The following is a 56,433-nucleotide window of genomic DNA, read 5'->3' as shown; positions in this document are numbered from 1 at the left end:
TTCCCAAGTTAGTCGATCTCTGGCACGGGCAAATGGGTTTTTCCTCCCGGAAACTCGGGTTTTTCTTCCTGTAAACTGAAGAAAACCGATGGAGAACCCACATTATTTCAGACATTTAAATATATTGTGTAGGGTTTGGGACCACGAGATGGCGGCACTTGTTGAGCCGTCTCTCTTCACCGTGCAACTTAATTAGTGATAGCCTTGGGCCAGCTATTTCTGATTGGCTACCAGTGGAGATGAAGTGCCCACTCATTCTCCAAAAGTTAGACAGGGCTAAAACGGCCTCTCCTAATCCTTATACGGGAATAAAAAGGCGTTAGCTGATTTTTTTTTTAATTTCATTTTGTTGAATCTACAGCTCTTTGCCTGCTGTCAAAATCTAGTCACCACGGGAAAGCGTATTTGTCAAGCATTGCCTATGCCAATAGAGTTAATTGTATAATTTCAAAGATTCGTGCAAGGGGAAAATGGGAATTTCAAATGTTCTATACCTTATCGTGAATGCATATCCACTGGAATATAATTACAAAAAATGAAGATTACGTTGCAGATGATAATGGACTTGAGAATCTACTGATAACGACACAGACGGTATCTGAAGTGCAGGCTGTCACACAATAAAAAACTTCTTGAGTATTCTGTGGGCAGGTTCTTCTCTTAGTAGAAACTTTTCTTCAACTCTCTTCTGTTCTGAGCTTTCTCTTTCAAGGTTGTGTACCTGTCTCCATTAAGTATGTTATCTAGCATTGTTTTCCTTACTCTTCCTCAGGGTCTTTTTCTATCTATTTTTCCTTCGATGGCATATCTGATAAGTCCTTTCTCTCTCATAATGTCCTATCCAGTTTCCCTTTCTTGTTTTTATTCTCCTTAACAGACTTCTTTCTTCTTCTACTCTTTTTAAGACCTCTTCATTGGTTATTTTAACTATCCATTTGATTTTTTTCAGCCTTCTCCAAATCCACATCTCAAAGCTTTTCAAAATCTTAATTTCTTCTTTCTTCAGTGTCCAAGTTTCAGTTGCATAGAGGGGGGCATCACTCCACACAACATTTTATTAGTATTTTCTTTAGGTTTCTATCCATTTTACTTCTGAATAAATTCCATTTTCTATTAAAGGCATCTCTTCCCATAACTATTCTTGCATATATGTCACTTTTACATCTTCCATAAGTGCTAAAAACACTTCGTGGATATTTAAATGTCTTTATTTGATTCAATGTTTCCCCATTACTTCTGATATCCATATTTGCCTCTTTCCTTTCTATTTTCAATACCTTTGTTTTTCTGATGTTAATTTTCATTCCATAACTGATACAGGATTCCGGTAATCTGTTCAATGTTGTAGTCCTGTTTCAGTATTTGATAACAATGCCTTGTCATCTGCGTATCTTATTGCAAATATTTGTCTACCCCTAATCTTTATTCCTTCTTCCGAATTCTCCAGTCCTTTAACATTGCTTCAGAATACATGTTAAACAAAATTGTTGACAGAGAACAGCCTTGTCTTACTCCTCGTCGAATTATACCTGGTTTTGTTGTACCATATATGTCTCTCACCATGGCAGTTTGTCCCAGATATAGTGAAATAATTAGCCTTCTATCTTTCCAATCTATACCAATCTTTTCCATTACTTCCACTATCTTATCCCACTAGGAAATTAATTAATATTAAATTAAACCTGAAATCAAATTAAAAAAAAAAAGCAACACCTGGAGCGACTGGAGCATTCATTTGCACGATGAGGTTGATCTCATCTTATGCTAAACTACGGATGACAAGTGCTTCCTTACTCTTTCCAGTATAAGTCTGACATGAGCCCTTCAAACTTAGATCTGTTCTCTGAGTTAAAAGAACTATTCCGTGGGAAACGCCTCAATACTAGGTGTCCACCGAAGTGGTCCGACTTACCAAATACATTATATATATGAAAGAGCTTTCATGACTGATACCGAGAGATAAAAAGATGACATGATATATTTGAAAAGATACCACTAGTACACTAGTTTCGTTGAATTGATCAACATCTTAAGGTATCACAATCAAAGAAGTATATAAAGAATTACAGAGACTTAAAATTGTAATAACAGAACAAGTACAAAAAGGCAGTAGCGTGTTTGAAAACAAAATGCTAGCTTGAGTTCCAAACAAACGTATACTACGCGCTGTCGCGAGTGCGCCAGTACTGAACAGAGGCAACGTGTGCGTCAGAGAGATTGAAACTCAGGCTGTTGTTGATATGGGAGGAATCTAGAGAAATTTCCCTAGATTCGACAATCTTTCTCTCGAGTTCATCATAGCACACATGGATGAACTCGAGAGAAAGTTCATCCAAGTTTGAGTCCAGTTCACAATGTGTTGGCGGCGTTCCTCTGAGTTAGATGAAAAGAGAACGTGGCTAGAGAGAGCGCTAGCTCTAGTCCTGTTATAGGAGATATCTCTACGGTGTTCTTCCAAACGTAGAAGGATGAGTTTAGCAGTCTGGCCATAGTATGCCTTTCCACAATCACATAAAATCTTGTACACTTCTGGAAACTGAGTTGTAAGATGTTTCTCTTTAGGTTTGCTAAGTATTGAACGAAGTTTTGGAAGCGTAGTGAAGCAAGTTTTGAAGTTAAACTTCTTGAGAATCTTTGCCAGTTTTGGTGAAAGATCTCTTTGCCTTACATCTCAAGAAGTTTAATTTCAAAACTTGCTTCACTACCCTTCCAAAACTTCGTTCAATGCTTAGCAAACCTAAAAAGACACATCTTCCAACTCAGTTTCCAGGGGTGTACAAGAGAAAGATTGTCGAATCTAGGGAAATTTCTCTAGATTCCTCTAATATCAACAACAGCTTGAGTTTCAATCTCTCTGATGCACATATTGCCTCTGTTCAGTACTGACGCACTCGTGACAGCTCGTAGTATACGTTTGTTTAGAACTCAAGCTCGCATTTGGGACGTGTAAAAGATGGCGGCTCGTGTGTTAGTGTTTCGTTTCATGTATTATTGATGATGAATTGTGAATTTGATTGATATGTTTTTAGAGATTTATTTATGCTTCATTAGTAATAGTAGTTAATTGCTTGCTACCATAAACAGTCACTTTATTTTCCATAGTGCTTTATCCAGGTAAGTCATTTGTAATTACAAGGGCGATACGCTAGGCCTACTGCCGCTAGTATCGCCTTTGTTTCTTATAGTGACATTTTATTGCTGGTAGACATCTAAGAGTGTCTACGGGATTTGCTAGTGGACCCTCAAAAGTCCACAGGATTATCTTTACCTGCTCGGGACACCTGAGAAATCTCTACTCTTTCTCCGTCTGTGTCTTAACACATTTTAAATTATTGAAATGGCAAAACTTCTGAATGAGACCAAATTCGAGGAAGTATACATGGAATTCCTCAGACTAGGAAAGCTGCTGAGTGATAATTGGCCGGGAAAAGTGAAATTGTATGACACGTTTGCCCCCAAATGTGTCTCAGACGTTGACGCCGAAGATTATCTAGAATCGGTGCCTTCTACTCCTTCAGACTTTGTAGGTGTGCGCACGCAAAAAGCGAAGAACAACAGATGAACCGCTCAATGACAATACTGAAATGGAACAGGATTCTCAGGGTTCGGACGCTGTTTCTCCCAAAGAAAAGGTGCCTCCGATCATCCTTAGAGAAAAGTATAAGTGGGCAGCTTTAATATCCACAATGTCCAATCTGCATATTGGCTTCATTAAAGCCAAAAACATGGATGAAGGCATAAAGATCCAGCCAGCAACAGTGACAGACTATAGAAGGTTGACCAAAGAACTGGACGACAGAGGCATTCAGTATCATACCTCTGCGCTCAGCTCCGAAAAAAACTTAAAAGTAGTCCTTCGTGGTGTCTGTGAAGACATTGACACAGCAGAAATAGCTGCTGACCTAAATTCTCAGGATCTGCCTCCAGTCAAGGTCAGCAGAATGTACAAAGCAGACAAGACTCCCATGCCATTAGTCCTTTTTGAGATTTATAAAATATACAAGGATATCTACAACTTAAAAACAGTCTGTGGTCTCATCGTCACACCAGAACCACTCCGTAAAAGATCATCTTCTGGGCAGTGCCACAGTTGCCAGAAGTTTGGCCATGCCCAGAATCTATGCAGAGCGGAATATAGATGTTTAAAATGTGGAGACAGCCACCCAACCAATACCTGCACAAAGCCGAGGACCACTTCGGCCAAATGTGCCAACTGCATAGCCCTCATCCTGCGAACTACAAAGGATGTATTCAGTACCCAAAGAACAGTCAGCTCTCTTCATACAGTACAAGAACACCAGAGGCCCAGACATCAAAACCGGAGACTCAGCGGCCACAGTCGGAGACCTCCAGTAATAGAGACACCCAAAAGCAAACAAGATGCTATCACCTATACAGAAATGACAGACTACTCTACAGATGTGGCGGCACTGCCATCTTCATTAAAAACTACATTAAGCACCACTCTGTGAGCAATCCTTCAACCACTAACCTTGGGATCACAGGAGTGATCTCAAGGTTAGTGGGAGATCACAGGAGTGGAAGGAGTCACAGGAACCTTGAGATCACAGGAGTGGAAGTAGTCACCAGCTTCACTGGCAAACTTAAAATCTACTCAGCTTAAAACCTTCCCCAAAAATCTCTACTTCACTCTTATCTAAATGCCATCTTATGCATCAGTGAGCCCACAGTTATTACCAGGGATCTGAATTCCAAGCATCCTACATGGAATTGCAACCACAAACAAGAATGGTTGTATCCTTTCCAATTACTTAGGATCAAGCAATGCTGTTGTGGCAGGCCCCACCGAACCAACTCATCTCGGTACGTTCGGCACTGCCGACATCCTGGATATATCTATCCTGCAGGATATTAAATTCAATACAGCATCATATCTATGGATGAACTATCGTCCGATCACAATCCAATTCTACTACTGCTGGGAAATCAAGAATACCTGTGTCCTCCTTCTAACTCCTACATTGCATGGGAAAGACTGTCAGCAGCAAAGGATTATAAAGTATACATTTTTGGTCGTTTTATAATAGAAATACAATTTTATTAATACAGACCAGTATTTTACAATAAAAACATTTATTAAAACCTACCAGTTTCGCCAGCAAACCGTCTGGCTTTTTCAAAGCATTACGGAGATATGAAAGTTAGTAAATGCAAATTAAAAGGAACATAAAAAACGTTGTAAACCAAACTAGTATCTATGGTTATACGTTTCGCGTGACAGAGATGATTTATTGTTCTTATTCATTATCACGCATGCGTGTTGTTGTAGACTTGTAATGTGATTACTGGCTAGCTGTAGTTCAGATTGATTGAGAGAGAGGATCAAGTTTTTCCACGAACTGTTTAGAATTACACCCTGATTTCTGTTGAGGTTTCCGCCGGATATTAGTACTATTGTGGCTTCCTTAAAAACACGATGCCTGTAGTCGTCATCGAGATATGGCATGGAGCTGTTTTGCCAATCTATCGTGTGGTTAGACGTGCAGAAATGATGTGTTAAGCCGGAAGAGATGCTTCTGTTGTGGTTTACATCACCAACATGTTCTTTTTGTCTAATTTCTAAACTTCGTGAAGTTTGTCCGATGTAGGCAAGACCACAGGAGCAGGGAATGTAATATACTCCTGGATATTTGTAGAACGGAACTTTATCTTTTGGAGATCCTAAAACTTGTCTGATGTTGGTGGTTGGTTTGAAGACCACTCTGATGTTGTGGGCTCTTAGTATTCTTGCAATTTGATAAGAAATTGACTTGATGAAAGGTATCACTACAGTAAAAACGTGCTGACGGTGGGATTCTTCTTGCCTGGGATTGTCATTGTATAGATATTTTTTGATGATGTTTTGAAGATATCCATTTTTTGATAACGTGTTGGCTATTAGTCAGAGTTCATTCTGTGTATCCTCCTCTTCTGATATAAAATTTTTGACTCTATGTTTCAACATGTGGATAATTCTCAGTTTGTGTCACTTGTGATGGTTTGAAGTATAGTGAAGATATCTTCCAGTATCTGTGGGCTTTCTGTAAATGGATAATTTGACACTGTTAGGTTGTTTTTTTATCAAAATATTTAAAAAATGCAGTTAGTTGTTGTTTTCTACTTCCAGAGTGAATTTTATCTTGCATTGTATTGAGTTGATTTTATCCACAAACGATTTAAGGTTGTCTAAGCTGTCTTGCCATATGATGAATATATCATCCACATATCTCCACCATGTAGATGGTCTCGGAGAGATTGCAGAGAGAATTTCTTTTTCAAGCTTTTCCATGAAAAGGTCAGCACAAGATGGTGTTAGTGGGCTTCCCATTGCTAGGCCTTCTAATTGTTGGTATATGGTGTTATTAACCTTGTCTAGATGTTTCCTCTAGACATTAACTGTGTGATGTCTAGAGGAAAGAGGTCTTGGATGATGTTTATTACCTCTTCTACTGGAACATTGGTGAAAAGGGATACAACATCTAGGCTGGTTAGCATGTCAGTTGGTGCAATCTTAATGGCTTGGAGTTTATTTACAAAATGTTGACTATTCTTATTTTATTATTTAATAAGTTTGCAAGATGCTTTGCCAAAAGGTACGTTGGTGATGATCTTCCATCAACTATTGGACGGAGAGGTATATTCTGTTTATGTATTTTAGGTGTTCCATATAGTCTTGGGGTGATAGGATGTGAGGATTTTAGTGTTCTCTTCACTTCTTCTGGCCAATTGTTACCATTTCTGATTAGTTGGTTTGTTTCATTATGATTTTTAATTGTGGGGTCTCTGTCTAGGATTTTATAAGTTGACGTGTCTGATAGTAATACGTTTAACTTATCATAATAATCTTTAGAGTTGAGGATAACTGTAAAATTTCTTTTATCAGCTTTTGTAATAATGATATCTTTATTTTTCTTCAAGTTGAGAATTGCCTTTCTATCATAAGGAGACGTGTTGAGAACAGGTTGTTTTGCTTTGGCTAGGATTATTGTACTTTTGAATCTAATAGTGTCGGCAACGTTTTTTGGTAGTGGATATAGGCCTTTTTCAATTCCACACATAAAATCCATTTTAGGAATGTTTTTGGGCGTAATCGCGAAATTAAAACCTTTTTTGAGAATATCAGATTCATTTCTTGTGAGGTTATGATTTGACAAACTGAAAATCGCTTTGTCATCCGGGAGGTTGTTTTGTGTCCGATATTTTTTCTTGTAAAGTTCGTTGAATTTCCTAATTTGTTTGTCCTTATAAAGTTTGAAAGTTTTTTCGTAACTGCGTTGTATCATTTGGTCTAGTTGATTCCATATGGTGTATTGGAAATTTCAGCAAAGAACTTGCGGCAATTAATATCACTTTTATTAAGTTCGTGTCTTGTGTGTTGGATCCTTTCTCTAACAAGCGCCAATGAAGTGCTAGATAAATTTTTTTAGCTGATATAGAGTTGATATGACCTCTGACTATAAGGAACTTAGGAATTATGGAGAATTCTCTGCAACGTTTAAGGAACGTTAAGTGGTTCAAAAGTTTGGCTTTTCTGCATTTTTCTCTTTCCATGCACCGAACTTTGTGTTTCATTAAACTATTTAAAGTATACATTTTTGGTAGTTTTATAATAGAAATACAATTTTATTAATACAGACCAGTAAGGATCCAACACACAAGACACGAACTTAATAAAAGTGATATTAATTGCCGCAAGTTCTTTGATGAAATTTCCAACAACGTAGAATACACCATATGGAATCAACTAGACCAAATGATACAACGCAGTTACGAAAAACCTTTCAAACTTTATAAGGACAAACAAATTAGGAAATTCAACGAACTTTACAAGAAAAAATATCGGACACAAAACAACCTCCCGGATGACAAAGTGATTTTCAATTTGTCAAATCATAACCTCACAAGAAATGAATCTGATATTCTCAAAAAAGGTTTTAATTTCGCGATTACGCCCAAAAACATTCCTAAAATGGATTTTATGTGTGGAATTCAAAAAGGCCTATATCCACTACCAAAAAACGTTGCCGACACTATTAGATTCAAAAGTACAATAATCCTAGCCAAAGCAAAACAACCTGTTCTCAACACGTCTCCTTATGATAGAAAGGCAATTCTCAACTTGAAGAAAAATAAAGATATCATTATTACAAAAGCTGATAAAGGAAATTCTACAGTTATCCTCAACTCTAAAGATTATTATGATAAGTTAAACGTATTACTACCAGACACCTCAACTTCTAAAATCCTAGACAGAGACCCCACAATTAAAAATCATAATGAAACAAACCAACTAATCAGAAATTGTAACAATTGGCCGGAAGAAGTGAAGAGAACACTAAAATCCTCACATCCTATCACCCCAAGACTATATGGAACACCTAAAATACATAAACAGAATATACCTCTCCGTCCAATAGTTGATGGAAGATCATCACCAACCTACCTTTTGGCAAAGCATCTTGCAAACTTATTAAATAATAAAATAAGAATAGTCAACATTTTGTAAATAAACTCCAAGCCATTAAGATTGCACCAACTGACATGCTAGCCAGCCTAGATGTTGTATCCCTTTTCACCAATGTTCCAGTAGAAGAGGTAATAAACATCATCCAAGACCTCTTTCCTCTAGACATCACACAGATGTTTAGACACTGCCTTCAATCTAATTTCTTCAAGGTTAACAACACCATATACCAACAATTAGAAGGCCTAGCAATGGGAAGCCCACTATCACCATCTTGTGCAGATCTTTTCATGGAAAAACTTGAAAAAGAAATTCTCTCTGCAATCTCTCCGAGACCATCTACATGGTGGAGATATGTGGATGATATATTCATCATATGGCAAGACAGCTTAGACAACCTTAAATCGTTTGTGGATAAAATCAACTCAATACAATGCAAGATAAAATTCACTCTGGAAGTAGAAAACAACAACCAACTGCATTTTTTAGATATTTTGATAAAAAAAACAACCTAACAGTGTCAAATTATCCATTTACAGAAAGCCCACAGATACTGGAAGATATCTTCACTATACTTCAAACCATCACAAGTCACACAAACTGAGTATTATCCACATGTTGAAACATAGAGCCAAAACGTTTATATCAGAAGAGGAGGATACACAGAATGAACTCTCACTAATAGCCAACACATTATCACAAAATGGATATCCTCAGAACATCATCAAAAAATCTATACAATGACAACCCCAGACAAGAAGAATCCCACCGTCAGCACGTTTCTACTGTAGTGATACCTTTCATCAAGTCAATTTCTTATCAAATTGCAAGAATACCAAGAGCCCACAACATCAGAGTGGTCTTCAAACCAACCATCAACATCAGACAGGTTTTAGGATCTCCAAAAGATAAAGTTCCGTTCTACAAATATCCAGGAGTATATTACATTCCCTGCTCCTGTGGTCTTGCCTACATCGGACAAACTTCACGAAGTTTAGAAATTAGACAAAAAGAACATGTTGGTGATGTAAACCACAACAGAAGCATCTCTTCCGGCTTAGCACATCATTTCTGCACGTCTAACCACATGATAGATTAACAAAACAGCTCCATGCCATATCTCGATGTCGACTACAGGCATCGTGTATTTAAGGAAGCCACAATAGTACTAATAACCAGCGGAAACCTCAACAGAAATCATGGTGTAATTCTAAACAGTTCATGGAAAAACTTGATCCTCTCTCTCAATCAATCTGAACTACTGCTAGCTAGTAATCACATTACAAGTCTAAAACAAACACGCATGCGTGATAATGAATAAGAACAATAAATCATCTCTGTCACGCGAAACGTGTAACCATAGATACTAGTTTGGTTTACAACGTTTTTTATGTTCCTTTTAATTTGCATTTACTAACTTTCATATCTTCGTAATGCCTTGAAAAAGCCAGACAGTTTGCTGGCGAAACTGGTAGGTTTTAATAAATGTTTTTATTGTAAAATACTGGTCTGTATTAATAAAATTGTATTTCTAGCAAAGGATTATATTGGACGTGTTCCTGCCACGCACAAAAGAAGAAGTAGAAACTGTAGTTACAAATCTCACACAACAAATTAATTCTGCTATAAAGGTAGCTTCCTCTTACAAATCTGCCCGCAAGCCAGATCGTTTGCCTGAAGACATCATGAACTTGATCATAGACAAAAACAGAGCTAGGAAAAGATTCCGTAACACGTGTGCACCACAAGATAAAATAATCTAAACAGATTAAATGGGGCAGTAAGAGATGCACTCAAAGCTCATAGAGTATGGGATGAAAAGTTATCCTCCATTTCACCTACTGAGGGGACTACTGAAAAATATCAAAAACAAAGACAGATCCCTTCCCCCAATATTCTCTGACCAGGACCTTGCTCACACAGATGTAGACAAAGCAGAAGTTATAGCATACAACTTAGAGGAGCAATGCAGGCCTTTGTATGTAAACCTTGACTTTGACCACATATATAAGATTCACAGCAAGGTCAGACACTCACTCAAACTTCCTATCACCAGCAATGACCATATTGCACCAACATCACCTGCTGAGATATATGACATTATTAAAAAAATTAAAGAACAAAAAAGCTCCTGGGCCAGACGGCATTACTAATCATGTGATTAAACTTCTGCCCCGAAAAGCAGTAGTGCACCTGAACAGTATTATAAATGCAATTTTAAGATTTCACTATTTTCCTTTGACCTGGAAACTGGCTGACGTAATTCCTATACATAAGCCAGGCAAAGACCCACACCTACCGAAAAATTATTGTCCAATTAGTCTCATCTCAAATCTGGGTAAGGTTGCAGAGAAGGTCATCCTCTCACGACTCGAAACCTCAGTAAATGACCTAAACATCCTCCCTAAAGAACAGTTTGGTTTTAGGCAACACCATAGTACCACTCATCAAATCCACAGAATTGTCGAATACATCACCACCAGCTACAATTGGCGCCAGTGCACAGACGCTGTTTTCCTAGACTTATTCAAAGCATTTGACAAAATCTGGCATTTTGGACTCCTGCACAAACTTATCTCAGCCGGTTCCTCACTAAAAATGGTTCATTTAATCCATTTATATCTTCAGAATAGATCAATGCAAGTCAAAATCAACGGTTCTCCCTCATCCCAGTGCCACATCTTTGCTGGAGTGCCGCAGGGATCTCTACCGGCTCCATTGCTGTTCTCTATATACAGGGTGTTCGGGATAAATTTGACAGTTTCGTAAGGAAAAAGAAAATCTTCTTTGTATCTATTAAATTTAATGAATTGACAAAAAAACATTACAGGCAGAGTTAATTACAATACTATCAACAAGATTTACTCAAAATAACCACCATTAGCATCGATCACAGCTTCAATTCTGCTTCGGAACCTCGAACAAGCTGATGCTACAGTCTCCCTGGGAAGGGCCGCAAAAACTGTTTTAATTTTATCCATTAACTGGGCTTTTGTATTACTGGAAGTGCGATTGGTGTCTTTTTCAACTGCGCCCCATACAAAATAATCCATGGGGTTAAGGTCTGGGGAGTTTGGAGGCCAAACATTTGGACTGGTGAAGTCGTAGAAATTTTCAGACAACCATTTTTGACTTTTCCCAGAGGTGTGGCAAGGGGCCGAATCCTGCTGCCATACATACGGCCTACCATTGGCTACCCTTGTTATCCAGGGCTTGACTACAGTTAGCAACTCCACGAACAAAGCCCGAATTCCAATGCCAGGGTTCTTCAACACCTGTTCCTGCAGATTTGCGAGGAATTCTGCTGTACGAACGCAATCAGATCGTCTGCTAGGGATCTTTCTTCTTGCTACATCCTCGTAGTCACCATTGCAAGTCTCTAGTTCATGCCTGATTGTTTTTACTGTATTCAGGGAGCATTGGGCAGCAGTCGTAATATCCTTATTTTGATGGCGGGCACGAATCATCATGATACAAGTTATTCTCTTCCATGATTCAGGTGGGTTCCAGCTATCCATCCTTTCTGACATCTTGTATATGAATGAAGAAGGGTCCAAACTTTTAAATGAAGAGAAGTGTGTGTTAATACATGTAACTTACGGAAAAATATAATTAATTATAAATATGTCAAATTTATCCCGAACACCCTGTACATGTCAGACATCCCGCACAACCCGATGACTTCGATTTTGGCCCTGTATGCGGACGATACGGCAATACTAACCGGATCTCTCAGACCCTATTTCATTACCAGAAAGCTTCAAGAAAACAGTTTAAAGTTGGAGGGTTGGCTTTCTAAGTGGAGATTGGAAGTCAATCCCCAGAAAAGCTCAGCCGTTCTTTTCTCAAAAAGGCCAATGTCTCCTGTAGGAGATGTGTTACTATTCAATACTAAAATTCCCTGGCAGAAAGAAACAAATTACCTGGGTGTAATTCTCGACAAAAAGCTATCTTTCAATCAGCACACCAAGTCTGCGTGCACAAAGGCATCTAAAGCCATAGCTCAGATCTATCCGCTAATTAATAGAAATAGCAAGCTCAGCAACAGAATCAAATTACAACTATACCAGATAACGATTGTCCTATAATCACCTATGCCTCTCCGGCCTGGAGCCACACCTCTAATGCTAACATTATCACAATACAGCGAGTGCAGAACAAGTGCTTGAGAATGATTCTGAACGCCCTGTGGTATGTTAGAAACAATCAACTCTACAGAGACACAAATATTCCCTATATTTTCTCTTTTCTACAAACCTTAGCAACCAAGTTTTCCCTAAAGACATCCGCACATCCCAACGATTTGGTTCCGCAAGCTGGAACATACGATCCAAGACATATTCAAATATAGAAAACCAAAAGCTATATTAGCATCCCATAGCGATGCATAATCTCCATGCCCATTCAGGGCGAGCAAACTGCTCATAAATTTTACCCTCATTGTAACCACAACAGATAGCGGGGAATATGAAAAGCATCTTGCTTCACCCCTAAAGACATAAATGTCAATTGTCAAAAAAGCTCGCATTTTGTTTTCAAACACGCTACTGTCTTTTTGTACTTGTTCTGTTATTACAATTTTAAGTCTCTGTAATTCTTTATATACTTCTTTGATTGTGATACCTGAAGATGTTGATCAATTCAATGAAACTAGTGTACTAGTAGTATCTTTTCAAATATATCATGCCATCTTTTATCTCTCGGTATCAGTCATTAAAGCTTTTTCATAATATTCCAACCGAGTAAAAATGAATTCTGGAAAAAAAAATAAATAAAAAAAAAAAAAAATATATATATATATATATATATATATATATATATATATATAGGCTTGCCAATAAGAATAAAAGATTTATCGAACGTGGCAACATTGACAAGGAAGAATGGAGGTTACATTTAAAAGCTTATAAACGCATTTGGTTAAAATAATTTTTTGGTTTAATAGCAAGTCTATAGTGCTGAGAACCTTTGAAAATAATCCCATATGAATTTTCTTAAAGATAATGCATTAGCATGTAAATATCTTCATCCTGTTACCACTCGCGCCTTCGTTTAGGATTCTCAAGGTGAAATACTCCTTTATGGCCAATTACTGGATTGATGATTTCAATTTATGGACTTAAAACGTTCAGAAACCTACTAAAAGGTCAAAAAATATAAAACATCATCGTTCATGAAACGGAGCTCTTAATAATCTATAATGAACATCACCCATTTTGAAGAAGACATCACAGCAATCCTGGACGTTATTAATTTAATTACTATCTTATATACTGAACTAAAGAAAAGTTTGATGGGATTAAACTTTCAGTTGAAAAATAGCAGAACAACTCATGGCTCTACTAATACTCGGAGCTGGTCATGAGAGCACCGCCCCCCCACACTTCTGGTAACATCTATGGAAGATGTTAACCCGAGAAAATAAACAGAAAGTGTCTGCAACACATCCACTCTAATGGTGATTAAAAAATAAAAAAAACGTCGCAATCATCCCTGCAGGATTTCTAAAAACCTTTATAACCAATATTACGATATAAAATTATCAGCTAAATTACAGAGAAATGATTCACTTTCTTTTCTCGATAAAATAACAGATCTGAAAAACCTAAAATCTCTCTCTCTCTCTCTCTCTCTGTAGGAAACGAATACACGAAAATGGATACCTGCATGCTATTTATATCAATACATCGCCATGAAGATAACAGCACTCACTATAAAGACGGAAATACAGTACATAATAAAATACTAATTTATTATATTATGTCTTATTATCACGTAGCTTTTGTTTATATATTTATAATATAGATTCATGAAAAGATCTTTCCATTTTTAGTTCTAGATTTCAGAACTACTTAAATTAAATTACAGTGTGTTTAATTTTGAGGTTGACCTATCTTTTCTGTCGAAGAGCAATTTCTTCTGCTTTCAACTCCGTTTTCTTTTCTTTTCTTTTTTTTTTTTCACGGTATCGCGCATGTTACTTCTGGTTAATGGAGGGAATGTTATTTCTGTGTATTCGGGCATTTCATCTCCACCATCTAAAGTTCTGTATGAAGTATTAACAAAATAACCTTCCAGTATATATTTTATTATACTCCTGATGCTTCCATCCTAGCTCAGTTCTTCAGGGAATGAGAGAACATACACTTTCCGTGTGAGATGGGCATCGCATTGTATCAAGACACCCGGTGACAAAATATAATGGATACGGAATATCCAGTTTGTTGCTTGCAACTTTCACATGAACGGCTTAGTGGATGTTTAAGGTAAAGGATGCAAGTAGAAAGGAAACGTGTTACTAGACAGTGCAGGGGCGGGCACAAAGGTCAGAAGCGATCATCTGGGGGTAAATGTAGGACTTGTTGTCGAAAATTTATTGCGTTTATATTTTCACACGTGGGTCTGTGCGCGTTGGTTGTGGGGTACAGCGTGATGGGTGCTTTTGCATTTCGAGCTCTTGAAGCCCCAAACGAAGTTAAAAAGGTGACTCAGGTGATTGACATGAGACGAGAAACAGTACGAAAACTGTGGAATATTACTAATCAGTTTAACGTGCTATATAAGGAGAATTGGACCCGTATGGTTGCTGATGAGGTCAGAGAATTCCAGGCAAAGTTGATATCTGCTGTCAAAGATGGATATGATGGAAAGGAGGGTGCTGGTCAGCAGTGGTCATTTTCAGGTTCTTTTTTATATTCTTTGACAGTTATAACCACTATAGGTAAGTGTAATAATTTTTATTAGAAATCATAATTAGACAAAATATTTATTTATTTGATATTCTCACTTAGAAAATATAATAATAAAAAAATAAAAGCTAACAACACTTTGTATTATATGGATAAGCTTGAAGTAGTAGTATTAAAATGCTTTTGATATGTAAAAAGTTATTAAACAAGGACTCCATTTTTACTCATCCATTTGGCACTTGAACTTTTTAAGGACTTTTCAGCTGAAATTCAGTTAACTGATTTCATTGGTGGTGGTGGTAGCAGCATGGTTTTCCTTCCCAGAGACTTTTTAACTTACAATATGCAAATAAGACAGAAGAAAACACGTATTTAACAAACATAGTATATCAGTCTTCATAGCTTAGTTGCTTTTGCCATAATTCTAAATAGTATCTTATAGCTCCAACCAAAACCTTGGATTGTTTGGAATCAGTGCACAAACATTCAAAACTAAAACAGTATACTGAACCTTGAAGTTTCATGTACTGCATTCATAATTTAAAAGCCATTGCATATAGCTCGGTTTGGGTATGAAAATGAAAGCTAACATTAGAACAGGTGAAATTATGTACTAATGTTCACTGTCCGTATTTCTTAAACATACATAGAGTTATATTAATATAAATAATTGGGAATAATTCTGTAAACCTGTGCTGATCATCCTAGCATTCATACTTCATTTTATATCATTCTATTCACATTTAACACCTTGCAGATTCAAGAACCTTTTGAGAGAAGGTTTTGTTACTATTATTGTTAAAACTGACGAAGGCATCAGACTTATTGTTGAAGATCTTGCTCGGTGATCATCTTGCCTATTATATTCAATTTTAAATTTATTTGCACTCATTCAGAGACTGGCAGTGCCCCACCACTCTCCATATGAAAAAAACTCTCCTTCAACCGCACCTTTACACAACTTTCAGGAATTCACCCCCCCTTGCTCTGTATAATTTCCCATGTATTAATTCTGTAAAATCTACTCACCAGCTCAGATGTCTGTATCATTATCACTTTTATTTTGTATACTCTCCCAGATGATTTGGGAGATTTCTCCCAGATGCATTGACTTGGGAGCATCATATTCCTCCAATTTATAGTGGCTACAAACACAACTCGTTACATGCCATGATGCACCTTGCCCATGGGATGACCGGTGACGTCTTTCCAGGCAGTGTATTTCAGACTTTCTGTGAGGATAATATATATGTCGAACTACAAGATTGGTAGGATTCAAAGGGAACGGGTGTGCACTATTAATCCTCCCAAGAAGAAGAATTGACTAAATTCTCCTCCCTAATCCAGCTCTCACCACCACGGTGAACTCTGGAACCTTAGCCATCAAGTGGAAGATTGGGTATCTACCCCAGTTTGAAGCTTTATCAGATACAAACAAGAGAAGGAAAAGTTTAGAAGCCCTAAGGTGCAGTCCTACCACCAAACTGAGCTTCTCATTGCTGGTGACCACCCAGATGAATTTTTTTTTTACTCCACTGTCTCAGGATAGAAGAAACTGAATTGTCACTCCTCCGGAAAACGACTCGGACAGATTAATGGATAGGAGCAAGACAAACAGAAAGGAGAAAGAAAATAAATGAGATTATCTGGAATGTTTCTAACTTCAAATGTCAGAAGTATTCACAAATATCTAGACAAAGCTTTAATAGAAAGAGAGAGATCAAATTAGCAATAATAACAGGCACAGGGAAAAATCAAATAAGGTTCAGATGAAACAGATGATTACTTCTATATCTATAATGGAGTCAAAAAGGATGAACGAGCAAAAGCAGAAGTAATGATTTTCATTCATAAATCAATTTAAAAAATATCACACATTATAAATGGTGGATAAGGAGTTGAAGTTTAGGGGGCACATTGCAAAAGTGGCCAAATCAGCTCATCAAATCACTTGGTTGCTGAAGAATACATTGACAAGCAGAGACAAGTAGGTTATTGTTCCTCTGTATCGAGCCTTGATAAGACCTTGATAAGACCCCATCTCGACTACTGTGCCCAGATTTGGTCACCTAGGTTTCTTCTTGATGGGGAGGAGGTGGAGAGGATCCAGAGGCAAGTAACCAAGATGATAGCAGGTCTGTGGAATGAACCTTATGAGAACAGGTTGAGGATTGCAAAAATTGATTGATAGGTAGAGGAGGGGAGATATGATTGAGACATTCAAATTACTGAAAGGTTTCTATAAAATTAATTCAGAAGATATTTTTGAGAACAGGGCTGGTTGTGGGAGGACTGTGGGGACATCCATGAAAACTGAGCAAAAGTGTGGTTAGTAAAGGTGTTAGAGCTGGGTTCTTTACTTTTAGAGTGGTGAATGAGTGGAATGCACTCCCAGAGTCTGTGGTGGATGCTGTGACAGTGAATGCGTTTAAGGCGAGGTATGATAGATACTGTATGAATGTCGAATAGTTGTGATGAATATGATTTGGGGCCTCCCTCGATGAGTCTAATGACTCCCTGGAGTTGCCCGTAATAATAATAATAATAAATACTGGAGTGAGGGAATGCTAGAACTAAGACTACAAATAAATCATGGCCTCCTGTCCGTTATTGGTGTCTATCCTTGGAGGTAACAGAAAGTAACAATACTTTCTATTCAAATTTACAAAAAATAAAAGGTAAAATAAACCTGAATGACTGTTTATTAATAACGGGAGATTTTAATGTCAGAATAGAGAACATTCCATTTTGTACAAATATAGGAATAAATGGTGAAGCTATGTGCAATAGAAATTGATAGAGACTTGGAGATTTCTTCACATATGACTTAAAATTACTAATATATATATATATATTTTTTTCAGTCATAAAGCTTGCCATAAATTCACATGGGAAACAAGAAACCTAAAAAGGATAATTGACTATATAATAGCTAATGGGAAAACAGCTAACGTGATACTAGATGGCAGAGTACTTAGTGGTGCAAAGATTATTATTATTATTCAGGCCTCCATGGAGTCAAAAGACTCATCATGGGAGGTCCTTCCTAAGAACATAAAGCCTGTCAAGACTCATTGAAGGGAGGCCCCCCCCCTAAGAATCACAAAGTCTATCATACCACTCCTTAAACTCATTGACCGTTCTCACTCTCACCACTCCATCAGGCAATGCATTCCACGGTTCAACCACCCTCCATGCAAAGAAACCACTCCTCACCCTCTTGCTCGCAGTTTCCTTTTGTAACTTCCAGGGATAGAAGATAGAATCTGATCATTACAAGGAAAATTGAGAAAAACCCCAACTGTTTAAAATTAACCAAATCAGTGGAAAGAAAAATCCTCAGGAGTCGTTTAGATTCTAACTTTTGGATCACCTGGCCAGGTTTTGCATGGCCAGGTTGGCTGAGTGGTTAGCGTATCTGTTCTCCAGCCAAAAGGCTGCAGGTTTGAATCCCACTGTGGGCATGGATGTTTGTGATTGTCTGTGAAATACTAGTGGTGGTGGTTTGTAGTAGATGGCATTGGTGTAGATGATGAAGGTAGTTGCAGTCGGTGGAGTCTTGGAGACGGAGAGTTGTAGGTAGGTGCCCTACCTAGTTGAGTCTTTGGACTCCTTAGAGGTGTTACATAATAATAATGTCAAAAATGTTAATTGCCTCCATTTGCAAAGAATAAATGAAAACGCAGAACAACTAAAAGAAAATGATATAGAAATAGAGTGAAATAATTCAAAAGCAACAGATTGTCTCTTGAACAAAAGGAAAGAAGCAGAAAAGGAGAATAAAAAATGATAATATTGGAGCAATAATCAAAGACAAGAAAGAAGCATATAAACAATAGATAAATAAAAATTCACAAGACACAAAAATTAATTATTATTATTACATGACACCTCCAGGGAGTCCAAAGACTCATCGAGGGAGGGCACGTACTCCACAACTCTTCGTCTCCACTACTCAATCCACCAACTACAATTCATCATCTGCCGCTGACCACCACCACTAGCATTCTTATTGGCTGGAGAGCAAATACATTGCCCACTCGACCAACCAGGCCGGCAATAATTATAATTATTAATTATAAACACAAAAGAGCAACAGTAAAAAACTTGCAGAAAAAAGAATATAGATAAATTATGGACTCTACAACCATGTTATAAATAACTATTTTAATTTCCTGACATTTTGATCTTCATATTAAGGTCATCATCTGGAATATACGCATAAATACAGAGACAAACTGAATTACATTTCACACAGTATGCTAAAGAGACAGTGATTTGATCAACGGTTATTCTACTGGCATGGCCTCTAGTGAAAATAGAATATTAAAAAAAATTAAATAAAAAATAAATTAATTACTTAATTAAAAACTACATCAAAGCTATTCTATTTAAGATAACATCAGAGAAATATTCTTTCATATAGATAGTTTTCTTACAGTAACAATGATATCCTAATTTAACATGACAGTCGTTTTTCTTTTCAGCCATTTTCTGTCCACTGCTGGACGAAGGCCTCCTCCAGTTTTTTCCATCTTTCTCTGTTTTTGCCGATGGTTGACCAAATTTTCCCAACAAAATTTGACAGTTCATCACTCCATCTTCTTTTAGGACGTCCTTGGCCTCACTTCCCTTCTTTTGGAATCCAGTTCGTTAGTATGGTGGTCCATCGCTCATCTTCTCTTCTGGATAGATGTCCGGCCCATTTCCATTTTAGCCGTTTAGCCATTTTAGCCAATATGGTGAAGAATGATGTCAGTGATGTGAATCCGGCTTGTTATCCAGGTGTTTCGCTTATCTTTTAATGTGATGCCTAGCATCAACCTCTCCATTTTTCTTTGAGTTGTTAGTTTATTTGCCAGTGCTTTTGTTAGCGACCAAGTTTCACAACAATATGGGATGACTGGAAGTATATACTGGTTAAATGTCTTCCTTTTTAAATAGAGTGGGACATCATTGTTTTGAAAAATGCTTTTCAATTTTCTGAATGCACTCCAGGCAAGTTGAACTCTACTATTAATTTCCTTTTGGAGTCCACAATTTAGATCAATGAGATGACCTAAGTATGTATATGAAGAGACTCTTTCCAAGAAATTGTTTTCTATTATTATGTTTTTTGGTGTTACAAAATGATTAAACATGATTTGAGTTTTTTCTCTGTTTATTTTTAGACCAACTTTTCTGCTTTCATGATATAGGTCTTCTATCATTATATTAAGGTCTTCTGGAGTGTTTACAAAAATTATATCATCTGCATATTTTAGGCGTGTTAAGTTTCTGTTATTAATTTTTATACCAAGGTTTGTCCAGTTTATATTATTAAATATTTCTTGAAGGACTGCTGTAAAGATTTTGGGTGATAGAGAGTAGAGTCTCCTTGTCAGACACCTTTTTCAGTTGCTATTTTATTGCTACTGGTGTGAAGTTGGATTGTTGCTGTATTCCCCAGGAACTCCCTGATGCTGGAGTGCTTTGATTATTGCATCAGTTCTGATGGAATCAAATGCTTTTTCATAACCAATAAAGGCTAAACAGAGAGGCAATTGGTTTTCTTCTGCTTTCTCTATTATTTGTTTTACTGCATCAATATGATCAATTGTGTTAAAACCTTTACGGAATTCTGCTTGTTCTACTGGTTGATTTGAGTCTAGAAGTGGTGTTAACCTGTTTGTTATTACTTTTGTGAGAATTTTGTACAGATTGGAGAGAATACTCATTGGTCTATAGTTCTTTGCCTCTTCATCTCTTTTTTTAAATAACAGTATCAGTTTTTCCATTTTCCAGTTTACATTTTTTCCGTTTTCTGGTGTCTTCCTCTCTTCTAGGCATAGATTTGGTGAATTATATTGTTTCTTCCCCATTTAATTAATTCTATGTCTTCACCAGCACATTTTCCATTTGTCTTAATGCCTGTTTTATTTCATCTTAAGTGAATCGAGCGATGAATTCTATATGCGATGAAGAAGAGTTATTTATATTTGATTTATCTATTGAAGGATCACTATAGAGTTCTTTATAAAATTCTTCTAGCCTGCTTAGGATTTGTTCTTGGTTCTTTATTATAGTTCCATTCTTATCTTTTTATTGCAGTTATTTGACTTTTGCCAATTGCTAAATGTTTTCTTAGTATTTTCATATTTTTATTGTTTTCAATTGTTTCTTTTATTTTTAGTGTTATAAGATCTTATTTCATTTCTCATCTTTTCCCTTATTGTTTTGCATATTTCTGCATATTCTATTTTAGAAATTAAGTTTCTATCTTGTTTCATATGTTGTCTCTTTTTTTAGCAGTTTTAAGGTTTCCTCTGAAAGTTTATGGTCTTTTTGTTGTTTGTTGCTTTTGAATTCATTGGCTGCTGAGATTATTACTTCCATTAGGTTTCGGCTTGTTTTATTTCTGTCTTCTTATTCAAATATATTTATTAAGTCTAGTTTTTGATTGAGTTTTTCTTTGTAATCCTTTTTTTCAATAGGTTTTAAGTCAAAACTTCTTGATTTTTTTTTTTTGTTTAGTCATTTTATTCTTTCCAATTTGGGGTTTATTTTATGCCTCTCACCAGTCGGTGGTCACTTCCTATTTTTACTTGATTTAGTACTGAGGTATCTTGAACTATTTCTTTATTATTACACAGTATATAATCCATTTCATTTTTATTTCTCCATTTGAACTTCTCCATGTCCATTTTCTTTTGAGGGCTTATAAATAAATACAAAATAAATTAATTACTTAATTAAAAACTACGTCAAAGCTATATTCTATTTAAGATAACATCAGAGAAACATTCTTTCATATTTAACATCATCATCATCATCATCATCACGCTTATCAACGATTTAGGCCTAGCATGGCCTGTTCTGGCCTTAGAAGTCATCGTTGAATCGTTTAAGGGAACGTCCTGGTTTTCTTTTTCCTAATGGCTTGTATTTTAAGGCTTGTGTTGGTAATCTTTCTGTTTTCATTCTTTGAACGTGTTCCATCCATTTATGTTTATATTTTTTAAATTTTTTCTATTATTGGTTCTTGGTTTAATTCTTTCATAATTTCTTCATTTCTTTTGTGATCAAATAGGGTATACTTTGCAGTTTTTCTCATAAACTTCATTTCTGCTGTTGTTAATCTTTGTCTTTTTGTTTTTATTATCCAGATTTCGCTTCCATACATTAAGACTTAGGGCTAATGTATTGTATACTTTTAGTCTGGTTTGTTTTTGAACTAGGTTTGGTTTAAATATAGAGTTAATTACACCTGTTATTTTTAAATATTTTGCATCTTTTACATTTATATCTTTTTCATTTTCATTCAACATCATGCTTGGAAATGCATACATCCTAGGTAGTTAAATGAATTCACCTGTTCTAAGATCTTGTTATCTATTACTATTTTAGTTCCTGCTGGATCTTGAAATACCATAATCTTTGGCTATCTCATTTAGATCTAAAATAGCTTTCTGTAAGTTATCTTCAGAATTTGTAATTATTATTTGGTCATTGGCTAAAAGGAGTGTGTTTAAGTTCACTGTAGGAGAAAGTTTAATTCCTTGATGTAAATTTTTATTCCATTTTATTATTATTTAATTTAAGTAGATATTAAAAAGAGTTGCTGAGAGGGGACATCCCTGTTGCATCCCTTGGTTTATCTCTCTCATATATGATAGCTCGTGATTTAATCTTATTTGTATTTGATTATTTTCATATATACTTGTGATAGCTTTTAGGATATTATTTGGTATTTGTCTTTCTTTTAATATGATCGATAATGTTTCTTTTAACTTTGTCAAAGACTTTTTCAAAGTCAATAAATGCAATAAATTACCTCAAGGGTCACTTTAGTGAGTACGGGCATGGCAAACCCGAGGTACCAGATGCAGGACCATGCCTTAATTCATGTAATATACATCTGTTATATTATTCTGTAGACTGGTCTCTCCTCTTCTTTGCTTCTTTCTCCTCTCCTTGCTCCTTCCCCCTGATGCTATTAGAGTATTCGAGGGCTAGGGGTGAGTCTTTCCTATCTTGCTAAGTCAATTCGTTTTATGCGGCCACCGAAGGAGGCAAGCTAGCCTCAATAGGTGCTGGTCCCAAGCCCGGATAAATGGTGAGGGTTGATGTGAGGAAGGGCATCCGGTCGTAAAACTTCAATGCCAGGTCAAACTATGATATGAGTCAAAGAGAAAATGATATAAGGGCTAGGGCACACCCCTTAAGCGACATGCAGCCACATCACCCTACAGCTGCGAGAAGTGGATGAGGGCTACCGCATCAAGGGCAGGTGCGGTTAAAGAAGCTAGCCCAGCAGGTGGAGAGGATGTTGCAAGTGGGAACACTGAATGTTGGAAGCATGACTGGAAGGGGAAGAGAGGTGGCAGACATGATGAGGAAGTTGGACATTTTATGTGTGCAGGAGACAAGGTGGAAGGGGGGAAAGGCAAAGGAACTGGGAGATGGATATAAATTGTTCTACTCTGGAGTGAATAACGAGGGGAAGAAATTCTGTAGGAATTGTGGTGTGTGGCAGAATGAAGGGCGAAGTACTGGAAGTGGGTAGAAGGAACGACAGGATCATGAGAATGAAATTGGGTCTTGGAGAAGAGCGGGTGGTCGTATTATGTGTATATGTCCCTCAAGTTGGTTGTACAGCAGAGGAGAAAGATGAGTTTTGGAACGTGTTAGATGAAGACATGAGGGAACTGGAAGAAAACGAGATGGTGATTGTCAGAGGAGACTTGAACGGAGACATAGGGAGACAGAATAGAGACTGTGAAAGGGTGCATGGTGGCCACAGAGTGGAAATGATGAACCAGGAAGGAGAGAGAGGGTTGTGGACTTTGCAGTAGCATTTGATCTGCAATTGTGAACTCGTTTTTCTACAAGAGGAAAGAACATTTGATAACATTTAGGAGTGGTAACAACAGTTCACAAATTGACTACATTTTGAGTAGAAGAAAACATCTTAAGGTTGTGACAAATTGTAAAGTAATTCCAACAGATCAAGTAGCACAGCAACACCGACTGCTGTGCGTAGACTTTAAAATAAGATCGAAGATAAGAAAATCTGGATGGCATGGGATGAAGACAATTAAGTGGTTTCGCTTAAAAGAGGAGAGTGTGAGGAATCGTTTTAGGGAGAGGGTGTTAGAGAGGATTTCGGATAGACTGGAAAGTGTACAAGATTGGTGGAAACATAATTCAAAAGTAATCCTGAGCTGTGTAATCGAGGTGCTTGGTGAGACATGTGGAAAGATTAGAGAGCAGAAGGAGGGTTGGTGGTGGAATAATAATGTACAAGTGGCAGTGATAGCTAAGAGGAAGGCAAAGCAGAAGTGGGATAAGTTAAGAGTGGAAGAGGAGAGAGAGGTGTACAGAGAGAGAAAGCAAGAAGCCAAGAGAGTTGTAGCACAGGCGAAGGCCATGGCATATCAAGATCTGTATGATCAATTAGAAACAAAGGAAGGACAGAGAAAAATTTACCAACTAACGAAATGCAGAAATAACGCAGCAAAGGACATCTTACATGTGAAGCAGATCAAAGTCGCTGAAGGAAGAGTATTATGGAGAGATGTGGACATAAGAAACAGATGAAAAATATACTTTGAGGGACTTTTCAATGAGGAAAATGCAAGGACTCACAGAGAAGATGGGCAGCCTTCTGAGGGGATGGTGCAGAACATCAGTAGAGTGGAAGTTATGGAGGCCATGAAGAGGATGAGGAATGGAAAATCGATGGGCCCTGACAGAATTCCAGTGGAGGCATGGAAGGCACTGGGGGAAGAGGGAATTGACCTGCTGTGGGACCTGTTCATGAAAGTTTGCCAACAGGAAAATATACCCGAGGAATGGAGGGAGAGTACTCTTGTCTCCATCTACAAGGGTAAAGGGGATGCACAAGACTGTAAAAATTACAGAGGAATAAAGTTGATGTCCCACACAATGAAAATCCCAGAAAAGGTTCTTGATGGAAGATTGAGGAAGGAGGTGGAGATTGCAATGGAACAATTTAGCTTCATGCTTGGTAGATCAACAACAGATGCTATCTTTGGGTTACGGCAGATGATGGAAAAGTATCAAGAGAAAGAAAGAGAGCTACATCTGGCATTTATTGATCTGGAGAAAGCATACGATAGAGGGCCAAGGCAAGAAGTCTGGAGGTGTCTGAGGGAGAAGAAGGTTCTGGAGAAATATGTCAGGTTGGTGCGGGAAATGTAAAGACAAGTATTCGGACCTGTCTGGGACAGACAGAAAGTTTTCAAGTAACAGTTGACTTGCATCAAGGGTCAGCATTAAGTCCGTTTCTGTTTAATATTGTGATGGAGGTGATAACAAAGGAGGTGAGAGAAGGTGCGCCTTGGACAATGTTGTATGCATATGACATCTTGCTGTATGCAGATTCAAGAGAGGAAGCAGGAACTAAACTGGAAAGATGGAGAAAAGTACTGGAAGAGAGAGGTATGAGACTGAGCAGAAGTAAGACAGAGTATATGTGTTGCGCAGCGGACAGGAGACAGATCTGGAGCTGGAAGGAAATGTCATCAGGAAGGTGAGAGACTTTAGATACTTAGGTTCAACAGTGGAAGAAGATGGAGGAGCTGAGAAGGAAGTGGGATGCAGGATACAAGCGGGTTGGAGGAACTGGAGGGAGATGGCTGGAGTGTTATGCGATAAGAGGGTGCCGATCAATCTGAAAGGCAAAATCTATAGGACAGTAGTGAGGCCAGCTATGACATATGCTATAGAAACTGTGGCCCTGAGGAAAAATAGCATCAGCAGGATGGAAGTAGCAGAGATGAGAATGCTTAGGTGGATGTGCAGTGTGACCAGAAAGGATTGTCTGAGAAATGACTATGTCAGGGGAACAGTGAAAGCTATGAACTTAGGAGCAAAAATACAGGAGGCAAGGTTGAGATGGTTTGGTCATGTGATGAGGAGGGAGGACGAATATGTGGGAAGGAGGGTCATGCAGATGGATGTGCAAGGAAGGCAGAAGCGTGGGCAGCCAAAGAAGAGATGGGGGTAGAAGAGGACTTGAGGATGAAGAACTTGGATGTGGTGACAGCCCAAGACAGGAAGGTGTGAATGAGACTCATTATCAACAGTGACCCCACTTAAGTGGGAGAAGCTGCAGAAGAAGAAGAATAAATGCGATATGTGTTTCTAAATTGTATTCTCTTCTTTTGTTTATTATTAATTTTAGGCAGAAGGCTGGGTATATACATCATCGTCCTTTTCTAAATCCATTCTGTACTTCTAAAATAATGTTTTCGTAATATTTCATTAGTTTGCTATTTAAGATTCTACTATATATTTTGTAACAGGAATTTAGTATACTGATACCTCTATAGTTTTTAGGGTCATCTCAATTACCCTTTTTAAAGATAGGAAACACAATTGCTTTTTTCCATTCTATTGGGGGGATACCAGTTGAGTAAATTTTATTTAAAAATAATAAGAATCTTTCTTTGAATCTTGATCCTGCATGTTTATACAGTTCTGAACCTAGTTTATCTTCTCCAGGTGATTTTCTGTTTCTTTCAGGCTGATTTCTAATTCTTCTTTAGTTATTTCCTTTTCATTTTCGTTAATTGTTTGCCAGTTGTCTTTTTTAAAATATTTATCTGTCCACAATTCTGTGCAGAAATTTAGAAATTCTTCTAATTTCAATTCGGTGTTTAATTTTATGTTTTCTTTAGTATCTGTATTTAGACGTTTCAAAATCTTATATACATTGGGTTTATTTTATATAAATCATGTTCTAAATTAGAAACAAATTTGTTCCATGATTCTCTATGTCTTTTTCTGACTTCTCTTTTAGCTATGGCTCTTATTCTTTTATATTCTATTTCATCTTCTAATCTTTTACTGCTTAACGATTTGTGATAGGTTTCTTTTTTCTTTTTGATTATTTCTTGGATTGTATCATCCAGATCTTCAGTTTTTTCCTTTTATTGAATTTTTTGGTCTTTCCTAAGCTTTCATTTGCTGCTGCATTTAGTATCGTTTTTATATTAAGCCATTCTATTTCTACATTTTGTTTTATTTTATCTAGATATTGGTTAATTCTTTGTTCATATAGCCATTGTACATTTGTGTCATTCAATGGTCTAGTTTTATAAACAAATGTTTCAAATTTTTTTTCTGTTCTTGTTACTTGTAGCCATTTAGGTGGTAATCTTAATTTTATTTTAACAAGGAAATGGTCACTGCTTATTTCATATCCTCTGTGAACTCTAACATCCAGTGAAAATTTTGATGTCTTTTCATTTAATATGAAGTAATCTAATATTGATTTCCATCCTCTTGCTGCCCAAGTATATTTATGTATGTCTTTATGTTTATAGAAGGAATTCATTATTTTTAGGTTATTATAAACTACAAAGTCAATCAATTTTTTGACATTCTTGTTTAGAACATGTTCTCCATATTATTATATTCCTATATTATTATTAATTTTCTTGTTTCCAATTATTTAACATAACAATTGTTATATTAGATTTAAGATTCTGGATTACTTATGGTTGTATTCATAGTTAAGCCTTAGGGTGAAAAGTTAAGCGGGTAGAATATGTGCCTTCCATATGCTTGGGATTTTTAGACCATCATTATTGTTAAGATTAGGGTGGTTGATAAGAATCTTACAGGCTTCCTTAAATATACGTTCATACCATGTTTTGGTGTGATGTAAACAATAGGTGCTTTTCCAAACAATTCTATGTAAAGTGTTCAGGGCATGATCAGAAAATTCTGATGTTATCTTAAATAGAATATAGCTCTGATGTAGTTTTTAATTAAGTAATTAATTATTTTATTTATTTATTTTTTTTTATATTATTTTCTTTTTTTTATTCTATTTTCACTACAGGTCATGCCAGTAGAATAACTGCTGATCAAATCATTGTTTCTTTAGCATACTGTGTGAAATGTAATTCAGTTTGTCTCTGTATTTATGTGTATACTCCAGATGATGACCTTAATATGAAGGTTGAAACGTCGGGAAATTAAAACAGTTATTTATAACATGGTTGTAGAGTCCATAATTTATCTAAAATGAAAAAGAATACAGAAATGCGGGATCATTTCATAGTAAAGTTGGAAAGAGATCTTATAGTGAAGAGACCAAATACATACAATTACAAAATACAAAATTCTAAGAAACGTGAATACAGAGGTAAAAGAAAAAGTTAAACTTAAAATAATCCTGGTTAGACTTCTTTCAAAACTTATGAAAGAAATAACATTGCATTGAAAAAGCAATACATCAAAGTAAAACAGGAAAATGCCTGAAGAGGATGGAATAAATATACAACTTATTAAATATGTAGGCATCCTGTTCATCAAGTGACTTTTAAAATTATTTAACAATATCTCTCAACAAGGAGAAATACCTTGTTTTATAATCTAACATTTCATTTCTTCCATAACACAATATTCCGTTCTTTCTTAACAAAGGAATTATAAAAAGGTTTTACATTACCACATTCGTGTAACTTATTCCATCTGTCCTTTCGTTATAATTTCCCTCCGAATGTTCGATCTCTTCCTTGGTGATTAACTCACGAGCTAGGTTTGGCCTTCATTGTTCTGTCCAGTCATCGTATTCTCGACTGGAAACAGCATGGATTGAATCGATCCACATGGACGTATGTGGTGGCCAATTTCTTCAGGCTTACTCGGAAGAATACCTAATATTTCTTCGTCTATTCTTTCCGCCCGACATCGCGAACCGACAGCAGAGAATAGCTGCCTGCTATCGACTAGATCTCAAACTGGAACTCTTCCCAACTTCACCAGAAACTCTCCAGCAACTCCAGATGAAAAAAACTTAAAAGTTTCTGAACGGGGTGGGACAAACCCTTTTTATACCTCATATCTCTAGCGCCCTCTTTCACCCAAAATTTTGACACTTTCTTTTTTGCACCCGGCTCCTATTTTCATTCCTATCTTCCTGGAATACTTTGTACGCATGTCGCATCTTCCCGGAAAACACTGTGCGCGTGCCGTTCGCACATAAGCAATTTGCCATCGGCTATACAATTTATCCAAAGTTGTCGTTAATGGATTTTGATCTTTCGTTATTATGCTCTAACATATATCTTATAGAGAAACTTCTTACATTCTAATCTTTTTACAAATAAATGACATCTTTCACCTTTAATTAATATTACAAAATTTGTATTAGTATAATTCTTTAAACAAAATTAGTATTTAGAAGCATTTTCTTTATTGTTTTAGCTAAATTTGTTGGATCTTGAAACAAAAATAATTTTCCAAGGAAATCCTTTCATTCAAGATCCAACAATATATATATACTAGGGGGGGGGGCTCTTCCCCCCTGGTGGCTACCACGCTGGTAAGACACAAAACGTGACATAAAAACATTTCAAATTTTGGCTTATCTTTTTATATATATATAGAGTAGATATAAATACTAAAGGCAATAAGTGCAACTGAAGTTGCACTTATTGCACTAATATTTAAAAGACTTAGAGGACTAAGTCTTTTAAATATCAATTATAAGTTATATTATAAGTTGAATATTATTATTAAAAGAGACCTCCAGGGAGTTAGGAACTTAGGATACCCTTCAATCCTTACCCCACCCTCCATAAAGGAAAAATTCCATTTACTAAAACTCTCAATCATATCACCCCCTCTTTCTCCTATTTGCTAGTGTCTGCAGCCTACAAATTCTCAATCTGTCTTCATAATCGGTACTCCACAATTCTGATATAATTTTTAACACTCTCCTTTGCACTCTCTCCACTGTATCAGAATGATAACGGAAACCAGGAGACCAGATCCGCACACAGTAATCCAAGTGAGATCTTTACAAGCAAGGCCTTGTAAAGAGGCAAAATGACATTCTTATCTTTACATGCGAATGTTTGTTTCAGCATTGCAATTATCTTTTGAGTTGTATTTGCTACATGGCCCCTGAACTTCATCTTCCTATCTATTAACACTCCAAGATCCATAGCCTCATCAGTTTCTTCTAGCATAATCCCACCAATATAATTATTATGATTACATGACATCTCCAGGGAGTTCAAGGAATCATTATGGGAGGGCACACACAACTCTATTTCACTAAATACATCTCATCCTCTCCACTACTACTTAATTCTCCAACTACGATACCATCAACGCCATCTATTGCCCATCACCACCACCAACAGTATTTTTTGTCTGTAAATTGCGTGTGTTCTGAAGGCCAATTTGTCTGTATGCAGGATGAAAAACTTGAGTTTTTCATCCCGTGTACAGACAAATTGGCCTTTGACATTGGATATCTAATCTCACCAAAGCGAATAACTTTACATTTACTGATATCCATTTTCCATGCCCAAAATTCCGGCCTATTCGAATCATTCTGCAAGTATTGCATATCAGCAGCATTCCTGATTACCCTACAATCTTTGCATCATCAGCAAATAGCTGTATGTCGCTTGTCAAATCCTTCCCAATATCAGTAATGTACAGATTGAATAACAGTGGACCAAGCACTGATCCTTGTGGTACACCACTAGTTACCTTAAATCTTGCAGACTTACATCTCCCGTATACCACTTTTTGATATCAGTCAGTTAGCCATCTTCTTATCCATGCCAGTAGTTTATAATCCAATATTCTCCAAGTTATGCAATAGTCTACGATGCTGTATTCTGTTAAAGCCTTAGCAAAATCCGGAAGTATCATGGTATATCCATTTCCCTTGTTAAAATTCATATTAAAATTCATATGAATTTTAATATGAATTTACATTGGGCCAAGTTCCAAAGGAGTGGAAGGCAGGCAAGATTGTGCCATTTCATAAGAGATGTACTCAAGCTTCAAATTATAGGCCAATCTGGGTGCCAGGTATACATGTTGGAGGATTAGTCAGGACCAAGATCCAGAATCAGCAACACCAGTGGCATTCTTTTTTGATTGGCAACTAGGATTTGCTAAAGGAAGGTCATGTTTTAGTAATCTACTTACTTTTTTACAATAAGGTGACAGGTGAATTGGACAAGGGAGATGTGCCTCAGGGCTCTGTTATAGGGCCATTGCTGTTTAACTTTATGTTAATGATATTGGGGAAGGTTTTAATGGGGATATTCAATTGTTTGCAGATGATGCAAAGTTGGAAAGAGTTATGAGAAATAGAGCAAATGTGATTTTAGAAGAAGACGTGAATAGACTGAGTGAATGGGCTTGGGTTGCCAGTTCAGTTACAAAGTGTAATGTTTTAAAATTTGGAAAACAAAAATGGGATGTAGAGTAAAATTAGTGGGAATATATTCGAGGAAGTGGAGGAAATAAGAGATCTCCGGTGATATTAGATAAGACCTAACATTTAGGTAGCACATTGCTAAAATTATGAAGATAGCACAATGAACTCTGGCAATGATGCAAAGAACACTGATTTGAAGAAGTAAGGAGATTATGGTTCCATTGTATAATGCTTTAATTAAGCCACATATGGGCTACTATGCACAGATTTGGTTACCTGTTTTTCAGAAGTATAAAGAGCTATTGGAAAGGATCCAGAGGTGATTGACTAAGGTGGCTTCTCTAGAATGTTGAGTATGAAGAAAGGTTGAGAAAATGCAAATTGCAGAGTCTAATGAATAGGAGAAGGAGATTCAGTTTTTCATAGGATGGTGGAGATCAGGAAGGAGGAGGAGAGGTTATTCATAGAATGGTGGGAGATGGGGAGTCATTGTACAAAACATCATTCTCAGAGGATTTATAAGGAGGATGTGTGTGCAAAGGAAAGAGAAGCAGGATTTTTGCATGGAGAGGGAGTGAATGAGTGAAATGCATTGCCTGAGAGTGTGGTGACTGCACAGATTGAGTTTAAAGCATGTGATGAGCTGTGTGTATGATAGAGGGACCTTCCACAATGAGTCTTTGACTCTATGGCACTCTGAAGATGCCTTATAATGCTCCTTCATTCTTTTTATCATCACTATCAGTTTGCATTAATATCAGTAACAAGTCAAACAATATGGCTCAGGAATAGAACAGAACCTTGAGGTGCACCAGTGGTTACTTATTTACCGAGATTCCCCCTCCCCCCCACACACATCTCACTAACATTGTTAATTCCATTTCTAGCAGTTTTTGTGCATTGGTACTACTGTTACCTTCTTTCCACTTATTAGGGAACTTCATTACTGAAGTTGGTATGAAATGATATACTTCATAGTGTAATGGTAATACTGTATTATTCTGTTCTGTATTCCAAAAAAGTAATAATTCCATTGGTATTGATTACTGATAGTCTGTAAAAATAAAAAGAAACATGATCCTTAATTTAATTTGGAAAATTAATCTGAATATTACTAAATTTAATAATAAGACTTCAATAAAACATGATTAAAAATATTATGAATGTGAAATCAATGGGAATATAGAAATGAGTTATTGGTATCAGTGGTGTAACTTGATCATTCCATTGCATGATTTCATCAACATCAAGGCTTCCATTCATGGAACTTGCAGTAATTGTACCACTGGTCAGCAACAACAGAAAGTTACATAAGATGTGTTTTATTTTCCTAATGAGCAATGGCTTTACAACCACCATCATTCTTTCTGATGAAAACTGGGCAAAAATATCCAATTAATTATTTTTTTAAAAAAATTCATTAATATCTATCCTGTCCATCAGCAGCAGTTAAAGTGCTAGGAATTTGGTTATTTTTGTTTAGCATTATGACAGCTCAGGTTATATTACGTTTTATGTTTGTGACACTCTTAAGTTCAGTTAGTTGTTTTGTAAGATGTTATCTCTACTTTACGTTTACCTCTAAGTTAAAGTTACAGTTTGACTTAGCACTGAATGAAATATCCTAGGAAATATATTCCTTTAAGTGGTGGCAGCAAAATCACAGGGGTCTAAGGTTAGCATAGATTTCTAGCGCTCTTGCTTTAACAGCTTACTTTTTTTTTAATGTAACTCACCCCTACTCACAAAAGGTTATAAACCTATAGTAGAAGACCATTGCCATTCATGGTCCAAGATATTTCTTTAATAATTTTTATCTTTTAATTTCTTTTTCTTATGTATTTATTGTTTATGTAATCTGGAAATCCTAATCTAGAGACAAAACATTGAAATTTTTCAGGCTGCCTCAGGCATCCAACAATTGGAACAGTGGTCTTACACTGGCAGCAAAATTCATCATCCCCTCCTCCAGACATTCACAAATATCCATGCTTATTGCAGGATTCAAACCTGCAATAAGCATGATATCCAAAAATATAATCTTTTTGGATTTTGTAAACATACTTGACAGATTATGAGAGTAAGATCAAGTGAGAGAATTATTGTTGAAAGTTTTTTTACTTGGTTCTTGGTTTAATCCTTTATCCAAGTGTAAGCAAACAAAGTTTGCATCTGAAGTAACTTCAGGACTGGGCAACTTGTATATAGAGGCTAATGACTTCACATCACTTGCTTTAGTAGCCCATAATATAAAGCACATATCCTCATCTTTAATTTATAGTATAACCAAGTGGAAAAACTTCCAACATCTATCTGTAATCCAGAGTATTTTAGCAATAAGGTGTGACACTTTATGGCTATTCGTATATGGAAATATGACTTGTGCATTACTTCAGCCTTGGTATCACTTCTGGGTCTGGCTCCCACTGATGAGACCTCATTAAAGGTCGAAACTGGTCTAGGTAGTGGTCCTTCCCATAATACATAGCATTATAAATGTCTGTAAGTATATGTGCTTTGCATTATGGGATATTAAGGCAAGCGATGTGAAGTCATTAGCTTTTATGTACTGTGACTGTTGTAGGTGTAATTTGGATTTCAGGTAAGGAAATGAGGTCTGGTTTGGATGTCTGTAAGTGATGATGAACATAATATATTTATATTGGAATTTATGCCACGGATGTTTGCAAAATGGATGCGAAAATGATTTTTCACATCCATTTTGCTTCGTATGTTTGATTTGTTTGGATGAATTTGTCGTTATGAGAGATTTTGATTCCAGTGTGCCATTGTTTACTGCTTCATTTTTGGTTTATTGTTAGATGAAATGAAAGACTGGGGACATGCAGTGGGAGAAATAGACTCATGAACATGGAACTCATATAGAGAGTGACCAGTCTCCTTGCCATTCTATTGCCTCGACAGTACCTCCTGCTTACCACTACTCAGACTCCCCTACCAGGCATACCCTGGCAGAGTATATGGTAGTGAGATTATGCACCAGCTGACCGAGAAGCCTTACTGACTGGTTCAGGCCTCATATACCATCTGGCAGCCAGCCTGCTTTACCATCATTTTAACTAATGTACACTTGAAATGGAGGAGGGGGAGGTATGGTCTTTAAGTATATTAGGCATTCCCTTGAAGGGTATCTCCATCTCTTCTCTGTACACTCACACTGTACGGAGAAGAGATGGAGGCTGGAACCCCTTCTCTGAATGTCAAACATAGCCTTTACCACTTGAGGTCTCCAATAAGCAGGGTTGTGGTGTTTCACCAGGCAATGAAGGTCGTCTAGTTAGCATTTCCTCCAACTAGGAAGATACTCTTTTGCAGTGGGAATGCTCGTTCATTGTACCAATGTTAGAAATATCCAGAATAAGGGGAGAGGGAAGAGTTTTTTTGCATTGGTTAGTTAAATTTGTCAAAGGTTATAGACATTAATGAGATCTAGTTGATAGAGAATGACATAGTCATAGGGATAGAATACAATAGGTATAGCATTTTCAAAGGACAGAGGGAACATAATTTATTTATGTTCAGAGAATGGGGAGTGGGTTTTTAATAGTGATAACTGAAGAATTAAAGCCAAAAGTAGGAGTTCAGCAGAGTATCATGGATGCAGAGAATAGTATTTATAAGGCTATCTGACCTGAGATAGAAAGCTAATAGGATGAAATATATAGTTGGTTGCTGCTGCAGGCTTGGGGGGGGGGGGAGGAAGAATGAGGAGAGCATGCATCAGCAAATTAGCACAATGGGTGTAGGACAAATAGTTATTATAATGGGAAACTTTAACTATGGGGATAAAATTGGAAGGAAGAGTTTAGGGAGAGAAGGAAATAGAAATTGCACAGCTACTAAGAGATTAGCACCTAGCATGTAATGGAACATGCTTGAGGTGTATGGGTGCTAAATCTGGTTAGAGTATCAGAGAACTTGGCAAATACCAAGGTATCAACATTGCCTGGAGAGTTTTTGATCCGGTAAATTGCTAGACTTTATGACAAACTGAGGAGCTAGCTTGGAGAAGTGCCATGGCATAAGAATCTGCAGAGGAAAAATATCAGCAGCATATGGAAGTTAGTCTGAAGGGTGTTTGAGGAATGCAATATCCGACTATTCCCAGAATCAGAAGATAAAACAAGTAGGACTTTGATGGATTAACAGCATCATTAAGCAGGAGTTTAAGAAAAGAAAAAGAAAGGTGATCAGCAAGCTAATGAGTAATACAAGGCACAAGCAAGCAGGGTAACCATGGTAAGGAAGACAAAAGCAGATTTTAAGAGGTGGTTACCTGAGCAGCCCAAAAATCCCATAGTTTTTACTAAAAGGAAGTGAAGTGAGGCAAGTAAAAGGAATAACTACTTTGGGAGGATAACATTAATGATTTCTGATGGTATGGAGATAGAAGCAGATAAAATAGTTGAGCTACTAAGTGATTCTTTTGCAAGGGTGTACCATCCAGATGAAGATATTACAATGCCAGATTTAACATTGACTGATGTGGGAATAGAAGTAGGTGAACTGGATGTACTTAGGATGGATGTTGTAGAATCTCTTAATGCAAATACAGCCATGAAATCCCCATGGTAGTATTTGTTAGATTGGATATTAGCCTTGTATTACGAGAATCTGCAAGTGAATTGGTCATCTGACCAGGCTATTTAATTCTTCAATCCGGGAAGGTGCCAAGGGAGTGGAAATAGAGCAGATTAGTTCCATTGCCTAAAGGAGGCTCCAAGGCAGAGGTAGCAAATTTCAGATTAGTCAGTATCTTAAGAGTAGTGGTGGTTAAGGTATGGGAGAAGTTGGTAAAACACAGAACTCAGGAATGAATGAATGAACAGGAATATTATACTGTAGGGAGTGGGTGGCTGAATCATTAAGTGAAAGGTATATTTTGTCTTAGTAATTTGCTCACTTTTATTTTTTATAAATAAAGTGACATCTGAGTTGGATGAAGGAGATGACTACACAGTGATACTGCTGGACTTTCTAAAAGCATTTGACAGAATACCACTTGGAACTCTGTTACATAAGTTGGAACTGTTATGTCTTCGTACTTGCCCTGTTATTATTAGTTATATTATTTACTTATCTTACTTATTCTCAGCTATTCCGTTGCCGACAAATTTATATTCTTTTAGGTTGACTGCGCCAGCCGGCAACTGAATTCTGACACACAATTTAAAACTACTGAAAAAACAATATAGGGATCAAGTGGTTTGCAGTTGTGGTCCCCCTTTCTTAGTTACTAATGGATGGTCTGAAATTTAACATTTCAGATGTTAAATTTCAGACCTCCCCCTATTACTTATGCATGGTCTGAAATTTAACAAGTGGTAACTCAATTCTCAGAACAATGACAGACTCATGAGGTTTGAATTAAAGAAATACATTTATTTAGACAAATACATATATACACTTCAGTTAGAAATTCCAATTCTAAAGAGCCTGAACTACCCCCCACCCTTTTTAAGTTAACATATCCAAAAGGTTTACTCTAAAATCTTATACTATCAATCTCGTACTCTTCTTTGTATAACTACGTTCAGGCTCGGTTATTTCTTACAGAATGCTCAGTTCCCATAGATACATTCTATAATCCTAATATGGAGCATATCAGACGTACTCCATCTTGCAAAATTCACATGGGACAATATTCTCTCTTATGCTCAGGCTTTATCCTCCCCAAAATTCAGTTAATATTCAAATTTAAATTTAACACAATGATATAAATGTTTCTTCCAACATAAACAGTCTGAAGCCTTGGTTCCCAGCTCAGCTTGAGCTTAGGGTGTCACTTCAAAAGAAACAGTTCTTTAGATACAAAATGGAAGTTGACCATATGGAGCGCCTTAACCCTCTGGTTCCTATACCCACTTTGGTTATTATACAATTTTAATACGAAAACTTGCACCTTACCGTTCTTGCTTTTCTGGTAGTTGTTGGGATTTCCTTAATTAGACTTCCGGGTTTCCTCACCGTATATTTCTTATGGCGTCTGCGACATACTTCTATTCTTTTCGAAAAGATCACCTTTTCGCTGATTTATACGTTGGCATGACTAACCAACGGCTCTTTTCTGGAACTCTGGCCGCATTCCTCAGTTGTGGCTATGGTCGACACGGCACACACAGCAACGGGAGAATGTTGCTGGTACGGCAGCAAGCTTCACAGCTATCCAGCACTTGGATCAGGAACCAGGAACAGAAAATAAGAGAGCGATTGAATTACGCGCCGAAACCTATATAGTCAATCTGAGCGCCCTCTCTTGGTAACTACGTCATGCACATAGCGGTGGCCGATTGGTCACCACAACTCCGAACTGTTTTTGACACGGCTCATACATATATCATCTTATATACATCTTTCAGCATTTATACAAATTTTTCCTTTGTTAAATAATCCACAAACATTATCTATTTAAGTTATGGGTTTCTCAAAATTCACTTAATATCTACTAAAAAAATGGTTAGACATAGTTCTGAATTACCAAGATGCACATTTTCTTCTGGAGGCATAAGCATGTCCATATCCATGGTTTTTAACGTTACCTTATGTTGAGTCGGAAATAGGATGACTCACAAAAGGTGAATCGGCACTTTTTCCGACACAACAGAACAAATGGGATTGGATATGAAACTGGTGATGTGGATAAGAGTGGCTGCTGGATAGATATCAAAGAGTAAGTATATGGAGAGGAAAGTCTGAATCCAGGGGAAGATGGGTAACTATTGATGTATACTATAGGGCTGATGCTATTTAATTTGTACATCTTTGATATAGGCAGTGATTTAAGAGGAGGTATCCAGTAGTTTGCTGACAATGCAGAACTGGAAAGAACCATAGTCAATAATATTGACATCCTGCAGGATGACTTAAATAGGCTGACATTATGAGTAAAGAATAATGACTACCAGTTTAATGTAGCAAAATATAAAGTAATGCACCTTATGAAGAAAAGATCACAAAATACTTATATATTGATTGAGCAGACTAGATTTAGATGTCATTATAAACAGGGAATCAAAGTTTAGAGGACATCTTGCAAAGGTGGCCAAAAAAATGGCTTATCAGATTACTTGGATGTTGAAGAATGCACTGAGAAGCAGAAATAGGGAGATTATTATTCTACTTTACAAGATTTTAATAAAATAAGGCTGCATCTGGATCTGTGCATAAATCTGATCACCTATATTCCTTGGGGACATGGAGATAATAGACTTCCAGGACGTCAAGGAACAGCAAAAAGTCAACTACTGGAACAAATCCTAAAACACACCCCACCTCAACATCACCAGAGTTCAAGATTGGTAGTGTCAGCATAAGCCTGAATGGTGGCTGAGGAATTGAATAAGTACCAGATCGACATAATAGGGGTGATCAGTAGCGCACTCAGGATTTAATTCGGGGGGGGGGGGAGTTGAGTAGATGACTTGAGAATGCACGCCACACATTGCATATGACCTATGACTGAGCATCTGCAATGATCGCTAGTTTATTAGTAGTATAGAAATAGAAGACACGACACAACATAAATTTTAAAAAAAGAAAAAAGGATTTTAATTAGGAAAAGATTTTTGGAAAATTTTCTAGTTTTTTTTTTTTTGGGGGGGGGGGGTAGTGCTAGGGTTCTTTGCCCCCCCCCCCACACACACACAGGTGAGCCACTGGGGTTGACTGAAACAAAAAAGATAAAAACTGTTGAGATCTTTCTGAGTAATAAATACAAAATACTATATTCAGGCAATGACAAACAAAGAAAAACTAGCCATAGTATCCAACACTAAATATGAGGCTAATCTTCTTGAATGGCAGGCAATATCAAGTAGAGTGATATGGGCAAATATCAGAATGGGGAACTGGACAATGAGACTTATTTGTGCCTATGGCCCCACAAAATGTTCTACTAAGGTAGAAGTGGAGGAATTTTTTGAGGCTTTAGAGAAAGCAACTGACACAATGAAAAAGGAAAAGTCGGTCCTTGTTGGGGATCTAAATAGCAGAGTAGGAAATGATTGTCAGACATACAAACATATTTTGGGAGAATTTGGCAAAAAGAGCAAAGCTAATAATAATGGCAAATACCTGTTGGAATTCTGCTCAGGACATGGACTGGTTATTACTAATACAATGTTCTAACATAAAAAGGTGCAAAATTCACCATCAACAATAACATAGTCTCATTGACTATGTTATTGTTGATGGTGATGTTTTCTCCCTGGTGCAGAACACTGGAGTGTACAGAGAATTTGAAATTGGAGTGATCACCATTTAGTCTTGAGTCTGGATGAAATTGAATTTCATATTGAAAAGAAGAACATGTAAGAAAGTTTTAAATCGAATAAAAGTTGAGCAGCTCTCAGATATGAACTGTAGACTAAAATACACAAACATATTCAAGAAAAAATGAAAGAGTTTGAGAACAGGAACCAAACCTTGGAGATTCAGTGGCAAACCCTGAAGAAAACATTGATTGATTCAGCCAGAGAGGCATGTGGTAAGGTTGTCTGCAAGGATAGAAAAATCATAACTCCATGGTCAACATAGGGAGTTAAAGAGGCAGTGAAGGAAAAGAAGAAAGCATATCAAAAGTTCCTGGCAAATAAGTCAGCTTGTGCTCTTAAAGAATACAGAGACAAATGTAAGAAAGCTAAACACTGTGTAAAACTAGCTAAACAAAAGTCATGGGAAGACTTGCTAAGAACATAGAAAATAAATATCAAAAAGGTGGCAAGATATTCTGGAGGTTGTTGAAGAAGCTCAGAAATGGAGGAAAGAGTGCTGTAAAAGGAATTAGAGATGACAAAGGTAACATGAAAACTAGTGAAAAAAATATCCTTGATGTATGGAGTAATTACTTCGAAAAATTGCTAAATAAAACAATCAGTGACAGCACAATAGTAAAAAACACAGACCAGGAATGCAGTCAGGAATACATATCCATACTTGAAGTAGAAAAAGCCATCAAAAGCCTGAAATGTGGAAAGGTAGTGAGAGTAGATGATATTTGACCAGAAATGCTCAAGTGTGGAGGTATAAAAGTCTTACAGTGGCTGTACTGAATAGTTCAGAAGGCCTGGACTGAGGGACGAATTCCAGATGATTTAAGTAGAGCTCTCATTGTACCCATATAAAAAAAGATAATTAAAACTGAATGTGAGAATTACAGAGGCATTTCCCTACTGTGGTAAAATTTATGCAAGTATACTTGAGAAACATTAAGACTGGCAGAGATGCCATGGACATTATCAGGAGAGATAAATGGATACCAAGTCATATGGTCAGGGCACGACACCATGCACGAAGAAGGCTACCTTCTTAACAAAAACCAGTCAATGAACGAATCATTGCAGAAATATTTCAAGCAAAATCATTTAATCAATAGTCCAGATATATGCACCCACATCTGACAGCACAGATAAGGATATTCACTTATTTTAAAAAGATCTGACAGAGACAATAGAAACAATGCGAAAGCAAGATGTACTAATTATTGAAGGAGATTGGAATGCCAAAGTCGGAATAGATAATGATGGTTGGGAAAGTGTCATGGGAAAATATGGTTTCAGAGAAAGAAATGAACGAAGTGAAAAAATGTTAGAATTTGCTGTGGACCATGAGATGATGATCTGTAACACAAGATTCTAACAAAATGACTGTAGAAAATGGACATGGGGATCAAATGATGGGAAAACGAAAAACATGATCAATATGATTACAATCAAAAGAAGATGGATGATATCAGTACAGCAGTGTCAAACTTTTCAAGGAGCAGATATAGACTCGGATTATAGTTTAGTGATTGCAAACATCGAGTGAAATTAAAAAGAAAATATAAACCCCATCATCAGAAACGAAGAGATACAGCAGAAATAGGAAGAAGGTACAGAACAGTGTTAGAAGAGAAACTTAAAAGTGTGGACAAAGAAAAAAATTCCAATCTAAGAGTGAAAGCAGTAATGAAGGTGATAGAAGATGCAGTTGAATAAACAGTATCAGAAGAAGAGAAGATCAAGAAGTGGATTAGACAAGAAAGAAACACTGAAGTTAGTAGAGGAGAAAAGAACGTTGAAGATAAGGGATACATCAGAACAAATAGAGGAGTAATATAGAAGTATAATGAGGTGAAAAAAGCAGTCAGAATGGATAAGATGAAAGAGTTAGAAGCGAATGCAATAATATAGAACAGCACTATGGAGAGCATAAAACTAGGGAGGTGTACAAAATGATTAGAATTTATATAGGATTTAGAAGATACTGTAGCAAATTGTATGAAGAAAAACTAGATTTAGATAGCATTGGGAAACTGACTGAAGAATTGAAGCAGATATCACCACCATGTAATGAGTATGATATGGACATTTTAAGAGGAGAGGTAGAAAAAGCAATAGGATGGCTAAAACACAAGAGTCCTGGTAATGATAACATCACTGAAGAAATGATTAAATATGGTGGCGAAAGTATAGTTACAGAAATGCACCAACAATGTAACATGGTATGGAAAGAAGGGGGAAATGTTGGAGTTGGTGAAATCAATATTAGTGACACTATACAAGAAAGGAAATAAGCTAGAATGTAAAATTTATGGAACAATTGCCTTGACAAGTCATCTTGGTAAGGTGGTGATGATATTGACAGAAAGATTGAGAATACAATTGCAAACATAACTTGCAGACGAGCAAGCAGGATTTAGGAAAGACAGAACTACAATTCAACAGATTTTGTCAATGCGGTTAATAGCAGAGAAAGCTAGGAGAAAAAACAAAAAATATATACCTGCTTTATTGATTTTCAGAAGGCATTTCACAGTATTGACCAAAAAGTAGCATTAGCAGTGCTAGAATCCTATGGAATTTTTAGAAAACTAATAACTATATTAAAAGATGTTTATAAGAATGCAGTTGCAGCAGTTAGAATAGGTGATGATTTAGGGAAATGGTTTAAAACAAGCAGAGGTACCAGACAGGGGCACCCAATATCACCAAACATTTTCATCACACATTTAGAAAGAGCAATGGATAAAATGAAGGAAGATGCAAAAGGAATATCAGTGCATGGGATGAGAATGAATAATATGAGATTTGCAGATGGCAATGTTATTATTGAAGAAGGCGAAAGAGAACTACAAAAAACATTGAAACTGTTAAATGGGAAAGGGAAAAAATTTGGACTTGTTATGAACTTGGAAAAAACAAAGACAATGGTATTTGGTGAGAAGAACATGAAACAAAAGATACAAGTGGATAGAATTAGATATAGAAAATATAGAACAATTCACATATTTGGGAAGTAAAATGACATATGATTTGGACTGTATAAAAGAAATAAAGATCAGGCTTGCAAAGCAAAGAACAAATTTGAAGGCCATGGATAACATCTGGAAAAGTAAAGTGATCAGCTTGCAAACAAAACTAAGAGTACTGGACACATGCATCTTTAGTGGTGTACTATATGGATCTGAAACATGGGTAATAAATAAGGAATCAAGAAAAAGAATGTTGGCATTTGTAAGAACTTGGGCAGAAGATTCTAACAGAAAGTCACAAATGAAGAGCTCTATCAGAAGATACAATTAAAGGAGAATCTAATGCAGAAGATTATAAAACGGAACTTGCAATTATTTGGAAACATTGCAGAATGAGTGAGGACCGGAAGATAAGACATTCATTTTTGGTATTATGGATGGTGTGAACAGAAGAGGTAGACGGCATAAAGGAATGGGTGTACAGACACTGTGCACTGGACAAAGAAAGGTGGAAGAAGATAGTGAAGGAGACATCGGACACCAACAGGCAATGAGCCCATAGGATCACTGTGATTTCAAAGGATCACTCCTAGAAATTGCACAAGTGTGTGGTTAATAAGGGTTCAAGGACTAGTTTTTTTTTTTGCTTGGAAGGTGGTAAATGCGTAATAATTAATAAGTTTTGTGTGAATAATGGATTATGGACTCCCACAATGAGACTCTATGGAGATGCCCAAGCAAATAATAATATTTGTTAATGATATTGCAAATGGTTAAACCAGTACCACAGAACTCACATACACAAGTAATCACTTTTCAGTAGTAAGGGGTGTGTACCAGTTTAACCAAATTTGGAACCAGACAAAACTTCTTCACTCCAGCAAGTTAAAATTTCATGATCTTTTCCTTGAAACATGAAATGCTAAGAAATCGCCAACTGATCAGACCGTATGCTAATATCCAAGTTTAACAAAGTAATCACTATTATTTGTTCATAAGTTGTTTTTTTTAAAAAAACAATTAGTTTAAATATTTTTTTTTTAAATTTAAGTAACTTACAATTGTTCCTTTGATCTGTAATAGAGTAATATATATTTCAGCTACAGCCGAGACAGGAGTTAATATATGCATGATTTATAACTCATTATTTTGATTCATCTTTTAAATGTAGTTAATGGTCTATCTCCCTGATGAAGTCCATGTAACAGATGAGATATACTAGAGTTTTTGAATAAATTCTAATATAATTTTTGTTACATATGTAAGCTATGAAACTTATTTTAATATGTCTAGTGCACATGTTTCATTAAAGCTATTAATCAGTTTAACCCCCCATCGACGAGGGGTCGCTTAAGGGTCAAAGCCGAATAACCGGGAGGAGACCTCAACCTTGCCTTTCAGGAATGCAGTGAAACGACTGGGGCTTCTGACCTAATGTTCGATCCTCACCTTCACATGGTTTCACCCTGTTAGTGAGTATCTACTGAGATCTGAACAGTAGAGTAGGAAATGAATCCCACCAGGCATTAGGAACAGTTTGGAAAAATTTGGAGAAAAGGACAAAGCTAATAATAATGGTAAGTATTTACTGGACTTCTGCTCAGGACATGGACTAGTCATGATTAACATGTTTCAACATAAAGATGTGCACAAGTTCACATGGAGAGAAGATGCAAGAAATAAGAAAAGCCTCATTGACTATGGCATCGTTGATAATGATATCTTCATGCTTGTTCAGGATACAAAACTGTACAGAGGAATTGAAATTGGAAGTGACTATTACTTTGTACTATCCTGCTTAGTACTAAGTAATAATACTTAGTAATAAGCAGGATAAAAATGGATATCACATTGAAAACAACAGTATGTAAGAAAGTTAAAAATAATTAAAGTTGAGAAGCTTTTACTAGTAAATTGTAGACTATACAAACATTATTGAAGAAAGAATGAAACAAATTGAAAACTGAAACCAAACCCTGGAGTCTCAATGGCAAATTCTGAAGAAAACATTGATTCAGTTAGGGAGGTATGTGGTGAAGTTGTCTGCAAGGATGGAAAAATAAGAACACCATGGTGGACACAAGTAGTAGTAGTAGTCCTGGAAAAGAAGAAAGCATACCAAAAGTTTTCCTAGCAAATAAGTTGCCAGATATCCTAAAAGAATACAAAGAAAAATGTAATGGAGCTAAGCTATGTGTAAAAGTAGCTAAACACAAGTCATGGGAAGACTTCGGTAAGAATATAGAAAATAAATATCAGGAAGGTGGCAAAATGTTCTGGAGGCTATTTATAAAGCTTAGAAATGGAGGAAGGAGTACTGTAAAGGGAATAAAAAATGATAACGGTGACATGAAAACTAAAGATAAGGATATCCTAGGTGTTTGGAGTAGTTACTGGAAAGACTGTTAAACAAACCTAGTAGTGATAGAACCATTCCAGAAAATTTGAAGGGAATGCAAAGTGGAGTACATATTAATACTTGAGGTAGAAAAAGATGTCAAAAACTTGAAATGTGGAAAGGCAGCTGGAGTAGATAATATTCAACCAGAAATGCTTAAGTATGGAGGTATAAAAGTTTTGCAGTGGCTACACTGCATAATTCAGAAGGCCTGGTCAGAAGGTCAAATTCTCAACGATTGGAGTAGAGCTCTCATAGTGCCCATCTATTAAAAAAAGGGAATAAAACAATGTCAGAATTACAGAGGAATTTCTCTATTAAGTGTTTCATGTGAAATTTATTGCAAGCATACTTGAAAAGAGCTTGAGAAAGACTGTGGAAGAGAAACATGAAGAACAATTTATACCATAGGCCTGTCACCATCTTAATCACTTGTCCGTGGATCCTCTCTTCTACCTCCTCATCCCCAAGAAATCCAAGTGATCAAATCTGTGCAAATAGTCAAGATGTGGCCTATCATATAAAGAGGGATAAACCTCCATATCACTACCTGTCAGTGTGTTTCAACATGCAGTAATCCTTGGAGCTATTTTGCCAACTTTTATTATGCCTTCTGAACTTCAACTCTCTGGCCACCATTAACCTCATAATCCTTCTCTTACACTGTCAGTTTATTTACATCATCCTGCAGGATTTCTACATCACCTTTATAAACTAATGCTCTCCCATTTTGCATCATCTGGAAACAATGAAATAACTCCTTCCCCAAACACATCTCAAAACATTCTGTATATTATTCATCTTGATTTGTAAAATTGAGTCTCTAAAATAATCTAAATACTCTATGAATCACCATCATTCTCCTGGATTTTACTCCACCTTATACTACTTTCTGGTGTCTGTCCATCAGCCACTCTTATCATTGTCACCAGTTTCGTATCCATTCGTTTGCTCCGACTTATATTATAGTACTTTTCTGTGTGGTATTCTATCATATTCCTTTGCAAAAGTCCAGTAGTATGAAGGCTTAACTATTTCTCTTACCTAATTTTCAGCTGCCACTATATTATAAAATGTGAGTAAATTATTAAGGTAGGAACTACCTTTTACAGAACCATGCTGTCCAACATAGTGTATCAATGCATACCTGACCTTCTGACTTCTAACCTCTAACTAATTTTCTGAACGTTGACCAAAAAGATGCCTAATTTTTGGCATCTTTTTGGTCAAAAAAGATGCCAAAAGATGGCATCCACACACACCCTAACAACCCTTCATCTTAAGCCATATGAGTATTTTCATTCGAACTCTTGAAATTACAATAAATAAATAATGCAAGACACACACAAGTATATTGTATTTTTTTCTATATATATATATTTTTTTTTTTTGAGACTTTTTTTTAGTCTTATGGGCATATCCAAATATATTTGGACAAAATTTGTTAGGGTTTAACCAACTTTTCCAATACCTTAACCACCACACCTGAGATACTGATTGGTCTGCAATTTGCCACTTCAATCTTGGAGACTCCTTTATATGATGGAACTGTCTTGCACTCTTTTCAACGATATAATGGAAGATGGCGCTGGTGCGTGATGGCGGTTGCCAAGTGTTTATTTATATGATCAGTGATTTTGATAGTTGTTATGAATAATACGGAGTGTTGATTCAGATTTTTGATATAAGTGGAAAGCGAAAGTAAACAAGTAGCTGATGACTGTGTTGTTAATTAGTGATTGTGGTCTCACGATAGTCCTTTAGTGTGTTATATTTTGTGTTTACACGCTATGCGGAAGTCCTTGAGATCCAGCTCAGGTAAGCATATATTTGAATATTTTAAATATGACCAGTTTAAGTCCCGATGACTTTATCCAGTCGTTGGATAAGAAGCTGGTGCTCGATCTCCTCAAAAAACTGTTGAAGAAATTTGAGGTAGAGTGGCCAGGGTTTCTAAACCTATATTCAGCGACAGATGACTCCACAGAAGGGGACAACTCAACATCAGGGGAAGATGGGAAGATGAACCTGATAATCTCTGCTCCCACTCCAAAACATGATACAGAAACACATGCACGGAAAAAACGTAAAACAGTGGAGACTCAGATAAACGAGGGGATGGAAGAAGATATCCCCAACAACGAAAAAGTTCCTCCAATTGTTCTATGGGAAAAAGAACGTTGGACGGCCCTTAGGCCTATTATGCAAAACCACCAAATTGCCTATTCATGGGCAAAAAACGTATACGACGGAGTTAAAATCCAGCCTACCACAGTAGGTGACTACAGACTCCTCACAAAAACCATGGACGAGTCAAATATTAAATATCATACGTACTCACTGAAGTCAGAGAAAAACCTAAAAGTTGTACTCAGGAAGTAACAGAAAACATCTGCACAGATGAAATTACTGAAGATCTCTACCTCCACGATCTCCCACCTGTCAAGGTTAGCAGAATGCTACGGGCTGACAAGAGTCCAATGCCCCTAGTACTCGTTGAGATACCCAACACACACAAGAACATATACAACTTAACAACGATCTGTGGTCTGAAAATCACAACAGAACCACTAAGAAAAAGAGCCTCGTCAGGCCAGTGCTACAGATGTCAGAAGTACGGACATGCACAGAAACTCTGCAGAGCAGAATACAAATGCCTCAAATGTGGGCAAAACCACCCCACAGCAACCTGCTCAAAACCCAGGACCTCACCAGCCAAATGCGTGAACTGCGGGGGCCCCCACCTGGCAGACAACAAAAGGAAACAGATCTCCAAACCCTGCCCACGGGCACCAGAGCTGACGGCTCCCCAGTTGCCTGACACCCAACAAAAGACAACAAAATACCAGCTCTCACAAATGGAAAATACCAACAGTCTGGAAAGCCACCGTAGAAGCAGGACATACGCCGAAGTAGCCCGCTCATCCAAAGATATCCAGCAGGACCAAATTCTTCCAAACATGACAACAGTCAGCACAGCCTCATTGGCAAACATGCTTCAAGACTTCAGTAAGTCAAACCCTTCACCAAACTCCACAAAAAGATTTCTAAAAGAAACTCAAACCATATCAATGCTTGTTAATGAATAAAACTAGATTACTCCCAGACTCACTACAGATTGCCACTTGGAACGCCAATGGCCTAAAAAACAAGACACTGGAGCTTCAAGAATTCTCTCACAGATACAACCCTGACATCATCCTAATTAATGAAACTTATCTAGGACCTGCAGACAATCCAAAACTGAGAGGCAACACACTATATATAAATGACCGACTGGACTACAGAGGTGGTGGTACAGCCATACTTATCAAGAACTGCATCAGGCACAATGAAATACTCACCTCAACCTAGAACTCACCGGTGTCGAAGTCCACACAAATTCAACTGGAAGACTTAAAATCTACGCTGCCTACAACTCCCCTGCTAAGACTCTACTATTTTCTGACTTGGATGCTGTACTAGGCACAAATGAATCCATCATCATTGCTGGGGACTTAAACTCCAAATATCCCTCCTGGAACAGCAGAACCACAAATAAAAATGGCCGTATCCTCTTCAGCTACACAGGATTAAACAACGCTGTCGTCACAGGACCCACTGAACCAACCCACCACAGCCCAACTGGCACAGCCGACATCCTAGACATCACCATTCTACACAATATCAAATACCAGCACAGCATTCAAGCACTGAACGAATTATCATCAGACCACAACCCAATCCTACTTCACTTAGGGAACAAAGATCAGTCACCTCTCCCCCCCCCCCCAAACCTCCATCATCTGGGAGAAACTTAAGAAAGTGCTACCAGAACACATTGGTCCAGTTCCCCATATAAGAGCCAAGGAAGAAATAGACACAGCAATAAAGAACCTCACCAATCAAATCAATAAAGCCATAACAGCAGCCACAGTATCCACAATTACCCACAAACAAAATCGTCTCCCGGAAGAAATCATGGACTTAATAAGGGAAAAAAACAGACAAAGAAAAAGATATCACAACACTCGTGCTCCCCAGGACAAAACAGCCCTCAACAGATTAAACAAATCTGTCCGAGAAGCTCTTCAGAACCACAGGAACCAACAATGGGACAACAAGCTCACCTCCATCTCCACAGCAGATCATTCTATATGGAAATTCCTAAACAACCTCAAGAACAAGCGCAAATCCCTCCCCCCTCTGCAAGCAGAACAGCACCTTGCATACACAGATGCTGACAAGGAAGCCATAGCAAAAAACCTAGAGAAACAATGCAGTCCTTCATATGAGAACCTAAACATCAACCACATATACAAGATCCATCGTAAAGTCAGGTTCACAGTAAATCGTCCCGATGTCAATCCAAGTCCTATAATGCCTACCTCACCTACCGAAATAATCGGCATCATCATCAACCATCTCAAGATCAAAAAAGCCCCAGGTCCTGACGGCATCACTAACCAAGTCATCAAGGCACTACCACACAAAGCCATAGCACATCTGGCAATCATCATAAACTCCATCCTCAAATGGCAGCACTTCCCCCAGTCATGGAAAATAGCTGACATCATCCCAATTCACAAACCAAGCAAAGACCCACACCTACCTGAAAATTACCATCCCATCAGCCTGCTATCCAATTTAGGGGAAATAGCTGAGAAAATCATCCTCATCAGACTCCAAGATCATGTAAACCAACTAAATATCATTCCAGAAGAACAATTTGGCTTCCGTCAAAATCACAGCACCCCCCATCAAATCCATAGACTGGTAGACTACATCACTACAGGATTTAATTGGAATCAACACACTGGAGCTGTCTTCCTAGACATCTCAAAGGCCTTCGATAAGATCTGGCACCAAGGCCTCCTCTACAAACTTATCATCGCTAACCTTCCACTAAACATGATACACCTGATCAAATCATATCTCTCCAACAGGAGGATGCAAGTCAAAATCAATGAAACAGTCTCAACCCAACGGAAAATCCTCGCTGGAGTTCCTCAAGGATCACTGCTAGCCCCGATCCTGTTCAACATCTATATGGCAGACATCCCTCAAAATCCTCTTACATCCACCATCGCCCTTTATGCAGATGACACGGCTATTCTAGCCAGATCTCGTCAACCACATCTCGTTACCAAAAAACTACAAGACACCATCCTGAATCTAGAAAAATGGTTCAAAGACTGGCGACTACAATTAAACCCCCAGAAAAGCACAACGATACTCTTCACAAAAAGATGAGCATCCCCCAAAGGAGACATCACCCTGTTCAACTCTAAAATTCCCTGGAAAACTGAAGCAAAATACCTCGGAATACTTCTCGATAAGCGATTATCCTTCAACAGCCACATCAAGAGTACATGCACCAAAGCTTCAAAAGTTATCGCCCAGCTATATTCCTTGATCAACAGACACAGCAAACTAAGCTCAAGAAATAAAATACTACTGTACAAGACAGTGATCCATCCCACAGTCATATACGCCTCCCCAGCCTGGAGCCATACCTGCAAGACAAACATCCTCAAGCTACAAAGACTACAGAACAAATGCCTGCGAATGATTCTGGATGCCCCGTGGTTCATCAGGAATGCCCAGATCCACCGGGACATAAATATCCCCTACATCTCTCCATTACTACACTCCCTAGCAGAGAAATTCTTTATGAAGACATCTACGCATCCAAGCCATCTAATACAGCAAGCCGGAAACTATGACGGTAATGACCACTGGAAACATAAAAGACCGAAAGCCATCCTAACACCCAACGACGAATAACCACCTCTGCCCACTCAGGGCGAGCTAAAATAACTCACAAATCTCTCCCATCACTGCTCCCGAAACAGACAACAGGGAATATGAAAAGCGTCAAGCTTCACCCTCTGCACCATATATGTCCTGCTTCCTGCACTCTTTTCACTCCATTAGAACCATGCCAGAGCTAAGACTTATAAGCAGCTTGGTTAGAAGCATTGCCAATTCTTTAGCACATTCTCATAACACATGGCCAGACATGCTATCCAATCCAACTGCTGCATTTACATTGATATTTTCCAATACGTTGAGTACCTCCAGTTCCATTCCATCTTGATTTTTTGCATATTAAATGCAATCTTCGTGGTCTTTCAAGCAAATGTGCTAACAAAGTTGGCTTCAAAGTTGCTGCTTCGCACTTTAGAATCAAACAGCCTCTGTGTAATTTATCTACTATTGAATTCCATGCGTTGCTTTCATTAAACAAAAGAACCATATATCTATTTCAAAAGCAGATAAAGGAAAAGGTATAGTGGTAATGGATAGGGCCAACTATGAGAGGAAGATAGGTGGAGGTATCCTATAAAAGACAGTCTATCAAGAAATTAGGTATAACTACAAAAACACAGATAAAACAATTAAATTAATAAATAACCATAATAACCATAATTAAAATAATAACCATATATCTATTTCAAAAGCAGATAAAGGAAAAGGTATAGTGGTAATGGATAGGGCTGACTATGAGAGGAAGATAGGTGGAGGTATCCTATAAAAGACCGTCTATCAAGAAATTAGGTATAACTACAAAAACACAGATAAAACAATTAAATTAACTGTAGAATAACACATATTCCACAGATAACTTTATTATGTAAATGTTTCATCTTGTGTATCATAAAACATCATCAGTATAACTAACAAACAACAATAGGAACTGAATTCAAAAGACAGTAGTGCACATGTTCATGGATTAAAATTACTTAAACTAAATTAAAAGATAGCAGATAAATTACTGAATACAATTGAGGATAACAATTTCCTAAACTTTTGGAATAGTGAAGACAGTCATTTCGATTAAGATTAGGTCTATGAAGTAAGGCTTCAGCACTTTCTTTATATAGAATCATTGGTGAGAGTTTGTCTTTTGGAGAAGGTAACAAGTTGTGAATTTGGGTTGATGGGTTTGTAGGTAGCAATCCATAAACATGCGACTGTATACGTAGAGGGATTCCAATTTAAGCATGCACATTACTGTGTTTTGAATTCAGTTCCTATTGTTTTTCGTTAGTTGTACTGATGATGTCTTATGATACATAAGACAAAATATTTACATAACAAAAAAGTTATTTACTGTGGCATGTGTTATTGTATGTTTAACCCAATTAGATTTTGAAAATTGGGTGAATTGAATATAGAAATAGACAACAGAATCAGCAAAGCTGGTATGGTGGGAAGTCAATTGAATAGGTTCATATGGAATAGGAAAGAAATTGGTCAGAACACTAGATTGGCTGTGTACGGGACAGTGTTCAGACCAGTTTTAGCTTGTGGATCTGGGAGCTGGGTCGGAGGTAAAACACTTGACCAAGGACTGGAGACCGCCGATATGAGAGTCCTGAGAAGGATTGGAGGCGTGAACAGATGGCATCAATGGCAATATCATATTAAAAACGAAGATATTAGGAAGGAACTTGACATTGTCAGCATCCAGGAATGCATTAGCAGAGCAGATCTCAGGTGGTATGGTCACTTAAATAGAATGGGAGAGGAAGGGTTGGCAAAACAAGTGTTCTCTGCCAGATTGGCAGGAGAACGACCCGGAGGAGGACCAAGATGTGGGTGGATTGATACAGTACAAGGTGCCTTAGACGATAGAAATGTGGGATCTGATAGTGTTGGAGTTTTGACGGGTAGCAGACTGATTTGGAGGAAAATTGTAGATAGGAAGTTAGTAATAATGTAATTGTTTCATGTAGTGCTATCATATCCTGTACACCCCTTGAGGGTGCATGGCAGGAAATTGATGATGATGATGATTTTGAAAATTTGTAGTTCCTTTCTCTCTTTAGAATTATATCTAGAGTGCCTCCTTTTCAGAACAAAAGCTATTATAGATATGCCACTCTTTCTCTTACAGACCATTTGTTTGACTTCTCATACATATGTCAGTGATTGGAAAAATTTTATAAGTTGGGTTTCCTTGATGCAACTCATTCATACAGCTGTATGCGCAGTATCAGGCCACCCAATCTGATCTAATTCTGCATGTGTTGTCTAAAATGGATATACAGTTTAAAGTAGTATTTTTCTGATTGTGAGGAGGAGGAAGTTATATTTTCAACTTTTGTACCTGGTGCTGTAATTAGTATAGTGAACCAGTTTTATTAGATGTGGTATTAAATGTTATCCGAATGCCTTTCATTGTTAAAGTTTCTTTATATGCTTTCTATTTATTTTTTTCTCTTTTCTTATTAAATATTGTTGCATATTATACACTGTTATTATTATTGGTTTTTTTTTTTCATAATTGTAGTGCTGTTCTCTTTATGTGAGAACAAAACAAAATTAATTTTAGATTTTTTTTTCTCTTTTAACTGTAGGTTATGGAAATATTGCTCCAAAAACAGAATGGGGTAAACTAGTAACAATATTATATGCTATCATAGGAATACCTCTTATGTTCCTTTATCTTACCAACATTGGTAACATACTTGCCAAAGCTTTTAAGTATGTATATGGACGTTTATGCTTCAAAGACACCAAAGAATCTCATCAGTGTCATTTACAGCTTGAAAAATACCAAGTCCATCACATTATGTTGCAGGATCCAGCTTCAGCAATGCCAAGCATGGATACTACTTTAAGGAACAAGTTTAATACTTGCAGTGAGCTGGATACAAAATGTGGCTCCTTACATGGTGATTCTATAGATGAAGGTGAGCAGAACAAACCAAGAGTGTCAGTGCCTATCACACTCTGTTTAATCATTATTACTGGTTATATATGTGGTGGTGCTGCTTTATTTTCTATGTGGGAAGGATGGAATTATCTAGATGGTTCCTACTTTTGTTTTGTTACATTAAGCACTATAGGATTTGGTGATCTGGTGCCTGGCGACTCAGTAGTATCAGACAGCTCTCAGGAGAAATTGGTTATTTGCTCGATTTATTTATTAACAGGAATGGCACTGATTGCTATGTGTTTCAATTTGGTACAGGAAGAAGTTGTTTACAAAATGAGAAATTTATGTCAAATGATTGGCATGACAGGTGACAGCTATCCTGAATAAGACTGTGCCTTATTAAAATGATTTGTTCAAAAATCAGATTGGCTTCATAATGCAACTGTTTTATCATAGAAAAGTAAGTGACGTACGGTGTTTGCTATATTAAGTCCCCCCCCCCCACTTTGTATATTACATAAATTTCACATGAAAGATCATTCTAATTCTTCGTAAACTCATTCGTGTGTGCATCGCTGTCAAGTTATATGTCATGACCCTGAATATACTTGGAACATTGCACATAAAATGTTATGGTTAAGCAGATTTAGTATAAATAGTGAAATGCAAGTTGATTAATATATGTTACTGTTTAAATTTTTCCTCTGATGTTGGTTGCTGTATGTCATTATGCATTGCAAATTTCATTACAGTTTTCTTTATTTACAGTTTTCCATGTCGGTGATGAAACAAAAATTATCTTTGTGAAAAAACTTTGATATAAAACCTTGACTTTAGTCATTTTTATTATTCTCACATTAAATATGTGGTATAATTACATCCTGTTATATTTGCTCAACTCTCTGCATGGAGACTTGATTATGTATAATATAATGTTAAATCAGGTGTTCAGTAACTTTTCTTTTGCAGACATTTTTTCTTTATGATATCTTGAATTAAAGGCCTTTCATGTTTTGCCAAAAAGAAAACTACTTCTGTCACTGTAAACATTTATCATCCTTTTTTATAAAATTTCTTGTAATGCTACATTATGTTTCTATATACATAATAGAATTTAACATTTTTACAAAATTATTGTTACTGAAAGCATATTATGCTTTCTAATTTTATAAAACTATGGTATCCATTAAAATGAAAAAAAAAAAAAAAAAAAAGTTTAAAAGCAAGAATGATAATGTACAGATTACATTTATGATAGTCATTTGATCCACATTCGTGCCATACTGTTGTCATTCCAGCCATCCTAAAGTGCATACATATATTACTGTTATTCAATAGAATATGTGGTATTCTACAGAATAGATCATTTTAGTTTATGTGGACAGTAATTTATGCATGAAGTTCATGATAACTGATTGATTGTTCTTGATGAAGTATAAAAATATTATTATTTCATGTTTTTCTTTGTATGAATTTTGCTGATATACCTGCCTTCTGGTGGCTTTGTTATAGTAGTCTCCTACATGTTAATTACTGAGAATAGTTAGCTTACCCTCTTATTATTTTTTTAAAAAAAGACTAGGTTAACAATGTTCAAAGTTCTGAATGTGAAAATGTCAGCAAGCTGACCCCCCCCCTCCATTAGATAACTTTTGTATTAATCAGTCTCTCTGGTCAAGAGCATAATATCATATTTTTCTAAACATTGTTACATCTTCCCTAATTTTGAATCTCAAAATTCTATAGTGACATAAAAATGACATTATTGCTTTTTATTCATCTCGTGTGCTAAGCTTAATGACCTATATCATGGCCAAGTAACTTGTTGTTCTAGAGATTTGACTAATGCTATGATAGGACAGAATCCTATCTGCATTATTTGCTATGTCTGTCAATTGCTGTACTCTTTGTATTGGGAGATGAAAAAAAAAAAGTTTCTGGGAGAGGAAATCCTGCTACTTCAGTATGAGACTGGTTAAATCATCTTTAGTTGAAAAGTCCTTAATAAGATTCTTTGTATCCCAGATGAGATTCGAGCCTAGGTCTTTCTGACCAAAGAGCATTGTTAATACTGACTCAGTTATGAGGACTGCATTTATTGCTTTTTACTTACGTGTGTCAATCCCATGCATGACAAGTTGCAAAACCAATATGCTATAGTTGTGGAAAAACAGTTCTTCCTTCTTAGTCACTTGTCCACAAGGAGCAGAGGTTGTAATCACACAATGACTGCAGCATGAGGAAAGCTGCTCCAAAGAGCAGTCTTCCTCATGCTGCAGTCTCCAAAGAACAGAGGCAGAGAGAGTGAAAGAGGAGGAGTTTGTTCAGTAAGTTTGAAGTTGATAACTTAAACTTAATTAAATGTTAATTGTAACTGTTAGTCATGAAATGGTGCTATATAACAAAGCCAGTTCAATGAAAAAAAAATCCCAACAGAATGTTAACAGTATAATACAAATGAAGTGCATCATGAAGGAATGAAATTAATTATCATTTCTTTCTCATTCTCAGAAGCGCATGCTAACAATTATTTACATAATATCACACTTCTTGAATTCATTCTCAATCATCTTTAGCCACCCACTCATCATTTGCTATTGAAAAAAGTCTGCTGACTGTCCTATAAAGTCTTCCTTTTTAGAAGCCCACAAACTAGCCTTTGCAATCCACATGCCTGTAATCTGTCCTCATTCCATAGACCAGTCACAATCTCAGTAATTCTTCTCTGCATCCTCTCATCATTGGTGAAACCAGATGTGTGTGTGCAGTAACCCAAA

General features: G+C 36.8%; 1 protein-coding gene across 1 annotated transcript; it reads left to right on the top strand.

The window, feature by feature from the left end:
* Positions 1-14,439: 14,439 nt before the first annotated feature.
* On the top strand, positions 14,440-54,732 carry LOC150095802 (TWiK family of potassium channels protein 18-like). Its single transcript, XM_090410114.1, has 2 exons — positions 14,440-15,185; positions 53,355-54,732. The coding sequence occupies exons 1-2, from the start codon at positions 14,738-14,740 to the stop codon at positions 54,041-54,043; spliced, it is 1,137 nt and encodes a 378-aa protein (XP_090266240.1). The 5' UTR covers positions 14,440-14,737; the 3' UTR covers positions 54,044-54,732.
* The last annotated feature ends 1,701 nt before the right edge of the window (positions 54,733-56,433 follow it).

This window comes from Typopeltis vanoorti, chromosome 20 (assembly GCF_054136105.1).
Source record: "Typopeltis vanoorti isolate ZY-2024b chromosome 20, IOZ_Tvanoo_1.0, whole genome shotgun sequence".
Classification (NCBI taxonomy): Eukaryota; Metazoa; Arthropoda; class Arachnida; order Uropygi; family Thelyphonidae; genus Typopeltis; species Typopeltis vanoorti.
The sequence above is the reverse complement of the archived record's forward strand: the minus strand, read 5'-3'. Positions and strand labels throughout refer to the sequence as shown.

Bases quoted from the DNA above. Each gene is read 5' to 3' on its own strand.
- LOC150095802 (XM_090410114.1), top strand. From the start codon at position 14,738: ATGCAAGTAGAAAGGAAACGTGTTACTAGACAGTGCAGGGGCGGGCAC. The intron at 15,186-53,354 runs GTAAGTGTAATA...TTTTAACTGTAG, and splicing joins GACAGTTATAACCACTATAG to GTTATGGAAATATTGCTCCA.